Below are 69,476 nucleotides of genomic sequence, written 5' to 3'. Positions count from 1 at the left end.
GGACGACTCCACCACATCCAAGGCGTGCGTGTTTTGTAGTCAACCGCACGAAATATTATATATTGTAATAATTTTAAGCAACTGACTCCTGAACCACGCTTCTAATTTATAAAAGGCTGCCAGCACTGGAGTTTGACGGTCTGTCAAAAGTGCAGTGGAAAGCATCATAGCATTCTGCACTTCGAAACACAAGAAGCCGACGCTGGCAAGCGCCGCCTGATAAATAAGTCTACACAGAGCAAGCGGAAAGCGGGACGATACAATGTTCCTATATACAGCTCAGCAAACATATACACGAATACTCGTGCCTCTACGTAATCCGCCGCAGTGACGTCACACTGTAGTGTACCAGAGAACGTATTGCGATCTGTGTTTCTTGCAACAGCCAACGTACGAGTGTATGGGAAGGGAGGCATATTGCGCATCGCGCATGCACTCCTAAACCAGGGTTTGTGACCGTTTCTACCGTTATTCTGAGATTGTGAACTGGTAAATGAACGGTGGGATTCGTGCCTCCTGGCACTGGAAAGCGGTGACTAACCGTTTTGGGCAACGATTAAACCTGGACTCGATGTGAGGGACGAAACTCAGTATATTCTGGCTTCGATCACATGCAACGGGTTACAAATGCTCTAATAATCGATTCAGGCCCCTTAACACGTGGGCACGCGAAAATAGCTCACACTTGCATTCTCTCACACGTAATACAGAAATTTGGGCCGCGAGGGAAATGCCTTATGGTTCCTCTCTCTGTCTTTACACGTCTCTTACAAGTACGGTGGTCGCCGTCGTCCCCTCGTGGGCCTCCGACTCGAAAGGTTATGTCGATTTGGCGCAGTCCGACAAGGGCCGCGCATTTATCCCCGCTCACGTCACACCATCTTATATAGTGTGTATGTTTTATCTATGAACGCTTCAATACCTGGAGAAATATTGATAATACAAAAAAATAGTTAAGACAAAACTTATAGGGTTCGAAGAAGCGCATATGATGCCTATATCAAATTGACCCTGTGATGACCTTGCAAAGCTGTATGAAGATCACGGGTACATTTTTTAATGGAACGCTGTTTTTTATTTTATATTCATATAGCTGACATTAAAACATTTTCAAAACACTATCTACATATGTATTTTATGCTAACCAATCTGAAGATATTAAATGAGAAATCTCATACATACATGGACTGAAAATCCACCTGATTTATTGCAAAATATTCCAGAGCTCACACTCTCACACAGTTGACCTTACTTTGTTCGATGATTCCAAATTAAAGGACTCGGCCTAAAATGGATACCATTCGGAGATTATTTCTATTTCAATCTACAACAGTTTCAACCGTCTACAACACCGATCACAAAGCCTGCCTTGTTTTTGGAGATTGTAAAACTATACGATCCACTTCGCTGGCTCTCGCCAGTCATGATTCGTACGAAAATTTTGATACAATTCCAGTAGTTGGAAAAACGTGAGACGAGCTCGTTTCCGCGAAGACGCTCAAAATGTGGAAAACATTGATCAAATCTGTTTATTCTAAGCAGAACAAATGAGCAGATTGAAACAAGTTGTACAAATGGAAAATTGCCCGATGGATCCGATACGGAGCTAACGCAATTTCCCTGGGAACTGTACGGATTTTGTGACGCTTCACTCGTAACCTATTCTGCCATCACCTATCTACTAGTAAGGACATTAAACAAATGCTGTGTTTACATCACTGTTAATGGCAAAAACGCAAGTGGCTCCGATCAAAATACAATCGATCTCAGTTCTTGAATTGAACAGCACCGTACTGCTCGCCGAACTAATCTTGCGTGTGAAAAACTCACTTGCAATAAAAACAGAACGCGGGGTCTGCTGGATAGGTTCCACAATAGCTTTCGCTTGATTGAAAAAACACCCATCGACATAGAAGGTGGTAGTAGCCAACCGCGTGTCGAAAATCCAAACGTCACTCTCAAATGCTGAATGGCGTTACGTTCCAATCTAAAAAATTTAAAAGAAGTATTTAGAAAAGGAAAGAGGCGTTGGAATTAGGATAGGAATCCCAAATTTTGACTGGGCTATCGGTTCAAAGAGCTCTCCTCTAGATGGCTTTCCTACTTCTCAAGCGTAATGCGGATTCTATAATTTTATCTTCCTGGCCTGTTACATTCTCGTAACGCACAGGGGAGCACCGAGGTATCCATTGCCGATCGGAGAATTCTGTACCTCTTTCTCGGTGGTTGATTTTGTGATTCACATGGCAGTGATATGATTATTGTGATCATAAGTATTAGCTGTATATTATTTTGAACTAATTACGCATTTGTGTAATTGAACATGAATATAATTTTTTTATAATATCAATATAATGAAACTAATGTTTCATTTCTTATTTGATACAAATTTTTCTTTAAATAATTTTTCACGTATTTTCTAATTTTATTATGTTAACATTATCAAAATTACTCGGTTGAAGCTCATATTGGGCATCGCGATCGATAACCACCGCTATAGCCGCTACTTTGTTGTTTGTTGCAAAGTAACTAATATATATATATGGATCGACTGTAATTTCTTAAACTAGTTACAGTAGAACAGCCTGCCACAGAACTGTGTTGTTCTTCAGTTAATACATTTTTTAATAAAAATGATTATTTGTGCGAAACTATGTTCTCCAATATCCTTGACATGAGGTTTTGTTTACTTATCAGCCTATAACTAGAAACAAAAGGTCTGTTTCCATCCTTAAATACAGGAGTAACAAGATTCAAGTTCTACGCTTAAGGGACGGTATTTGATGTAAGAGATTTGTTATAAATAAGTCAAAGTATAGGAGAGGCAATAAATCGACAAGCTTTTTAACATTGTAACAATCCAACCTATACAGTAACGGATTGAATAACCTATCCTTCTGTTTTTCGTAATCAAATAATATAGTGTTTCATCATCTCATTCGTATGTTAGCGGAGCATTCAATTATTATCGCATAACATTGCCATGTCCAAACGATTAATTACTACGCATATTATCCGTTGTGCACTGATTAATCAAATGTTACATTCATATTCTGTGAATGACCTAGAGCGAAAACTTCAAATTAAACGAAATAAATAATTTACAGACATTATACAAATAAAAACTGTGTGCGCTGACAATGCAAATAATTATTATTTAGATTATAGAATTGACAGTTCCATAATGGGCTTGTCGGCGCTTGATGTTATTCAATCAGGACACCATATATAAGAACTGGATGTCATTGTTTTTAATGTTATCGAGCGTGAAGTTCAATGGAGGCAAAGAGACGAGAGGCGATTAGAATTCCGTGATCAGTATCATAAAGTCGTGTAGATACGTAAAGACAATATTATAAAGAATAATTAAAACCATACAGACGTTGTCTTATTTGATATACTCGACAGGCTATAATGCTATAACCAGCGTTCCAGAGATATGTATACATACAGTAGTGTTTGTATAGATTTAGCTTTCGTTGATACTGTCGTATACCCGGAGGATGGCAAATTAAACACGAATTGTCGAGATATATAATTCAATACTCTTTATTACAAAACGATGTGTTCAGTTCAGAGGTCTAATTCTTTCTGACAAAATAAGGGGGTGCAAGGACAAGGAAAAGCTTAGTGGGGTAAAGAGGGTAAAGAGAAAGTTTTGGGTCCTTGGCAGGGAGGCCGTTTTTATGATGGTGTGAAGTGGTTGAAAAAAACTCTTGGGACTTGACGTTGGCCAGATGCCTACATTTCTGAAGAAAATAAGAAACGAATTCTAGGAGTATCTGACAATACCACAGTTTTAACGCCGGTTAAAGGTCGAATCACACATGTCTGGGCGATTCGGGCCCGGCCTTTCGAGTGTTTAGCCGTCGCGTCATGGATCGTGTAACTATACCTCAGGGTGCTCTTGAACGAGTAGGAATACAGTTGGTTTTCAAGAGTCGTGTACGAGAAGGAAAAAATTATTAAATGTGGCTTCTTTTTTTGACGAGGAATTAATTGCATTAGTGGCCATTATGGAGGAGCAAAAGGAAGAAAAGGAAGAGGAAAGTGTAAAAAGAAAGTGGGTCCATGATGCATGAAAGAAAAGAAATAGTGAAGGTGAATTTGTGACACAGAACAAAGAACTAATAAAGGACGAACTAAAATTTGCGGAATATCTTAGAATGTCAAGATGTACATTCGAAGTATTATTATCTAAGATAGAACACCGTATAAAAAAGAAAGATACACGATGGAGATTATCTATCACCCCCAAGGAACGATTGGCAGTTACTCTAAGGTGAGTTAAATGGACAAAAAATTTCATTGTTTATACCAACTACTTGTATTACTTTCTTGGAGTTCCGTTTCGGATTCATTATTCAATAACTGTTATTCTTTATTATTTAATATTTACGCTTCACGTAATATTATGGTTCAATTTTGTTTCAGATTTGTAACAACTAGCAATTCTTATAAAACAATTTCATTTAGCTATCGCCTCAGCCAAAGCACGGACACACTATTGTGAACGATACATGCAGAGCAATAGTGGAATGCCTCATGTAAGAAACAATGCCACTGCCAAGTAAGGAAAAATGGAAGGAAATAGCCAAAGAATTTAACGAACTATGGAACTTTCCCAACTGCATGGTGCGATAGACGGAAAGCACGTATTTATAAAAGCTCCTGCGAATACCGGGACGCAATATTTCAATTATAAGAAAACATTTTCGATCGTTTTGTTGGTTGTTATTGACGCACAATATAATTTTGTTGCCGTAGATGTAGGGTCTTACGAAAAGAATAGCGATGGTGGAATTTTTTCGCATTCCAGTTTTGAAAAAGAATTGGAACGTGAAACTTTAAATGTTCCAAAAGAAGCATCGCTACCAAACTCCACGAAAAAAGCTTCAGTTGTTTTAGTTGGAGACGAAGCTTTCCTCTTGAAAACATATTTAATGAGACCATATCCGGGACAACAAATGGAAGACTGGCATATTGTCACAAAAATTTAGAATTTATAATCAACGCATTGAATGTTCACTGGAAAATATTGATTATTTTATATTATCCACGTGTATTCTACACAATTTTATTCGGAAGCACGATGGGAAAAATGTTTCCACAAGTAATGTAGACGCTCCCACGGCATCTACATCATGTTCAACAACAAATGTGGCTTTGCAAAATTTGCCGCTACAAAGTGGCAATTCCGCCAGGGCTGCATTCCAAGTGAGGAAGACATTAAAACAGTATTTTAATAAAAGAAGAGCCGTAGCCTGGCAAAATAATAGCACTTAAATATGTAAAATATCTATTATTTCTAAGTTTACAAATTTTTTTATATAAGCTAATATTATAAATTAACAATGTATTACACAATCTAATATTATAAATTTAACAATGTATAATATAATCTAGTGTGTGTGCGTTCGTTCGTGCGTGTGTGTGTATATATAAAACAATATACTATTTTTTATGTTATTGTGGGTCAAAATTATTGTAAAATTGTTGACATGTGGATGAGCTTTCTCTTAATCCTTCTTCTCCTAAATCATCTTCTCCCATCCTTCGTTCCTCCTCGCGAAGTACATCCAATTCACATTCTTGTACTAAATTAAAAATCTTACTACGTAATATATTTTGCTTGATCGAAGGAAGTTTTTCGACCATTAATTGAATTGTATCCAAAAATTTGTCAGATACAGATGATCTACTTTGATAGTTTTTCATTAAGTACTCCAGTGATTTTGAAGATGCGGATTGATCATTCTTTCTGCTTGGTATGGATTGTTGGCTGCTATAAGATGGCTCTGATTTGTTTCCTGTTTCCTGCTCTGCTGTTGTGTCCAGAGTATTTTCAATTGTGGCAGGTTCTGCTTCTTCCACCGTTTCTTGCACAACGGGCACTTCCCTACTATTATTATCATTTGGAGCACTATTTGGTACACTACAAATGGTGTCCCTCTCGGTCATATGATAATTGAAAAATGATAGTTGGTTCGAAAATTTGTATGATTTCATAGGCTGCGCAGCGTGGCCGCTTCATCCCTCCGATTTTCGCAAGGCCTTTTTATATTGGTCCCTTATGTTGTTCCATCTTGTTTTGCATGCAACTCCTGCAAGAAAAGCGTACCCTTTATTTTGTACACCATTTTACAAATATTATAATATAGTGAAGTTTCAGCAAAATCTAAAATAGTGTTTTGTATCTACTACAATGCAGGGTATTTGAGATAGTATTACAAAAATTTGAAGGGGTAATAGATCACATGAATGTAAAGAAAAAACTTCTATATAACTTGGGTTCAAAACTCAACCATTTTTTAAAAAACTGTCAAACATTTAAGCCTGCAACCTCTGTAACTTACCACTGTCATTCATCTCTGCTCCCATTCTGCTCCAAATTTGTATCTTGTAGGTGTCCATATACCTCTTATTTGTTTGGTCGTACAGCACGGATTCTTGCCGAACCAATTCAATTAATTTTTCACTATCCATGCTTATTACTAAAACAAACGAAATATTAGTTAATATACAATGAAGGCACATTTTACTGTATTTCCCCTTCATTATTTTGAAGTTTATTTTTATAGAATGAAACTTACGTTTAGTCTAAGCAGTCCTCGAAAGTCAAGATAGAGGCTATACACTTCCTTCGCAGCACCACGTTCAACTGTCACTAATTAACTGAATCTTTTCCATGACACCTTTGAATATTCGAAATGTAGTAATGTTACGGACGAGAGCCGCAACCAGACCCGAGCGCGGCTCTCATCCATGACTGGTAGTCATTTCGGCTTCCTTTGCTCTCGGTCGCCGAGATAATTGGTACAGAACCGAAGAAGCAAAAAAAGGGTCTCGCTCGACCGTCGATGCTCGAGCTCGATGCCCGAAATCAATGACGTCATAAAAGACAAGGATAGAATTAGGGATTTAAATAGGAAAAATTGAAGTTCCTTATTTGCAAACAGATTTTCACGCAAGTAACACCAATCGATTCCTTGTGCTCTCCCGATTAAAATGATATCAAATACGACATGATTCCAATTATTTATAATAAAGATATTTAAATACTAAAGGTTGGAACCCTACAACGGTTACGGAGAATCGCCAAAGTTACTTTTCTATCAGTTCTTTACGAGCTAAAAATGACAGTAAATGAAGATTTGTCTAACAGAATTTATGTATATTATATTTAATCGATGTCGGAAAGAAGATATTGAAAATAAAAAAATAAAAATTTCTAAACATTTAAAACGGAACTTATATACTTTTTGTGTTACGCTTTCATTTTCTTAATAATTTCAGTCATTAAATAATTAAACACAAAAATATGAGAGAATAATAGGGAGTTAGTGAATCGGAGAACTTTTCGTAGCATTCTAACATGCTACGGACGCGATCCGCGCTCGTCGAATCGACTACCAGTCACGGACGAGAACCGCGCTCGGGTCTAGTCGTGGCTTAGAATCGACTACCACTCACGGACGAGAGCCGCGCTCGGGTCTGGTCGTGGCTTAGAATCGACTACCACTCATGGACGACAGCCGCGCTCGGGTCTGTTTACATAACGCGATGAGCATGACCTTTCTTTCTATAAACCAAGTTTTATGTATCTTTGTTAAAAATAATCAAAATCATATCGTGTTTGACATTATTTTAATCGGGAGAGCACAAGGAATCGACTGGTGTTACTTGTTTCTCGGCGGCACGTATCAAACGAGGTAGTGGAGATAGACCGCGGCTCTCGTCCGTGTAGACGAAACGGCTCTCGTCCGCACATTACTATGGTAGAAAAACCCGCGAGGTGGAGCTTTTGAGTTTACCATGTTACTGTTTTATAACGAAGCACGCGTTAAATTTGCAATTATCGGTAGGTATAGGCGAAATTTGGGACGATACACGATCTTGACAAAGAGTGAGTTACCAATATTTATTGATCACATTAAACCTTGCAAATGCTCGGAGATAATGTAGAATAATGTCGGATGGAGCCACCTTGATCGCAAATAATAACGCACGTTCGCTCGCTGCAGTCATCCAGGCTGCCAGCGACGACGCAGCGCGCCGCGGTGATGCGACTCGACGCAGCGTCAGTTTTCGGCAATTTTCACAGAGCCAATTTTAAAATGTCCATGTTTTTGACAGTATCTTAAAAACCTGCATTTGTTTAAAATAATTGCAAAAGAAATGGTTAAAAAAATTTGCTTTAATTGAAATCATTTTTCGTACAAAGTTCAATGTTTTCTCTATAAGCACCGTAAAGCTCATTTCCATCCGCTTACTAATTCAATACCTGTAATTGTTAAGAAAAAAGTTAGCCCTTAACTTCAAACAATTAATGTTGCAACTTTATGTTTATCCTTTCCAGGAGAATAGGCTTATTATTTTACAATGTGCCATAAAGTGGGTAGGGGAGGTTTCGCTGCTTCTCAGGCAAAGGTACTGAGCGTCGACCGCTTACCTTTCCTACGCTCCATCAGTTTTGTAGAATATAAATTTAAAAAAAAGTTAGCACTTAACTTCAAACAGCTGTAAAATCGACAATTTTCAAAATTTTGAAAAATCCTTTGGGGTACGTTTAAGTATCGTTAAAGACTACAACATATTCAAATTTGAGTAATCTACAAAAACTTACTCCAAAACGTGGCCGATTTCGCGTGAAGTAGCCCATTTGTTTGTTGCGCTATATCTTGAAAAAATGGCACTATACTGCACAAAAAATTAATTGGATACATGATTTAAAAACTAGAAACTTCAAGCTACAAAGCGGCTACTTTCAATATTTTTTATACCTATTTTTCGTCGAGATATAGCTACTTGAAAATGACCAAATTTTTCGACAAATTTTTCTGTTCCTTTAATTTTCTTCACCAGTGTATTACACATAAAAGATAAAATGTTACAACTGCAAAATAATAGTATAATATAAAATTCAATTATGTAATATAAATACTATAGAACTAAAAATTTGTAACATTTTACCGCTCATTCCGAATAACTTTTTATAAATGCAGGTAACAAATGAATGCTATTGTTTATTTTCTGCACACAAAATCACAAATACGTTTCTTAGTTGCAGAAAACAGAAAAATACATGACTCTTTATCAAATAGACTATTAATGAAAAAATATTAACAAAATCAATACTTAAATTATACAAATATCACCATTTCTTCGTAATGCAGATATTTATTTTATTTTTATTCACACTACATCCACATTCACCCTTCATCCTGATCTCCATACATATAAAAGACCCCTCGCTCCATTTTTATGATATCTATCATATGTACATGTATTCTATCGTATATTATACCGTATGCATCACAGAATTATGAAATACTCCTTTCAAGATAATCATAATTACATCGTGTTTGGTGCTATTTTCTTCAGAAAAATATTAGCATTTTATCGATTGCACTTCTGCCAACATTAAATGTGCAATTATACAAATAATGTTTCGGTAATAGATAATACACCCACGTTTGCTTTCGTTCTTGAAACCCCGCTGCACAGGCTCTAAGGGATTTGACCCAGAGACACATCAAGTCATAAAAAAAGGGTCCTCATAAAGTGCCCGGACGACAACCGATAGGGACATTCGTTGCCAACGAATTTTATTTTTCCCGGACAAATTCGGACGCACCGGTCGGACCAAGTATAAATGGCTCCATTGAAAAATAAGGAACCGATATTTTTTGGCCGTTCGGGTACAATCCCGGCTTTTCCTGGACGGATATGTGTGAACGTCTCCATTTAAAAACAAAGGATTCATCTCGTCTAACCCGGTCCGGATCGGAGCCGCGCCACGCCGATCCAGAGGTATCTACAACAAGAATAAGACTTCTGTACTTCCACTTCTGGTCGATAGGGGCACTGGATTCGAGGGTTTTCAGTTAAATTGGACACCCTGTATAGCTCAGTATAGCTATGTCTAGGTATAGTCTTTGTTTGGATGACATAACCTCTTTATAATCTACTCCTCATTCTAATATACATATGTATTTAACACTGCTATAGTGTTATTCGGTATACTCTTTTTATTATTTTTCGTATAACTTAAACAAAAATATCTTTTATGAAGCAAATTTCAATTACAATAAATATACATTTTAGTCTTAGGTTAGGTTTATCAAAAGTTCGTCAAAATACACAAAAATGGCTCTAATAAAAGTGTTAAATTTATTATTACCGTCTTTCTTAACAAAGTAAGCATTATTGCATGTCAAAACTTGTTCATTAACTGTACAATTATAATTGAAATAAATTATTATTTCGTTTTCATTAAAATAAATACTTTGCACGAAACTTTTCCTAAAACACAGAATTTCATAGAGAAGAATTGTAGAATTTTCAGTATTTCTTATTTTTGGTTTCAGATGCAACGCGACAAGAATTCAATTCTACAGTATTTTTCCATCGAATTACGTTAAGCCTGTGTATAGGAAAGAAGAACAGGATAATTTATATGAAAATGAAGAAATCAGAAAACTAATCCATTTGCCAATTTTGCCAGCTTCAGCTGTAGAAACTTCCTCAGAATTTTACGATGCAAATATTAAGTAAAGAGCTTAATTTTTTCTTTTAGTTATTTATTTATATGATATTTTTTCAGCTGATTTTAAGTAATTATTTATTAATTATTTATGTATTAAAGTATTTATACTGTTTAATGATTTTCTCATTCAGTGTCTATTGTCTTCATAAAAATGCTTTAAGGCGACTTCTCATGGCGAGTGATTTGGTGAGCCTACCTGGCTCTGTGAGTGATACAGCGAACCTTCTTGGCTCTGTGTATAGTAGCTTGTATGAATCCGAATCTGCAAACCATATCAAATTCGAGATTCAGTAAGCCAAGAAAAGGTACAAACTCACAGATTCAGATTCTTACAAGCTTCCACAAGTCGAATCACACATTTTGAGGTAGATCTGCCGAACTATTCGTCGAGCCAGGCAGGCTTGCCAAATCATTCGCCAAGCTAGGTTTGCAGAGCCAGGCTGTAGGAAGCCTTCTCAATATTTTTAAAGGATTTTCTCATTTTGATTACTTATCATTTTTTGTATTTTTCAGAAAATTTATAAACTTTCTTATGAGAAAAGGTGACAAAAAGTTATCCAGAAGTTTAGTGGAGAGGACCTTTGAAGTTATCAAAATATTACAACTGGAGCGTTACAACAATGCTTCATCTGCAAAAAAAGCAGACATTATATTGGATCCGAAAGTGATTTTTCATAAAGCAGTAGAAAATTGTACGCCAATTTTGGAGTTGCAGAAAATGAGGAAGGGTGGAATTACTTATCAAGTATGGATTTTCATTCGTGACAGAAATATTTTTTGTAAAACATTTTTATAAACAATTTTTATGAAACAAGTATTTTACAAAAATATTTTTTATATTTAAAAAGATGAAAATACTTATCGCAATGCTTTTCTGTTCTTTATAGGTTCCAGTGCCTATAAACGAACAAAGAGCTAGATTCTTGTCAATGAACTGGCTAATTAGAACTGCGAACGAGAAGGGTAACAATGATCAATTCGCTGATGTATTAGCAAAGGAACTTATTGATGCTGCTTATAATCGAGTATATATTCTAATTTTTTAAATATCATTAACACTTTGACTGCCACGTTGGTCATATATGACCGGCCACGGTTTCTCCTGTGACGCCACGGTGGTCATTGGTGACCGAAGCACTTGATCGTAACGAAGACTTGTTTTAATTTGTCGTTATCAATCGTAACCAAGGCGCCACAATGGTCACCTGTGACCACTAATATAAATACTCCCATGGCGTCCTGAGCGAAACATGTGATTTCAGCGTAGCAGTCAAAGTATATATTTTTGGTATTTATGGGTGAGCAAGCAATGCGAACTGTTATACACAAGAAATTTCTTTTGTTTTTGAAACTTTAAGATTGTCAATACGTTTAAAATTCAATATTTTTCTGTAGATTTTCACGAAGCGTAAAAAGACAAAACATGAAATAAATATCATTATATATTTATAATAACAATTAATAATAATTATTAACTAATAATAATTTATTTTCTAGGGTCGAGTTGTCAAAAAGAAACAAGAACTACATAAGCAATGCGAAGCAAATCGAGTTTACGCCCATTTCAGATGGATGTAATTAAATGTTAGAAATAAAACTTACAGTGTTACAATTTTATAACTTTATAGTCGTTCATTTTTCAGATTTAATTTCTTTTTATTCACATAATATAAATTATTCATATAAATTATGCTTATATAAATTTGGACGTTTCGATAAATTCCATCCCTTCTGCTTTTAAACGGTTAAGTATTGGTCGATAAACCTCTGCTGCGAAAGGAAGCACGACTCCTCTTTGTTGAATTTCCCCTGAAATAAACACGCAATTTTATATACAGGATGTCTCACGCGATTTTGACATGTTGATTTTGTAGCAAAAAATGTTTCAGCGAAAGCTTGAATGGTATCGAGTGGAGCATATTCTGATGTTATTAGTTTTTTCGTGAGTGGACACGTAACGGTCATATAAAAGTCAATTTTGTTTTTTTTAATGGAGTACTAATCTATGTATGTTGAAAAGTTAGTAGTTCAGGAGATATTTTAGTTTAAATTATTTAAATTCTTAAAGCATCTGTTTACCAATGTTAGGCTAGCAAAAACGATTGACTAAGGTTGGTAACGTTGAAATGTAAATATTTGAGAACTATTTGATTATGACAATCATTCTTCAGTTTGAGTTTAGTTTCTGTTAGACATCTGTATGTTCTAAAATGAAGTACTCAAGAGTCGAAAAAGTAGACATGGTTGCAGCATGTTTGGAAGGTGGAAAGAGAATAGTGCGTGCAAAACAATTGTATGGAGATAAATATATTCAGTTATCTCTTCAAACATTTTCATCAAGCTGGAAATTTGTTGCGTAAAACACCTAATAAAAAAAAAAAAAGCGACGAATACTGTAAATGAAATTGCTATTTTGGCTGCAGTGATAATAAACCCATCCTGTAAGCTGTCATCAGCTTGAAAGAGAATACAATATTATTCGGTCTACAGTAATGTTTCGGACGAGCGCTGTTTTGTCCACACGAACGAGAGCCGCGGTCTATCCCCACTACTTCGTTTGATATGTGCTGCCGAGAAACCAATTCTTGGAACTATCGCACTCGAGCTTGACGCCAGAGACAAGAGGGCCATAAAAGACGCGACCAAACCCGAGCGCGGCTCTCGTCCGCAACATTACTGTAATATCATACATGTACTACATAGGTACATATTTTACCCATATCACATATCAAAAGTTCAAGAGCTCACTGATAATAACTGTCATCGTCGTTTAGAATTCTGTGAATGGGCTTTTCGCCAAAGTGTTGATTTTTTTAGAAAAGTTATGTTTGCAGACGAAGCGACGTTCACAAAAAATGCAAATTTTAATTTAAAAAATTACATTTCTGGTTGGCACAGAATCTACGTTGTTTCAGACAAATTGACCATCAACATCAATGGAGTTTCAACGTATGGGTTGGCATAATCGATACTCATATTATTGGTCCTTATTTTATTGATGGACCACTGACTGGACCGAAGTACAAACACTTCATAATGGCATAACTGGCATAAGTAGCAAGAAATGCTTTAAATTGACAATTTTCGAATCGTTGGATTGGAAGAGGCAGTCCCATTCATTTTTCAGCATGGTCACCTGATTTAACGCCCCTCGACTTTTTCTCATGGGGCCATTTAAAGAATAAAGTTTATGTTAAAGCTCCAACTACAGTGGCCGATATGAAGCAACATATTCTTCGCTAAATGCTGTAAAATACCAGCCAATACATTAAACAACGCAAACCAGTCATTATTTGATCGATTTCAAAAATGCCGTGACGTAAATAGTCGTTACGTTGAACTATTCCTGTAAATAAACGCTAACGTTTTAGTACGACAGGAATGGTGTTTTAAAATTATTTAAATTGAAATATCTCCTGAACTATTGACTTTTCGATATACACAGGTTAGTACTTTTTTATAATAAATGTCCAGCTGCATCGGTTGATGTATTAAAAAATACCTCATTCCATTTAAAAAACAAAGTTGACCTTTATATGACCTTTACGCGTCCACTCACGAAAAAATTAATAACATCAGAATATGCTCCACTCGATACCAATCAAGTCTCTGCTGAAACATTTGTTGCTACGAGTAACAATAGCGAGAAAATCAAGATGTCAACATCGGTTGAGACACCCTATATATTAAAGATATATAAAATTATTATTTTATGTTTTTGAAAGAAGTCTTCGAAAGTCTTTGGAAAGAAGCCTTCAAAATCGTCGAAAGTCTAAGAAATTCTTTAAAAAAAGTCTAAAATTCTTCCAAAGTCTTTGAAAATCTCCCAAAGAGGTCATCAAAAGTCTAAAAAAAAATCTTCAATATCCTCCAAATGTTTTCAAAGGAAGCCTTTGAAAATCTCAGAAAAGTCTTGAAGCTCTACTTAACCCACTTTCAATTTCTCTTTACTTTCTTATACTTCAAGTCCTTCCATATATCAGCACATGTCATACAACATGCTTACTAAACCCCAGAAGTTACTCTACCATCAAGAATCATTTTAACAGCAATTGCAGTAGGATATCCCACAGTACGAGCCATTGCAGAGTGTCCCTTGACATCTCCATAGAGTACCAAACTGATCCCTCGAACCTCCTGTCTGTTGTCATGCCAAAGAATGCCAATATTGTGTCTCAGAATGACAAGGTCTCGCTCATTCTGTTCATAACACAATTTATTTGCCAAATAGTGCGTCAGGGTATCTAATGGAGTATTTAGTTTCAAGACTAAATCTTCTGCAAGAAGTCCCAAGTCCTCAATTGTTTGCACAGCTTCCTCTGAGTGCAACAATTCTTTCAGTTTCCTTTTCAGGTTTTCGTAGAAGATGTTGTCATTGGAGAGACCCAGCAGGTTGCATATTAATACTCTCTGAAATGGGAAAAGGAATAAAACCTTTGAACGAGTTTGAAAGCTTTGAAAATCTTTGAAAGTCCTTGAAGGTTTTTAAAAGTCTCCAAAAGTCTTTGAAACCCTTAAAAAGTATTAAAAATTCTTCAGAAAGAAAGAAGTAAATTGAAACTGTCCTGAATCTTGTTTCATCATCAATTCAAGACATGTTGTTACACCATTTAATAGTAACTTTTCTTTGGCCCTTTGCAAAATAATATTTTTACCCAAGTAATATCTGGACCATTGGGATGCAAACATGGATGGGGCTTCGGATTGATGAGTCCAAGACACTGCAGAGCTTGAATAGTGTTACAGAAGCCTTTAAATCTTATCGTTCCTCGCAAAACTGTGCTGGCTGTATTGAGACCATACAAATCCTTGTAAATCGTGCTGTCTCGATTAGGGAAACCTTCTAAGGCAAAGCCTGGCAGGAAATCCAAATTCTGGACCTTTGACATGAGGCTGCCCCCAGCTGGAATTTCCACTACCTTGAAAATAATTTTATGCAACGAGTCATTTTAATAAAAGTAAACTTAAAGCAGGAGAAAAAATTTTTAATTTTCGGAATGAAATGTTTATTTAAAATTGAGCGAAGAACTTACTAAATATTTAGACTTTTTAAGTTCAAGAGAAAATAGCTTAAACTTACTTCTTTCTCACTGTAATATTTAGCAGGAGCCAAAGTATTCAACAAAACTCCTCTTGGCGACCAGTTGAATTTGTATCGTAGAGGATTACAAGAATATTCTGGCGCTGGTAAGCCACCACACCACGAGACGAAAGTCTCTATTTTTCCTCCAACTTGTTTCACATTATCGAAGCACTCTAAAGCCAGTAAATGGTCGATGCCAGGGTCTAAGCCTATTTCATTAAGGATTGTTACGTCAGCTGCGACTGCCCTGAGAACATTGAAAAATTATATTATTAATGCTATTAATTATCAAATTTTGAAATCTCATGAAAAGAATTGCTTCTAAGGCATTTCACAAGACATCTTTCGAAACAACTTCAAAAAGATATTGACACGTTAACATTGAGAAACTGGTTTTAAGTTCTATACTAAAATTGAGGGAAAACGAGATACCTCGTTTTGTGTTAAATAAGGCTTATTTCAAGCATGAGTTAGGCCTGGGTTAAGTCTATCTTCCAAACAAGATCCGGTCTAAATCTGAGTCATCAGGCCTATAACACTTATAATAAAATTCAGAATCAGTTCTTCACCAAATATTTTAAATGAAAAATACCCAATGTCAATGCATTAATTACTGATATACATCAATAAGTTTACGGATTTTCATGCTAGTTTTTATAGAAGTCTTGTGAAAAGCATTGCCTCTAATGCATATCGCAAGTCATCTTCCGAGATAAGAACTTGTATTAATATTTACTCATTGTGCAAAGCTTTGACGTCCTCGTTCGCATAACTCGCTGTTACCAAATGAGTCTTAGCTTCTATGCAAGCTTTCGCAATCACATGGTGCAGGGAATAAGGTAGCAACGACACTACTACATCAGCTAATTTAATGATGTCTTTCAAAGTGTCAGATCGTTCTAGAACGTTTAGAAAAACGGGTTCCACGCCCGGAAATTTGGTGGCTAATATATCGGCTTCTTCTCTCAATTGTGAGGCGACGATTAAGCGAATATTGTTATCTCGATGGAGATACTCGACCAGAGGAGCGGAAACATGTCCCGCGCCTAGGACGACGACCTATTTGCATAAATAAATTATATATAGATGTACAATATGAGATAATATACAAGGTGTAACAAGTGTACGTTTCAATATTTTAAGGGGTGGTATAGTATCCTAATTAGATTACAAAATATCTTATAACATCATGTCCAATGTGCTTTCGTTTACCAATAATAATGTTTTAAAATTAATACTACATTTTAAAACAAAATGTAGCTCGCGTATAATCGGTGAGGTAAACGCATTGAAAGAGTTCGATGTACACTATTCTCGCGATAGTGGTATCAACTTTCAGACTGGCCCGGTCTCACTATCGAGTAGGTACTACGAATTTCGGTATCAGATTACTTCGGAATAAGGGTCGGCGGTTTGCTTTTCTCGCAGAAAAGGACAGTGATTGAAAGAGAGAGGGACTGTGAGTCGAGGTCCCGAAGAAGTTTAAATGCCTGCATATTAGTGAGACAACACCAACGTAACGTCATTAGAAAGTATAAACTTTTTCATTTTTGGTTTTTTGCGAATAAAAATTTCATCGTCATATTGAGGAAAATTTTTTGATTAAAATGATACCAAACATGATATAATTTGAATTATATTTACCGCTTCAACAAATGTTACCATTTCTTACATTACATATATATCGCTCTCCATCATTTACCAATGGTCCGAATTATGTCATGCTTGGTTTCATTTTCGTTTGCTGTAACATCTGAGCTAAAAAACCTCTAAGTGGCAGCGGAGATGAAAAGCAAAACAGTTCAAAGTGTATAAAATCGGTTTATGAAATTCGTAACGTGTAGAGAAAACCTTTTCGTGCTTTTGATTTCCTTATATATTATTTCTTCTTTTAATATGTACCTCTGATTAGAGGATCTATGAAGGATAGAAAGCGATCATGAAAAGTTTTGCAGTGTATTATATTACAAGTAATATTTAAACAGAATGAATTATTAACATTTATTAAAATGTGAATATGATCGAAATTATATCGTATTTGGTATCATTTTAATCAAAAAAGTCTCACCAATTAGTTTGTGAAACTAAAATCAGTTTTGCGAAATCAAATACACTATACTTCGTTCACTGGGAGAACGCAGTCGTCGGTTGACGAGTTTTCGTACCCTTTGCGCAGTTCACGCCTACGCTCATTAGTTATTGGCTCTGTCACTCCCGAGCACATCCCTACCCATGAACCCCTTGTTGGGCCCTTGGAGGTCCTACCATTTCTAAAGAAAGTCACTTCTTCAAGTGTTAGCGCATAAACGGTGTGAAAGAAATTTTGAGCAAGCAAACGATATTCTTTTAGATTTTAGTTTTCTCCGAAAGTATTAATGCGGCTCTGTTAGCAAATAAAAATCTTCTTGAATATCGTCTCTGTCGACCGAAAACGTATTGGTACTAGTCAGTATTCTTACTACGTTGCAATACCATAAACGACCCTAGATTTCCCGTGTCATAAACTACCTGGTCGCATCGAACATTTTGTAGGAAATCCAGGAAACAGTTCTACCGTTGCTGTTTCTTTATAATCAAATAAGCTGTGGATTCTTATACATTGATATCTCAATAAATATTGTTTCTTAATAGATAGAAACATTTGTTTCATTTGGACACTAGGTATACAGAGTAGAAAGAAGCAAGGCGTGTCCTTTTAGGCTCTTGAATCCTTCACCAATCTCAGTGGAAAAGTCAGTCGGGGCAATGGAAGCCATCTGCGTGAAACGACTGCGTTCTCTCAGTGAACGCAGTATAGTACAGGCAAACCGATTCCGGAATCTTACACAATTCAAAGGGACTCTCCGTTAGGAGTGGGGATAGATCCGGTACCATTAACGTCTAGTTCCAAAGGTCCCCTATTGAGAGAATACTGTACCTACAAGGTACAACGCGCGAGCGCGAGTGGCCGAAAACCCCTGGAATCGTTCGCGAGTGGCCGAAAATGCCTGGAATCGTTCGCGAGTGGCCGAAAATGCCTGGAATCGTTCGCGAGTGGTTTCAAGGTCGATTTCGGCAGCAGAGAGGGGAGCCGCTGTCTAGACTAGGCCGCTGGCGAGTGATTTCGGGAATTGCCAGGCACCCGCGGGCACTCTTCCTGAGCATCACTACTTTAAGGGATGAATTTACATACTAATATTAACGTAATATTCCTTACTTTTTGAGTTATGAAGAATTAAAAAAAAATATTCGAAATATCCGTCTAGTATCTCAATGCACGCTCCTGCACATCTTAATACATCTTGTCCTTATCTTACACGATATGCCGTTAAATGTCATTTCCACATTTCTTTCATACAGTGAGAACATTTTTAAGCAACACTTTGCAAATTGACGGAATGGTGCGAAATAGACCTATCATATGGCCACCACAATGTGATTGAACCCATTACATTTTTTTTTTTAATTAACTCAAATAAACAATATGCAAAATCTATGAGAAAGGATATAATATAAGTTTGAGATTATTCGAAAAATACCTGACATTTTTGAGCGAGTGTGGAACTCAATGCTAAGGCGTAGGTACTGTTATGCTGTATCACCCATTAGGATAAGATATAAGCAATAGAGCCTGACTCAGCCCTATCTCCGCCCTTTACCCAAAAGCTGAGTCGGGTATTTGGCTACGACATGAACAGTAGGCCTACGTATCCAGTGACAAATCTAGAAAACGTAAGATTATCTATATAAGATTAGTATATAGAGAGTCCTTTTGCCGAGCCCGGGGCTCATTTCCAAAAATATCACAATACTGTAAATAAATGTAACGATCCTTGAGATCCAATTTCTTATAAAGTCTGTTGGGGAGTCATTTCTAATAAACTCTGAGTTATCAAGAACAAGAGGGAATTCCATCCTTTCCTTCTTGACGGCAGTACAGTAGCATGTGTTGAGGCACGAGATGGGCACTTCAACATTTTCTTTAATTTTTCATAACTCGAAATGTAAGAAATATAAAACATATGTTCATGTGATATTTTTTACTTATTTTAGTGTTATAAATCACCTTGTATATTTAAATCTGTATTGCGTTATATTACTAAATTTTTATCATAATTATATTTTATACAGTGTGTAACAACCATACGTTTCAACATTTTATGAGGTGGTAGGATATCTCAATGTGGTTACAACATGTTCACAGTAAACTAACAAGGAAATCGAAGGATTTTGTAATTTTGCAGATATGTTAGACTGTTAGAGAGAAGTGTTACGTCCGTAATGAAACTTTTGTTTCATAGACAGGAGAGAAGGAAAATGCTAAAGAAAGACACGCACATGTGCGTTGCAGAACTGCACTGGGTTCAGTGCAATAATTCTAACACTGACCAAAGCGAGCACTCAAGGTTTCCCAAAATCTTTGGGACGGATGGTGCCCGGATGTTTTGGAGAGTCAGAGTGTCTCGGCTGGTCGGTGTCTCGATACTCTTAGCAACAGGAGATGTCTGAACTTGAGTAGGCGCCTTGCATTCGGTCTTAGGACTCGAGATTTCAAGTGAACCGAGTGAGATATCCGGGTATATCGAAATTACCCGTATTACCCGGGTATCTCGCGGGTACTCGAAGCATGAGATAGATAAGAATCTCGTGCCGAATTAAGCCGAGTTGAGCCGAAGTTTGCCGATAGCTTTACGGTAGTTTTAGACTCAGTCACATTGTCAATACTCTTCACATTTATGTTTAATTCCTCGTACAGTACTTAAAATCAAAGTGAATATAAATGTTGAGTTGGCAATAAAAATATTGTTTAGTTATTTTCTGTTATTTTCAAAGCAGATGACATTTCATTAATTCTCACTTTACAGCTTCCGTTTTGTTTCTATATTTATCAGGACTTATCATTAAGACACTATCTAACTCAACGTGTGTGCAAAAATAGATAAATTGTCATTCGATCATTAATCAAATGCGATAAAAAATATTCAACAAAACTAATTCTTGCATTGTATGTGATATGTTTCAATTTATATATCTATTTACATATATCTACACAATCTATATTTTAAACAGTTCTGTTTTGATATAAAAATATTAATAAATTTACATTTTCAGGTGATAAGCAAGAGCGCTTGTCATTTACAATATTCTCAGCTGTGGAAAGACAACGCTCTGAACTAGCAGATGCAGCTGGAATACTTAAATAAGCTTTTGCTAGATTTAATAATTTTTTATATTTAAATGTATTACATTTCCACCAGAAAAGAGGGTTTAAATTATGATCTATTTGTTTTTACTTCAAAACGAAGATTCAATTCTAGTTCATTCGAATACGGCTTAGTTTGGTTCACTTCGGTTCATTCTGATTCGATTCGGTTCAACTCGGCTTAATTCGGCACAACAGTCTTGTTTGTTTCGTATGTCGGCTACCCATAAGATACCCGGGTAACACGGCTAACTTTGATATATTCGGGTATCACGGGTAATTTTGATATACCCGGGTACCCGAGTATCTCACAATCAATAGCTCTATTCGGTGTTGCACTTGGGCTTTTCCTCTTTCCTAAATTGCGCAAGAAACAACCCCCATATGTTTGACAAAGTTAGGATTAGTCTTAGCTGAGTGTTCACTAGGAACAGAACAGATAAACGCCAACACGTTAACTACTTCTCATCCCTGTAAAGTTCTTAAATGAATTGACTAAAAAGAGGATCTAAAGGTTTTTCCTTATTGTGCCATGTGCAATATTTGTCATGTAAGAAAGGAAATAAATTTATTGTTACGAATAAACATTGGATTCTATACGTAACAGGAGCAATAAAAAAAAAAGAGTCTGAATGTATTTTGTTTTATCTCTTATGTGTAGTTTAATTTTTATAAAACTTTAAAGGTTGGAAATATTTGTAAGAAAGAACGTAGGTAGCACACAGATGAAGTGTAGAGCAAAAGACTATGACAGTCAGCTGTTTGAGATAATTCACTAACTGAGAAAGCAGAGACTGTTAACAATAGGAATCCCATGGAAGAACTTATTTGGAAAGAAGATCCCCGAGGCCTGCCAAGCGACTGACGCTTGGCTTGGAAGGACCCCAATACCAATGCGCATTTCTCGCAACATTGTCAGATTGTGTACGTGATCGGGTCTCTCTTTCTGTCTTTAAGAGCAAATTGGTCTCCTTCACAAATGCGATGAAATAGATTTCTCTATCTGCAGATAACTCAATGTAATGGCGTCCGTGTGAAATCGACTATTTCACTTTTATGAAATTTGAAATATGACTATTAGTCATTTTTTCGGCAAATACAAGGAATTCTGATCACGATGCAATATTATACGCACTCAGATGAATTCTAGTACATATCATACTATTGTATGTGGTAAAAATACATTTATTTTATGTAACAGTTATTTAAATCTGCATAGTTTATAGTTTCTCTTTGTCTCAGGGATTCCTTTACTTCCATGTTACCTTCTTATTTTTTATTATTATTTGTTACCTGTAGTTTCTTTTTTATTTGTGAAACAAGATACCAAACCACTAACGGCGTATTATTTATATTAATTTAATTTTTAAGCATTATTTAAGTGACTGTTACATACAAATATTTGCAGTATACGTATTTCCATTGCACAGAATAGCATAACTTGAACTGTCTCATGAAAAGACATTTTTCGGGTTGTCCACCATTTCTAAATTACCAATAGAATACAACACCTTTTTCAGCGTTCATAGAAAGGACATTAGGGGTGCTTGCGAAAAAAAGAGAAAATGATAGACGCCAGACAAAGACAGAGATTAAGTCAGGTCCCACAACCAAGTAGTCACAAGTAGTTGGTTAGGATCCATTGAGAAAAGCGCGTGCCGCGTAGGAGAAATACCACTCACAAGTCAGGAAAGCGGCAACACCGCAAGTTAGAGCCCCGGCCACGACGAATCTTCTTTCGAAGTACAGACATTATGTCAAAGGTAATTATCTGTTACAAGGGCGCCACTTCCGATTTTGATAATTTTCAAATATGTTATAAAGGGCGTTATATTCAACAACTTTTTCTTTTGAAAAAATTTGTAGACAGCTTTAATTTTCGAGATATTTACAAAAAACTATTGTTGCTACTAAATTATATTCTGTATACGTGCACTCACAAAACATATTGCCTTTAGGGAAGTTCAAAATTTCGTAGCGTGGGCAAGGGAGGGGCAGAGTTCTACATCCCTGCCCCGTAAAAGAGCTTAACCCAGACCAATTCTGATCTGTCTTTCTTTCCCTGTTAGGAAAATATTGACATGTACGAAAACATTATAGAAAATATGGACTGAACATTTCGTTGAAATTTGACATTGAAATTGGCCAAGTTTACTCTTGTAATTTTCCTGTTATATAAGCTGCCTGCCGGCTGCCACGGACGTGCATACACAGACAGAAGTCACAGAAGGCAATAATAACAATAGTTTTTTGCAAATATCTCAGAAATAAAAACCGTCCGCAAATATCTTCAAATGAAAAAGTTATTCAAAATAATGTCCTTTATAACACATTAGAAAATCATCAAAATCGGAGGTGGAGCCCTTATAACAAACAATTATTTGTCTCTTAAGGTCTTAATAGGTGTTAAGGCCTGTCGAAAGAAACCACAAACTTCTCAAGCAACTGAATGATCTACCGCAGAGCTATTCAAGCTAGGGCACGCATGCCCTCTGTGGTTTCCCTTCTTTCATCGTCATAACCGCTTCTTCAGCATTGCACATCTCTATGACAACATACATAGGTCCGTTGTATGGACAGCAGTTGTAGAAAGGCAAAGCAAGCGCATAAGAGGTCTCTACATTTACATCGATGTAAGAAGGAAAGGTGGACCGACTAGTATACCCTTACCATAAAATCGCTGTGACGTTAATAAAAAACTTGCCTCAACCTCCACTAGAAGCTACTTGTACAGAATATGTACCTACCTACAAATGCAAAACATGCAAAGAAACATTTACTTCTTGTAATGAAAATGTTATGCTAAATCAAAGCAGATTTAGTTAATGTTAAAAGCCAAGGTGTGCTTATCCATCCTAATATTAATTTAGTTAATATGTTTTTCAAAATAGAAACATATGATCAAAATGATCTTAATGATGTGAACATATACATATAATACTGTCATTGCAGATTTGATACATAATGGGGGCAAATTATCTTTTCTATCTAATGTACATAAAAAATATATTATTTCAAGTTGCGTTCATTATTATGTAATGCTTAGAACGCGACAACTTATAAAAATAAAAAATAGAGAAACGAAAAAGATTAATAAAGAAAAAATTTTATAGCACATAATTTATTAATTAAAAATATTTTTTAAAGAACATTCTCGAATGTGAATTATTTATTAACGTAATGATTCTATCTTTCCCTCCATTTTACGTTGTTAAGTATTACTTAATAAGGCAAAGAAAAAATTTTTTATATCACACTTCGTTTTTAAGAAAATTGATTTTGAATTTTGGCCAAGTATAAGTGTATCGAACTACAGTTTCAGACGTTTAAGGCGTAAACGAGGAAAGGGGAATGCTTTTAGAATACCGTAGAGATAGTCAATGGTTAGACCGAGATTATTCCCCTCACCCCGTGTACCCTTCGAGTATCCAAAACTGTACTTCCGTACACTTATACCCGACCATAATTTGAACTCAATTTTCTCGAAAATAAAGCACGATATCATAAAAGTTTACTCTATATTTTCGTCTTATTTTTTCATATAGAATCACCTCTTTTCCGCTTGTATCATCAGATTTGGAACAACCTATACAGGGTGTAACAAAAATGTCGCAGTTCCTTAAAAGGGGTGATTCAGGGAGGTGATTTGAAACAACTTTTTTCTTAGCGAAAATGTAAGATGAGGCTTCGTTAACGAGTTATTAATGAAAAACACCGGCCAATGAGAGCGCGAGTTTGCCGTCCGAGCGACTGCGGTAGCGTTGGGTACGCGCTGGGCGCTACGGTTGTACTCCGAACAAGAAAGTCGGCATGCGTCGAAGGAAATAGCATTAGTATGAAAATATTTGCATAACGTATAAACAAAAAAGCAATGCAACAAAAGAAATGAACGGAGAATTGGAGAATTAACGTTGAAGATAGAAACGTTGAAAGTAGTCTGCGTTAGATTTAAAAAATAATAATCATTAATGAATTAAATGCAATTCATCTGTAGTTTGTAAATCTGTGTCACTGGGTCACTGTACCGATACTGGTCATCGACCGTCGAAATGGTTTATGGTAGGGTAGAATTTTTCCAAAGAAGCTCCGTGTACCCCCCACGTAGTTTAAGCACCTCAGACCTTCCTTGTTCGGACACTCCGAGATCATGTCTCCTTCGAAACCAAAGCAATAAAGCCATAAATTACCTAAACGCGTGCCCTAGCATAAACCATTTCGACGGTCGATGACCAGGATCGGTACAGTGACCCAGTGACACAGGTTTACAAACTACAGGTGAAGTTTGTCCTCTTCTTCCTTTATTTTTCGTTGTATTGCTTTTTCGTTTATACGTTATGCGAATAAAAGATTTACATATTCGTATTTTTACGTTGCACATAGTTTTCCTCGATTTTAAGTAATTATTCACTTCAAGTGATAAACAAAAAAAGGACTCGGTATTATTTATTATGTCGCTTTCAGTTTTCATACTAATGCTATTTTCTTCGATGTATGACGACTTTCTTGTTCGGAGTACAACTGTAGCATCTAGCGCGCGTACCCAACGCTACCGCGGTCGCTCGGGCGGCAAACTCGCGCTCTCATTGGCCGGTGTTTTTCGTTAATAACTCGTTAACGAAGCCTCATCTTACATTTTCGCTAAGGAAAAAGTTGTTTCAAATCACCCCCTGAATCACCCCTTTTAAGGAACTGCGACATTTTTGTTACACCCTGTATACAGGGTGTCCCAAACAAGGTGTAAGAGCCGTTAAGGGTAGATTCTTTGAATGATTCTAAACTACTTTTTCCTTTGCAAAAATGTTCTCTGAAGCTTTGTTAACGAGTTATTAACGAAAAACATCGACCAATCAGAGAGCGCCTATAGCGGACGTACGGTCGTCTGGTGACAGGGCACAAGCTACGCGTAGCGTTTACTACTCGCCGTGCTCGAATCTTGTACAAGAAACTCAAGATCTTTACGTTATTGCCGAACTTCTCTTAAACTATTGGAATAAAAATTATGAAAAAAAATCGGGGACACGTTAGCTATCGCAACACATATTATGGAATTTTCTCAGATTTTTAAATTAATTATCCAAGTTGTAAAAAATAAAAAATGACAGAAAAGAATTGAAAAATGTCGATTTAGTATTGTAGCAAAGCTGGATTATGATCATATTAATTCAGTACATAAATATCACTAATACCATTGTGTAACATTTTCTTCACATTTTTTAACTTTACACGCCATAGCAAAAAAAATAAAAAGCAATGTTTTCGTAGTTTCTACGAATCGTACATTATTTTACTGTGTATCAAAACATTGAAAATTGTACGAAAATACTTATTTCATAAGGAATGAACGAAAATTGGACGTATTAGTTGCTATAATCGGTAAAAACTACAAAAACACCGGTTTCTATTTTTTAATTATGACGGGCCAAAGCAAAAAATGTTTAAATAAATTAAGGTTAATAATATGATTCTCTCATTCGAAAGAAAAGTAAAACTTACCCATTCGGAGAGGAATTCACCTGCTGCTTGAACACTTGTTCCACTGAGTCACTGTGCCGATCCCGGTTGTTGGGAAATGATGGTAGCGTACAGCACAGGATCTGCTGATCAGAGGTATATAACACCACAGGAAATCACCTTACATTTATAACACTTCACGGTCACTAACACTGGTCACTTCACCAACCGAGCACTTAACCTTTTCATGACCGACAACCGCGGAACGCACCGAATTAACAACCTCACGGTCGTGGATTATTTTCAAACGTTTTGCGTCGCGACGTCCACGATGCTGTAGCATTCCTTAAATAAAAACAAGATGTTACACAGTTCGACGACGGAATTACGATCGATACTGACGATTTTTTCGGAAGTCTCTTTCCTCATGCCTTCACATACCTCCACCGCGACTTCTCGGGGTGTAACTTCGTCGATATACTCGAATTTGATTTGTTGGTTGACACCAATAACGTTGGGTCTTCCTCGGTTACTTTTTTTAGTGTAGGTGGTAGGTTCGTCTTCAGATCGAAAAAGTCGCAACAAATTCATGGGGGAAAGCAAAGGCATATCGGGTTAGTGTAGGAGACAGTAACGAGTGTCTCGCAGATTTGGCCGTTTATGATCGTAGGTATTGCTCTGCAAATTTGAAGGAGCTATTGGTACCTGAGACTGAAGGCCGCGAGGGTCGCGTCGCGCTTATCATGGAAGTCCTTTCGATGCGTTCGAACGGGTGAAATATGGAATTGCCCGTTATTAAAACGCGGGTTGGGGCTAATAGTGTAAGAGAAATTGGGCAATAACATAGAGATCTGGAGTTTCTTGTACAAGATTCGTGTACAGTGAGAGCAAACGCTGCGTAGCTTGTGCACCGCCATTGATCAGCCGAGCTCTCGCTATCCGCACTCTCTGATTGGTGAATATTTTTCGCCAATAACTCGTTAACAAAGTTTCAGAGAATATTTTTGCAGAGGAAAATGTTTAAAATCACTCCAGGAATCTTCCCTTAATGGCTCCGCCACCTTGTGTGAAATACCCTGTATAGTCCATTGTACTTCTTCCACTTCTAAACCCTGCTTGCATTTCTGGTATTATGTTCTTCCTTTCCATTTCCCCCTATAGCTTATTTTCTAATATCATCGCGCAGACTCTATATGCAGTGTTTAATATTGTTATTCCCCTGTAGTTCTTCACGTTACCCCTATCTCCTTTTTTGAAGATAGAAGAGATAACTCCTTCCTTCCAACTCCCGGAAGTCCTTCTCCCTGCCATACCTTGTTTATTATCTCTGCTAATCTTTTAATTATTTCTTCATTGTTGTTAAACCATGCTTCATTTTCTATCCCATCAGTGTTCGTTGTTTTATTCCTTTTTATTTTTTTATTTGCTTCTTTACTTCTTCTTCAGATATTCTTTCCACCGTCTCTATTGAGTTTGATTCTTTCTCTTTCTCTTCTCTTTTCTTTGGTTTGTATTTCTTCTCGCCTGCTAGTAGTTCCATGAAGTACTCTTTCCATTTTCCTAGTTCGATTTTCTATGAAATTCTAATTCTTTCTTTTCTGTCCTTATTAATATATTCCCATATCTGTCTTTCTTTTTTCATTTGACTTAGCTCTTCTTCCCTGTTTTTCTATTGATGTCTTATTTTTTCCTCACATATCAATAGGCAAGACAAGTCTATTATGTTATTATTGAATAACATTCATCAATTTTAACTGAATTTTGGCCTGCAGCTTTGTCATGTGTTGTAAAATTTACGATAAGCTGTTCGATAGTGAGTGACCTCTTCCCTCCCTTCCTTTTCCAACCACTGCTTCAGACCTCCGAGCGGACTCATTTCTGGTGCTTTCCATCAGATTTTTAGACACCAGCGGTTTGCATTTCCTTTTATTAACTCTGGCTCCCTAATTTCTACGATATTCTTCACGGAAGTGATACTGCTCACGCGGTATGATCCTACTGTTGGCTTGGCGCTTGCTCTTCGCTCGTTGTTGATCTCGCGGTTGACGTACGTGGGCGTGGTTCCCTGACCTACGCCGGTTATTTCTCTGCTCGTAACTGTGTCTGCCTGATTTGTGGGTTCGCGCCTATTGTTAGAAAATCTCAAGGAATTGCTCGAGAAGTTACGGTCGTTTGCGTGTTCTTTGAGGTTCCCTTTTTATTTGTGTGTAATAGGTGGAGGTGTTTAGACGCGGTGTGCTATTGCACCTTTATTACCATACCATACAGCGTACCACACTAGCTCTCTCTCCGCCTGGTTTGGTGTAATTAGTGCTAAAATTGTTATTGAATCTCTAGAAATTTTTCGTAGCATTAAAGCCCATAGCTCTCTCTTTTTCTATGGCAGCGGCAATAGCTGCATTGAGGGAATCGTGTTTTCGAGACCCTATTATCATTCCCAACCTTGTATTCAACACAAGACTAAAAATAATGAGTGCCCGTCGGCGCACCGAATTTACTAAAGCAGTATTTACTTCGTTATTGCTCTCCGGTTCTGTGGAGAGTTGTGACAATTCGGCTACTAACTCTTCGATTCTCGAGGTGAATGCTCGAACACTCTCTCTGTCTATCTGACGACAGGTGTGAAACTCTACTTTTACCGCGCGTCTCGAACGCTTTTTCATGAAAAGGGACACCAGTACGCATTTTAACGCGTTGAAATCATCGATCTCTCTATACTCTATTTTTCTCGCGCCCTTTCCCTTCAATTTGGTTCCTATTACTGTTTTTAAGAAAATTTGTTGCTCGTGTCGCGAAATTTGCAACACTTTCGTAAGTCTTCAAAAATTCATGAAGATTGTCAGCAGATTTTCCTTTAAACTTATCCACTAGCCAATGGCAGTACCCCCGTTTCTCTTCTGGCGTTGCTAGAATCGGCCGCCGACATGTTTTGTGATTTGGAATCCGCCGTGTCAATTAAACTAAAGTCTGCTAACTGAATGGGGTATCCTTGGGTAGGTGTTGTGAACGCAACTTCGGGGCTACCGATTACGTTAGCGTCGAAAGCAGTATCGAAACTCGAACCGAACCGTGCTTGTAATCGGCGTCGCAGCGGCTTTGTTCCCTCTGTAGACGACACTAGACTTTCATTGTCTCTAACAAATTTTAACTGTTTTTCAAAAAGTTATTCTAGTGACCTAGGTAGACTCTTTTAGTTTGGAAATATGTATTTGAGCGCGTGTTCGTCTTCTGTAGACATACATAGGCCGTTGCGTCGGTTAAATATTCAGGTTCACAAAAGGTTACGTATCGATATGGTCGGGTTACCATCTTTCGCTTGTTTACTCACAGAGCTGCTCGTGCACACGTTCCGTCGGCTCGATCGGACGTCTTCTCGTAGGTAGACCAGCGGTGATGACGGGGTATAGGAAGTAGATCTCTGCGAGTTCGTTGCCTCTTCTCTTATTGGGACACCTGACGCATCGTCTTTTCATACGCTCGTGTCTCTGATAGCGGCGTCCACTCATCTCCTCTATCCCCTAATCCACGCGTGGTTTTGGTCCTCGAATCCTTAACGGCCTCGTAAAGGGGTTGGCGTTCAGTTTTTTGTGTAGTTGTTATTACTTTGCTATTTCACCGGTGTGCGACATTTTAATGAAGTGACGCACGTTATGTTTCACTGTCTCTTTACCGAAAATGAGTGGACGTGTCAAATCAGTTTTTACAGTTCAATTTCACCGTTAACTATACAACCACTACTTGTTAACTTTGTACGTGTCTATAATTGTCTCTTTCGCAGATCGAGTGAGAAACCATAGTAACTTAATAAATCAATCCTGATTATTATTGAACTGACGTCGGCGATGACGAAACTCAACTTAAAACTTCGTCACAGAGGAAGATCCAGTTCCAATGCGATGGTATCGTAAGTTTTAATTTGCGTGCAATTTGCCGCAAACGATTCGTACTCGCATCTCTTGGCGAGTCGTCGTAGCTGCTCGTATGGATTGTGACGTGGCACCAATGCCAGTCACAAAGACGAATCTTTCCTGGGGCAAAAGCGGTCTTTAGTGCGCACCATCAGGAGTGTAACGAGTTACTAACACCTATTTTATGCACAAGCGACCTCGGTTATCTCGGCGGCCTAGACGAAGACATTGGCAGGAGACAGGGGCTAAGCAACATCGGAGCCATTAGAGCGGTCTCTTGTGGCGGATCTTCGGTGGTCGAAGGGGAGCGGCCAGAATACCAACCATTCCAGGATCACTCCGCCTGGCGAGTGAAGCAATGCCTAAGGAATGGGAGGGTATCGTGGCCCATCGAGCAGACACCCAAAGGGCAGAGCGACCCCCGAGAAGACGCCGATGGGAGGGCTACACCACGGATGCACAAGGACGCATTGAGTAATGGAAACCAGCCGACGCCAAGCGAGGTTGGCCACCCCACTCCGGGAGAGAGGTCCTCAGCCAAGAGGTGTAGGGACACTGTTACGGGAGCGTTCTCGTGGGTAGACGATATCAGAGAGGATCGGAGTACAGCGTCTACTACTGCGCCTCGGATCAGTGCCACAAGAAGATCCCAGGGGGACTCGATGGGTCCCTGCCAATCATCCATGGCAATTCGAACCACGCCGCTAATTATTGGTCACGAGGTCGCGCGACACGAGCTAGCTAATTGGGGGCACCGTGGTGGAAGCATCGCGTGCCGAGATCCTGCCGTACGCAACGATCTCGGCTTTCTTCTTGTTCGGAACAGTTCGGAACGTCGAGTGGAACGCAAGCGGCGAGTCTCCCCCCATTGTTCTCCCCGGTTGATTTGGAACATCTAAGTTCGAACACGAGATTATGAGAGGGCGGACTCCTGGTGGCCGCATAGTATTTTTTTCACGATTTTCCGAACTACTAACATGAAACAGCAGAATAGGCCTACAGGAGGTAGCACTGACAAAAAAAAAAAAAACGCATCAACATTAGTACCTCATGAGTAATGTGGAAATCTATTGATACAAGTGTTGTCACCCCAATGCGCCACGCGCGATTCCTGTGGCACGCGTTTGTGGCCTTCCGAGCCTAACCAAAATTTAATCCAGATGGGTCAGTGTTTGATACCAATAGTTTGTGTGATCAGATCCATCAAGCGACCAACGTGTCGACTGTGCCCACGCTGTGCTCGTGACCATCTCACGTGAGTTTTTTGCTCATACCTCGAAAATTATGACCAATCGCTGATTACATGTGTAGAAAAAAATTGTTGAGAATGTTGATTTCTATAACATATTTAAAAATCATTGACATCGGTGAGGTCCCAATTCGTCGACAAGTTTTCCAGGAAACCTTGTACTATGTTATGTCATATTGTAGCAAGTGCAACAATAAATAAATTTCTTCAATATTCGTATGCAGGATGCCCCAGAACTGGTGGTACAAGTGGAAAGTCAGCGATTCTACATGAAGAAATAAGTCAAAAATATAGAACAAATTGTATTGGTATCGTGCTTCGTCTTGGAGAAAAGTGAATTTGAATTATAGTCAGGTGCAAACGTATAAAAGTATAAGTTTGGATGATTAAAGGGTACATAAGGTAAAGGGAATACTCTCAGTCTGACTACTGACTGACTGTCTCTAAAGTGCGCTAGAAACATTCCCCCTTTCCCGTTTACCCATCAAACGTCTAAAACTGTAGTTTGGTACGCTTGACTCACAAAGAATGTTCGGTGAGTATTAATCGCTGATTTTAATGAAACTTTGTACAATTATTCTATGGTCCTATCTAAGAATTTTGCCGTACAAAGTAGCTGCCCATACGCACCATTAAAGGAGAAACTACCCCTTTAATTCAAGTCGCCCTTTTCATTTCGATGCTTATAGCTCACAAGGTATAAGCGTTATAAAAAAATGTTGCATACAAAAGTTTTACTGTTTTTCGAGACTTATAAGGTGGGTTTAAAAAAATTTCGAAAAACCGGGGTTAAAATTGAATTTTTATAAACAATTCGTTTTTTCGAAATTTTTTAAAAACCATCTTATAGGTCTTTAAAAACAGTAAAACTTTTGTATGCAACATTTTTTCATAGCGCTTATACTTTGTGAGCTATAAGCACCGAAATGAAAAGGGCGACTTGGATTAAAGGGGTAGTTTCTCCCTTAAAGGCGCGTATGGACAGCTACTTTGTACGGCAAAATTCTTAGGTAGAACCATAGAATAATTGTACAAAGTTTCATTAAAATCGGCGATTAACACTCCGATTTTCCCTTGTCAGTCAAAATTCAAAGTCAATTTTCTCGAAAACGAAGCGTGATATCAAAAATTTGTATTCTACATTTTCGTCTTATTTTTTATTGCAAAATCATCCCTCTTCCGCTTGCACCACCAGTGCTAGGACACCCTGTACGGGTGTCCATCCATCCAGACCATCTCTTCTACCTCAGGGACTGAGTGACACCTGGGAGGAATTCATCTGTATCACTGTAATAAAGATAGCACGTATAATAACAAAGTTTACATTTTGCGCCTCCCTCGAGACTGTTGCTTTTAAAGAAAATATTCATTGCCACTTATTGAAAATCTCCAATTTTGAATAAACTTTTTTGAAAATAGGACGAATGAATGCCTTATATTCTATCGATAAAAATGATATCAAACAGGACACAATTCAGGTCACTCTCAATCATGTGTATCATACTGTTCAATGTCTGGATGCAGTTAGGCGTTACAGACCATACGGCGATTTAAAGATTCGAATTTTTTCCAAACACGTTTGAAAATCCTATTATTACAATGCTTTTACTTTGTGGGCAAGTCTAATGCCAGAAATGACTGCTCTTGTGTCAGTTATGCGATAAGAAGTGCACGGGTGCAGTTTGGTGCAGTTTATCATTACAGACGGTGCCACGATTTAAAAATCCAAATTTGTTATTAAACACTTTTGAGAATTCTACCTTTATAATGATTGTATTCCGTTGACATGTCTAATACCAGAAATGGCTGTTCTCGTGTCAGTTATGCGAAAGTGTTTAGCAAAAAATTCGGATTTTTAAATCGTGGTACCGCCTGTAATGCCAAACTGCACCCGGACACTTCTCATCGCGTAAATGATACAAGAGCAGTTATTTTTGATATTAAACCTGTGGACAGAATAAGAGCATTGTAGTGATACAATTTTCGAAAATGTTTAGGAACAAAATTGTTTCTTTACATCGCAATACCGTCTGTAACGCCTAACTACACTCGGGCATCGAATGTTATGATACAGATGATTGAAAGTGATCCAAATTGTGTCGTGTTTGGTATCATTTTTATCAGCAGAATATAAGGGATTGATTTGTATTATTTTGAAAGAAGTTTATTAAAAATTGGAGATTTTCAATAAGTGACAATGAATATTTTCTTTAAAAGCTATAGTCTCGAGGCGATCTCCTTGAGGTGTCTCGTCTGTTGGCGTTGGACACACGTAGCGTCGCAAAATGTAAACTTTGTTATTATGCATGTTATCATTATTAAAGTGATACTGATGAATTCGTTATGTCCTGCCGATTAAAATAGTACCAAATTTTTAATGAAGTTAGTGTAAAATTGTAAAAATCGTTTTTGTACGCAATTTCTTTATAAATCATTCTAACTGTGTTGTATTTGGTATCATTTTCATCGGGAAAACTAAGGAATCAATTGGTAGTACTTACGTTGAAGTATGATAAAAAATATAGAATTCCATACTTTGGTTTGCTAAGATCTAGAGTTATCTTTGTTTTAGAGGTCTTCCTTTTCTAGCACATAAGAACTCTTAGGATACCAAGAGACTGAATTCGAAATTAGTGTTATATAACACGTATCTGTTCCCAGCAGATCCCGTACTGGGTAGAGATATGCGTTACACTACTGTATTAGCTTTTCCTAGTTACGACTAGTTTTATCTGAGAACGAGTTTTAATGGGGAAAATGTTTTATTAGTATTAGCTTAAACTAAATAGTTAGAGGTAGTATTAACTGAACAATTTTTAGATAGTATTGACAATATCGACTAATATGTTTAATTATTTCTAGAGTTAACTAATCGAAACTAGTATTACCGAGACACCGTAATTGGAACTAATTTCGACAAGTTAATACTCCTGACTGATTTCGAGATTTTACTGTAACATGCTTAATATACTGTAAGATACAATACTATACCGTTTTCTTTTGAGTTTCTCCAGTATCTGGCATGTGCTTACTTCTCTGATTCAGTGATCTCAATTCCTGAATATATTCGAAGCTCGAAGTTAGACGACCGTTAGAAGCGATTATTGCACCGTGCACAGCTGGAGTGAATTTATGTTCTTCCAAAGGAATTTTTGCGTCCGATTGTATGATGTCCAATACGTAAGGGTATAAAAGGTTCCCAAAGAAATCTGTAGATTCTTTTGGGAGCTGTGTTGGCATATTGTCGATGGAACAGACTAACACTCCTGGACCTTTGAACGATTTTGTGTCCTTATTTCGATCGGCATCATAGAGACAGAAGGGTGTATCTATTGTTGTACATTCGTTCATAAATCTAGCAACATTTTGAGAATTAAAGTTAAGTTTGTGACTAGGAAATTTGAATTTAAATAGCACTTTTCTCACGTGACGAATATACTCATTACTAGAAGATGGTAATTATTTTCAACTTAAAATGTATTAAAAATTTATGCTAATAATATGAAATGTTGTCTCACTCTATACTGCCTCCAGGATCAGCTGAAATATCACATATAGCCAGCATTCTGTGCGGCAAAGCAGGAGCACCGACGCTTATAGGCAACCAAGGAGTGTAAGCTGGCCTTAATAAATATTTCGCATCGGGTATAGTTAACAATTTCGGCGAATCAACAGCCCAATAAATGCCATTAATTATCACCGATGCGTAGGGCGCAATTGTTTTGCTGAATGTAGAAATATATCTTTCGGGGTGCTTGTCGTATTCCTCAGAATCAAAACCGCCACCTTCTTTCCTTTCTAGATGATGTCTTCGTCTCACTTCGCAACCGTATACTTTCGTTGTATCTAAAATAGAAGAAAAAATGAAAAACACTATGGTACTTATTTTTCTTTTTAAACGAATTTCGAAGATTAACTTACCACCATGTTCTGCAACTTTTTTTAGCATTTCCGCTGGCACGTATTCATGGGGAAGTTCCTGGAAAACTTCTTGGCCACCTTGGCTGACATTGCCACTACCAGTGAAAATGAAAGTTAGCGGTCCTACTGACTTCGGCATAGCCCCTAGTGCTATTTCGTAGCCTGCGTCTCGGATCGCTTGTCGTGCCATTCCAGAGTCTCTGTAGTTATGTGCTGGGCCAATGTGCTGTGAAATAAAAAGTTTTGTTTGTATGTATGACAAGTATATTGATCATTAAGAAATATTGTATTTCGAGAATAGATTCGCATGATGAGTATATTTCCTATCACGAGTATAGTCGTAATAAGAAATACGTCGGGCAGGTAAGTCTTACAAAAATCTAACAAATAAAAAGTTTCATTTAGTTAACCAGGATTCTCTATTTTACCATAAATGGCGTGTGATGTCCCAAGGCTAGTAATCTCAATCCGAGTCCGTGCAAAATATTCACCATGCCAGCGACGCCAGCGTATTTTCCAAATGCAACCACTCTCTGTCCATTAACATCAGTCAGTTTCTCGTAATCTATCAAGCGTATATTTTTCTCTAGAATAGCGTCCAAAAGAGGCATATTGCTCTCCTGTGCCTTGATAGTGTGGGAAAAGAAACAATAGGTTTTGTTAGATATTAGCTGATCCACCGGGACCTGCTTCACTCCGAAAATCACTGAGGCAGAACTAATATCTTCTTGTAAGGAAGCACCTGCAGCTTGGTAAGATTGCGCAGGATAGGCTCTTCGGTTGCTGGGCTGCACGAGAACCTTCATTCCTGCACGGATTAAATGACGGACGTTCGTGGGTGCTAAAGGAGCTCTTCTTTCCCATACTGACTGATCTTCCCTTCTGATTGCTATTATTTTGCCTTTTAGAGTCTGGAAAAGATAGTCGTATAAAGATTGTTAACACGTTCGTGTTGTTCGCTACGAGTGTCACATATCTGTGACGTACTGATTTCCATTGAGAGTCCAGCGTTACACATGCGAAGACCAAATTTATATTTACATTTATTAGATTTTAATCGTATATAAGTAAAACTCTGCAAGTATGTTTTACAAAAATTCGAGAAATAAAGTAGGGCCACAGCCGATAGGGCCTACGGCGGGATCTTTCTCTTCGCGCTCTGATAACGAATGTGTTAGTTTGATTGATTTATGTTTATGTCGATTTTTTGGGGTGTATGCGGGGAACTTAACCTGGCTTTGATTTAATAAAATAGATCGTTCGTTAGAATGTAACTTAAAAATGAAAGTTTGAAGTATGCCTTATTGATATAAGCTTGAAACATAACCTGAAGATATTAGTTTGAAATATAACCTAAAAATATCTTGAAACATAACCTAAAGATTAAATGAATAATTTAAATATAACCTATTTTTGATAAACATAACCTATTTCTGACTAACATAATGTGTTTATGATGAACATAATCTATTTCTGATGAATATATCCTATTTCTAAGGAATATAACCTATTTTTAATAAACATAATCTATTTCTGATGAACATAACCTTCCTTTAACGAATATGTATCACGTAATATATTTATATTACGGTTAAATTAGGATTTAAGAAAATAAATTATTTTCTTTGTCTTTTATAAAATATTAATTTTGCAATATCATTACACATATTTAAATATGTATATATTTACTACTTTATTCATGTACACTGTATACACGTACATATATATATACGTATATAAATATACATGCATCTTACACTGGTGTAACGAGTGACAGTTGTCCCAACTGTCAATGAAAACCTCTTATCAAGTTGCCTCTTGAATGACCGTAAAATCCACATAATATTTTCATATGATCAACATTTGCAAAAATATAAGTTCTCTTAAAAGAGTATAAATTTAATATTCACTAATTTTACTCAGTTTCAACGAACAATAATTCATAGTAAACACTGAAAAAGGTAATTCAAATTACTAATAATAATAATTTAAAGAATTATAGAAATTACTAATAATAATTCAGAGAATTATTCAAATTACTAATAATAAGTCAAAGAATAGTAATTCACAGAATTCACAGAAAATACTGAGAAACGACTAAATACGATGTAACATAAGATTACTTTTATCGGAGATTGCAGCCACTGTATGTATGTACATACGCTTTGTTGATATTGCATAGGTCAAGGAGGTCAATGCGAAAATCAGAGTATGTATATATTGAGTATTACTAGATTACTGATAAAAGGGAAGTCACATGCCTATCAATATCAAACTATATAATTAAACTCTTTTTTAGAAAGTCAATCAATGAAAAGCAGATGTTTCTCGAAGTGCAATACAAATAATGTTTTTTACAACATTTCTGGAGAAATGTTTTTAATACTTTATATGTTTCGTATACATTTTCTGCTTTCTACTTCTTCACAGATTTCAATTTTATTAAAACTCAAACATTTTAAAATAAACAACAGAATTTAACTTAAAGACTCTGTTTCATTCTATAAATCCTAACTATAATTTAATTTAATTTATAAATTACCGCCTGCTAACTCTGTGTTTATATATGTAATTTGTCGGGAGATTTTTCACGGGTATATATACTCCACAATAAAACTATAAGACACATGAAAATTGGAGAAAATTCTGTTTAGCTCAGAAATGTTGCCTTCTCGCATTCATAATGTTATTGTTTACATCATATAGAAGCTTACTGCACAGTTCTATGAAATACCATGATGAGACCGCAATTCCTAGAACTCAGCCAAGAAATGAAAATAACGTTGTTTTATCCGCGACAAAACTTTAAGACACTCGTTATTACACGAAAGCCGAAGGTAAAAAGCAGTTATTTACGTATTTGTCTCTATAGTAAGAAAGTTTATTCTATTTGGTGCCTTATCCTGTCAAAACTATTAATTCTAATATTAAATGGAAAGTAAAACGGCTTGTGAAATCAAGTTAAGTGAATCAGAAATAAAAGTACTTGAAAATTGGCAAGAAAAAAGTTTTCATTTTCAGAAATTTCATATATATTAAAGCGAAGTCCTTGTACAATACGTAACTTTTTAAAAAATAAAGAAAAGCATCTAAAGAAATATACTGGTGGACGTCCAAAGATCACAACTGCTCGAGAAAGATGTGTCTCTCGCTTCAAACGCTGGTTTCCAAAGCTGGTTCGCCAGCTCCTGTTTTCGGCGCTTACTAGCGTAAAGGGTGCAGACGTAAGAAATTGGAAACCAGCGCGAATGTAGTGATGATTCTCGAACTGTTCGAAAAGCGTTCAATCAAAATCCAAATTTCTTGAATGTGGTTTCTATTGGAGTGTAGTGTGTTTTGTTCGAGTTATTTATTTGATTTATCATTCTGTTGAAAAACTTCGAGGCGTAAAAATCTTGTCTATTTGTGTCTTGAATTTCCTTCTAATTTCTTATTGTTGTATTGTGTTGTATTGTTTGTGTCTTAAACTTCCGGTTAATTTCTCGTCATATTGTGTTGTATTGTTTATGTCTTGAATTTACGGTTAATTTCTTGTTATATTGTGTTGTATTGAATCATTTCAAGGTAATTTTAAGTTTTATGTTCGTATGTATCGCCACCTTATTTCTGATAAATGTGGGTATAACATCATATATATTATTTATGATTATGAATATCTACCAGCGATTTGGACGCTGCAAAAGAATGCTTGCTTGACGCTGATCGATGCCAGTTGCAAGCACTGGCAAATTCAACGCCGAGCAAACATTTTTTCCAGAGTCCAAGTCGCTGGTAGGTATACTTACTAGTTGTAAATAATACAAGTGGTTTTATACGCAGTGACTTAAAATTAATATACCATGAACTCTCTCAAACATCGAATCGGTATCGCCGTGAAAACAAGTTCGACCTCACGAAATAATATGAGTACAATTGATAGTGGTCAATTAATAGCTCTTGTATATGGAAAAAGAGCTATTTGGGATAAACGTCTTAAGGAGCACACAAATAGATTATACGTGGAGAAGTGTTGGCAGAAAGTGAGCAGTGAAATGCACATTGAAGGTATGTACCTGCAGTATTTATTTTACTATTATCATGATTAAGAATTGTCTCAGTTTAAAATATATAACAACAACCATCACATGAAAAAAAAGGACAAAACAAATTTAATAATAACATTTTACTGTCTCAATTGAACTAGATATTACTAAGTAAATATTATCACCAAGGAAATGAAGTTCACTCTCAAAAGCTTTAATCTTTATTTGCTCTACATTCGCAAAATAAATGTTGTAAAAACTCTTTATACTTTTCGCTTGGTTTGTAGGTCTTCCAAGTGGTCTCTTTGAGTAAATTATGTTGAACGCCTTCTCTATTTATAATTATGTTGTGTAGAAGATACATACATCTTATAATGTTCTCTGTTGTATCAACGTTCGTTTCAATACTTTTTGCAAGTAAACGCCATTTAGCGTATAAAATTCCAAACGACACAATGTACACATTTGCGCATGCGCGATAATTTTTTGTTAAAATTTTCTTCGACGGTAACCCAATCATTCCTCGCACACGGTCTAAGCAAGTATGGAAGTAATGGGTATGCTTCAGCTCCCTGAAATATAAATGGAGCTTTTACATTTATTCCAGACAAAATTGTTGGTTCTGGAATTTCAAGACGTTTTGTTTCTATCCAATTGTATACATATGTATATCGAATGCTTGGAAGGTCCCGCCATCGCTTTGCTTTCTTAACACTTAATGTATACATGTTTTTCGTCGATAGCTTCAAGGCAATTTGAAAAATTCTATAAATAAAAAATTTCTTTGGCAATTCTTAAAAAATCGTATTTTGTCGGTACCGACATATGATGCGGTTGAAGATTGTCCCATATTGCAGAAGTAACCTCCCTTACAAAAAGTGCAACCATTGAGAAACTCATTAGAAAAGCAAAAACCAATTCGTTGAAGGACGATCCTGTTGCCAAACATCTAAATACAATCACAGAATTACAATAAACCATCCAGTTAAAAACATTGAAAAGAGAAAAAACAGTTAAAAGTAAATACTTAGCAGTAAAGGGATGCAAGTAGTAATTTGTAAACCCTATATACTGGATGTCTTTTTTCTTTCTCTAATTACAGCGGCTACGTTAAAAAAAAATGGAAATATTTGCGTGACTAATTTGCTTTGGCGATTTCTAAAATAAAACGGCCACAATCAGGGGTAAAGGTGGTGAAAGAACGATTGAGCAGGTGGCACTATATGAAAAAACTATATTTTTTAAAAGATATCGTAACGCTCCGGAAGAGTTCTGGGAATTTATCTACGCCTATAGAAAATAAGTATCAAGAGTAGAACCATCCGTAACCAAAACCATTTTGCATCTTCGAAGATTTATTATGAAACTTTCATATTAAACAATGTTTACGTCATTGTTTTACATCGAAATTTTTATAGAATAATTCTACATTATAATGAATTAAAAAATTCTAATTGGTGGTGAAAAAGAAATGAATATTGAGGACTGGGATATGGCTGAGGGGGAAGCTACAGCTGAGTCTAGCAGTTTGACTTCTTAGGATGACAACTCAGCAATTCCAGCTGTGACTGTTCCTGAACGACAAAGCAATGCAACAAACAAAAAAAAAACAAGGCGTAATAAACGCCATCTATATTACGACGTCTAACGATAATTTACTCCTTTCTAAAAGCATTATACCGCATGAACATCATTCACGCCGACAGAGGGGTCTTCTAATAATTCTACTTAATTATGATACAATTTCAATAAAAATACTTCCCTTAAACAAATTACTAGTCGTTCTTCTTGATGGATGGGTTGACAATATCAATTGTTCCAATTTTTTTGTAAACATCTTTTTCTATTTTATTTAAAATATAATTAAAAGTGTCCAACTCCATTCCCATATATGAAAAGAATCTTTTACGATCTGATTTTATTTGAAGAGAAAGATGATGGTATTTACCAAATTTTCCATGTACGCGCTTAATTTCGTGCACTCCTACTTTCTCTTTTTTGAATTTTTAAGTAGACATTCTCCAATAAAAAAATTTCATCGTCACTCTAAGACGAAGACATTTTTCGTTGTTTAGATTTCAGTTTATTAATGTAGAACAAAATTGTGGAAAGTTTTAAATTGAACAATGCAACACAATATAACAAGAAATTAACCGGAAATTCAAGGCACAAACAATACAACACAATATTGGAAGAAATTAATCAGAAAGTCAAGACACAAACAATGCAACACGATACAACAAGAAATTAGAAGGAAATTCAAGACAAAAATAGACAAGATTTTTACACCTCGAAGTTTTTCAACAGAATGATAAATCAAATAAATAACTCGAACAACATACTACGCTGTAATAGAAATCACATTCAAGAATTTGCATTTTGATTGAACGCTTTTTGAACAGTCCGAGAACTATCGCTACATTCGCGTTGGTTTCCAGCTTCCTACCTTAGTCTGTCTGGAGTCTGGATCAGACCTGCTAACTACAACGTCAAGTGACCCCCCTTCTCTAGTCACAGTTCCCTGCTACAACTTACCCCCACTCTGAGATGATATAAATTCGCTACGTTGGTAGATATTTTCCTGACAGGTCTGATCCAGACAGACTAGCATAAGGAATGTGCAACGAATTATTAAAAAAGCATACTATTTAAAACGATTAAAACTACTTATAAATCCACCATTAACTCAAAAACAAAGAAGTACGATTGAATTTCGCAGAGAAAAAGATACAATGCAGAAGAAAATGGAGAAAAGTCATATTTTATAGGAGTATAGGAGTGGAGTACTAATAAGTGAACACATTATTAATAAGAGAACAAAAATTGTTTTTTATGAAATAATATTTATTTTGCAAAAAAGTATTATAGTTTTGTCTTATAGTTTTGTCGCACCCTTTTTCTCTGAAACATGTCCGATTGTTCTTAATCTTTACTTGGACAATAACTTTCGCGAATATTTTCACCAAAATGCATATGTTTATTATGGAATTAACATTATATTTTACCGATTGTAAAAAATGGTATATTTATATCAGGGTTTTCACCAAAATCATACATATCTTATAGTTTTGTCGCGAAGTATAAGTGCCTCGTTTCGTCCCTGTAAAAATACCTGTGTACTTGTATCTATGAAATGAAAATAAAATTTGTTGACAATTCATATAATAGTCAAAGTTCTATCGCCGCCGTATTTAGGCAGCGACACTGGCTTTGAGTGAACTGGCAAGATAATTAACCTGTACAAAGAAAAATACATTATAATTTTTTTTAACTTAATTTGATTTAATTCGATTTAAATCAATTTATTAACAATTAAATCTAATTCGATTTAAGTCAATTTATTAATTAATGAATTATGTCTTAGTAAAAAAATCGTACAGTAATTTTTTCGTTTTGTTTCATTCATTTTAATTAAATTAAATTAATTAATTAATTATAATATTTAGTATATAAAGAAAAATACATAAAATTGTAGATTCATTTTTTTTCAGTTTAATTTAATTATAATATTTTTATTCCTATTTCTATATCCAAATAAAGGACCAATAAAGAATATTAAATATAATAAAAGCGATGGGAAACACAATTCTGCTACGTTTGTCTATCCATTGAGCAATTTCTTGCGGTGTCATTGTCGTGAAATTATGTAAATTTGCCAAAGTTGCTCGTCTAGAAAATGGTTTCGGCGATGGAGAACTGTTGATAGTCATGATGCTTCCTCCTGAGCATTCTTGATCTTTATCTTCTTCGATTTTTACGGAAGGAATATTCAGAGTACTTGGAAAACTCTAAATTAGAAAAAATTAGTTAAAATTTTTTATTAGGTAGAAAATTAAGTAATATTAAAAATAAACCATCAATAATGTAAAATATAAGGTCAGGAGTGGGTCATAAAACATGGGATATATCTGAACCATGGGTCATGGCACTGTCCTGAGTCAGGTCTTTATCCTTCATCATTATAATAACATTAAGAAAAATCTGACCGACTTTTTTATACCGCCTTTACCTAAAGGCCGGTATTTCGTTATTGCTCGAAACAAATTATGAATACTTATCATTTGATTGTTGGCGATGAAATGATGAATTTTCGCTATACAGTTGAATATGTGTTAATAACAATAATAATATAGTAATATTATAATGAAAACTAATAGAATTTCATTAATTTTATCTATTACCGTGTCATTAACACATTCAATACGGCATCAAAGATGGATAGAGATTCCTGGTGCTGGAAATCGATTTTTTTTGTAAAATATACCCACTTATGCTACTTTTAATATTTTAAGGGATTTTGGCCAAAAAATTTGTTTTTCATTTAACCTCTTAGGAACGATGCGCCACTACATGTAGCGATTTTCGCGGATGTCATCTTTTTGAACGACACACTACTGTAGTGGTTTTACGCGTAATTTGCGTCGAACTCTGCCGTACAAACCGCCCCGCGTAAAATTCAGCCGTGCTTAAGAGGTTAAAAAAGGCGTGACGTAACGTTGATGCGACTTTCCCGTAGACAAATAGTTTAAAACGGTAAGAAATGCAAAAAATAAAAAACGGCTTTACATGCTGCTATACACATCTCATATTGAAAGTTCATGGACATTCGAATTTCGGATACATGAATCTTCTTCCACCTCCACATTTCTTGAAAGTGGACCCACAAAATAGGAAATCGTCATGACGTGTGTTACGTTACCCGTATTGAATGTGTTAATAGAATACTATTATATTTAATAAGATATTTATTTAATGGAATAGAATTAATTGAATATTATTTGGTAATTATCTGCGATAAGGGCTTCACCTCCAATTTTGTTCATTTTCAAATATGTTATAAAGGGCGTTATATTGAACAACTTTTTCTTTTTTTGAAAAAATTTGTGCACGGCCTTGATTTCCGAGATATGTATTTGCAAAAAACTATTGCTACTACTATATTGTATTCTGTTTATACGCGTACTCACCAAACACATTGCCTTTGGGAAAGTTCAAAATTTCGAAGTGTTCCCCTGCACTTCCACCCCCTAAAAAGAGCCTAACTCGGACCAATTCTAAAGGTCGATTCAGACATATCCGTCCGTGCCCGTTAGTTCTCTGTGGCGTGATGCAGCGAGTATCTTTCACCGCACAATTATACGTCTGGTTTTGTCATTTTCTACTAGGAAAACAAGAAAAGAAGTTGCTTTTCTGCATCAGACCTGACCGGATACATATCGCAACTAATAGTCTGTCCTGACTACAATTTTTGAATGTACATCAATTAAATAAGCTTAATAATTTTTTCTTTCAAATTGATCAAATACTAGTCCGTACCATTGTCTATTTTTAAATTACTCTTACTTTGTAAAAAGAAGTCGTAGATTGACTTTCCTGAAGTCATTTTAAGTGGTTAATCTTCTATTTTCACATATCTAAATTAAGTTTCCAAGAAGACGTTTCGACATTGATTATGAGAAGCATATGGAAAAGTTTCTAAACATTAAAAAATTGTACTTTTTAAAAACCCTGGAACCGTTTGAATTTTTACAATTCATCGGACAAAAAACTATCTCTACTCTTCCATCTGTTTCGTAGTATAGAAATATTTTCGTGAAAATTCAAAGAATGTGAAAGTAGAGGATTCACCCTCTGTGAAAATTTTAAGGGTTAGTATTTTTTTACTTAATTACACGTGCACTACAATATATTTTAATATTATTAAAATCACTAATATTCAAAAGCAAAAGTAATCGAGTTGGTGTGAAAAGGCCCACAATTATATTATATTATGTAATTATATTGAAATACCTATATACCTACGTTTTTGATTACAATTATTAAAAATATTTCGAATTATGTTATGCTTAGTACCATTTTCATCAGGAAACCACAACAAATCTAGTACTAACACTTTCATAAAGATCTAATGAAAAATATACATAGGTGTCTGCATGTTTATTAGAAGATAGCCCACTGTTTTTTTTATGACGGTCCCCTGTGGTACGTCTATTAAAATGTTCGACTCAAGAACTCACCAGGGAAATAAAAAAGGGTCTACTTCGCTCGATTTCAAGAGGTCTTCCGTCGGTCTACGGCAGAAAGCGAAAAACGGATATAGGACAGAATGAATCAAGTGCGAACTCCTCCATTTAGAAACAAGGTAACGATATTTCTGCTTACTGGATGGCTACGAACGGGACGGAATAAAACTAATATGTGAATGGAACCACCCGCCCTTTTTGCCGAACGGACACTAAACGTTGAGTGTGAATTGCTCCATTTATAAACAAGGGAATGGTGTTTTTTCCAATGAAACGGAACAGGACGAACTGGACGGCAACGGATATGTGCGAATCAACCTTAATCTACCTTTCTTTTCCTGTTAGGAGAATATTGATATGTACGAAAACATTATGGAAAATATGGAATGAACATTTCGTTGAAATTCAACATTGAAATTGGCCAAGTTTAATTTTTTAGTTTACCCGTTATATAAGCTGTATGCCGGGTGCCGTGTCACGATGCGTTCATAGAAACAATAGATAAGCGGTGGAATTGGGCTCGGTTCATGCATTGCTGCCACAGACGTGCATGTACAATGTACAGGCAGAAGTTACTGCAGTAATAACAATAGCTTTTTGCAAATATTTCGGAAATTAAAACCGTCCGTAAATTTTTTTACAATGAAAAAGTTGTTCAAAATAATGTTCTTCATAACATATTCGAAAATCATCAAAATCGGAGGTGGAGCCCTTATAACAGACAATTACAATTAATTCTTTTTTTCCATTAATAAAATTAATACTTTATATTATTTATGTTGATATTTTATATTAATTTTTAATATTTGTCAGAATTAACGAAATTTAAACTCACATGGACTGTAAGATAATTCTGATTTGTATAATCCTGTTCAGTACTATTCGAATTATCGAGTGAAGACCAAGAACGAGATCGTTCTAAACCTGTTGCATTTTTCTGAAACTGTTTTCTTGCTAATTTCGGCGTCAGCGTCGATTTTAATATATATTTACTGTTCACCTTTTTCAAAGGCACATTCTTCCTATATAAAAAATAAAAATAAATTATGTATACAAAATTAGCAACGATTAGTTATGATGAACTTTTTATTCTTCTTTGAGAATTTGTACTAAAAAATCTGATAGTATTTTTGCATAATATAGTAAATAATGCTTCAAAGAATCATTTTATTCATAAATGATGTTATTTTTGTCATAGATGTATAGAATATTATATTCTAGTGAATTTCCTATTTATTGGATAATTGTTTATGCTCGTCTTCAAAGGATTTTTCATTTTTTGAATTCATATAAGAATCAGGAAGACGCATTACTTGTGGGATGACCTAATAATTTAAAAAAGAATCTCATACTTCCTTCGATATATTGTGTTCACGAAAGCAAATTCCACCATGGCTGCAAAAAGAAATATAGTGCAGCCTAGGAACCAGATTTCACTGGCTTTTATATAGGAAACTTTTGGCAAGGAATTTTCCACTTTCGATGCAAGAGTCATGAATGTTAAAATAGTATTCGTTCCTGAAAGCAAAAATTCTAAAATGAAAGAAATAAATCCTGAAAATATAATAATCTTATTAATAGATTATGGAGTTTTATACAATTTCAATTTTCATGTTATTTTTACATCTTCATTTTGACTTCTAAATTCTCATTTCAATTTCTAAATTTTTATTTTTGGTTCATCTGCTGAGTATCATCTTTTTTTACATTGCCTTTTTCATATTCTTTAACTTTCTGCATTTTTAAAATTTCCATAAATAAATTAGATTTTCTACAAATTTCATTTTTATAAAATTTAGAAATTTTATTATAATAGATGCAATTTTTTAACTCCAAAAGTGACATGGTTTTCTTTGTAATCTAATATTAACGCCTTTGCGATATATTCTGTAATACCTAAAACTATTCTTGGTGGACTCGCATCCATGTGCAGCCAAAATGACACCCAGGAAATAACTACTATCAATATTGAAGGAATATAATAATCCATCATGAAGAATCCCATTTCTCTTGCCAACTTGAATGTTATGCTAATTGAACTGAAATTGCCAGCTGCAAACAGAAAATACAAAGAAATTAGTTAAGCAAACAAAAAATATGTAAGAAGAAAACACAAGAAATACAGAAGACACAAAGTACAAAAGTAGTTAATAAATTACACTTTACGATAAATCACAATTCACACAGTACTGTGAATCACAATTTAACATAAAAAATTGAAGGTTGCAAAGAAGGCCCATTATCACAGAATCTCCAATATTTTTTAGAACCTTTTGATACCTACCAAAGTGTCCAAAATGTTGTTCTGCAGGAGTATAAAACACTTCAGACGCATTGACCCATCTATCGACAAGCTTATACTCAGTTAAATGCAACTCTTTTGCAAACACAACTGGCTCTTGGTCCCAAAGTAACACCATGTTGAAAACATTTTGAGTCCCTGCAGTTAAAAAGTCCATTCATACCGAGGAACATAGGATTGAAATAGTTGCGATTGCAGAAGAACAAGAAGCGCATCGTACAGCTTTCAAAAGTAAGTGGACATTCCTGAACGTCAAAAGGAAATTTTTCCAGGCGAAGTCCACAGTTCAGTGTTGCTTGAATCCTATAATAGAAAAATTAGTTATCAGAAATTTCTGACTGAATGTGGATATGAATGATAAAAGAAAGATTTTTTTTAAGAGATTGGAGGCTTTTGCAAACCTGTGACACACAGTTCTCATTGCTTTAATTCGTTCGGTGGAGTTTAAAGTTGAAAGAAGGTTGAACTTGAGTATGAAAGTTTGAATTTAATTCGCAAAAGTTTAAATTTGGAATGTGAAAGATTAAATCTAAAAAAAGGGGAGTTGAATTTGAGAAGCAAGAGATTGAATTTGATTTGCTAAAAGTTAAATATGATTCGCAAAAGCTTAAATTTGATTCTCAAAAGTTTGAATTACATTCTGAACTTAAACTTTGAAAAATTTTAGAATATTTGCCAAAACTGATGAAAATACCTGGTATTCAGTACAACCATGCCCGATGGATCCACAGAAACAAGTAAATCCTTTGCACTGTTTCCCACTGTAGCAGAACTGCGTTCATTGGACACATAAACAACTGGAGTCCAGATTAAGTTGTATGCAGACTGTCCTCCTTGTATTTGATTCAAGTGCGGAGCAATCTCTGAGAATCTCAATCTGCCATCGAAATATCTGAATTGTAACATCATGTGAATGTCAAATTGCTGAAAAAAAGAATTTTTAAGAGGTCATAAAACTCTAAAGATGGCTCCTGAACAGTTTAGAGCTAATGCTTTTGCACTTAAAGTGAATTTGATTTATGAAAGCCTGAATTTAATTTGAAAGATGGTTGAAAGGTGTCTCATTGAACAACTTATGAGCAATGTTTTCCCCTCTTTTTTTCCATATGATATTAACTTCAATATTAATAATAATGAACAACTGATTTTATGATTGAGTGAAGTAACTTACCAGAGTTTTGACCATGTTCGATTTGATTGTGTAAATGTAAGCTTTAGTGTAGACTTTAGTTGGATCAATAGTATTATTCTCTCCTCTGGGCCTGAGCATTTTATCATAACGACAGGTGTTTGTTAATTCTTGTAGAAGCTCAGTTTGTGTTATAGATCTGGTGTTAGTTAGTGTTGGGCAACTTTCCATCCTAAAAAGTGTGACAGAAGATACAAGATATATAATATACAAATATATATAATACACCTGGAATTTTAGTTGAACATACTTCAAAAGCACCAATACTTCTTTATAATAAATTAATAATAAATTATGTATTTATAATCAACTGTTTCCGATAATAAATTATTAGTGTATATTCAAATATAAGAAACTATACTATTGCTTTGGAAATGTGTCCTGCAGCTAAATACGTTCCAGTTGTGACTGTACTGTAAGAATAGTTAATTATTCTTTTGTACTGATGCAAATGACATAATGCAATGTATGCAAGCTAAGGCTGTACATACATATGTCATAAAGGCTTTTGTAAGTGGAAACTAAGATCATTATACTTAATGAAAAGAAAATATCAAATATGCAGTGTTTTTGTCATTTTTCTAGGATCATGAATATACTGCTCTTATGTGCTGATACAGTAAAAGAATTCATTATTTTTCCAAAAGTTAGACTATAACTTTGTTTCATGTAAAAACTAGTTTTTTTTATACTTTTGCCTGAAAAATAATTATTTTTTTGAGTTCACAAACTGTTATTTTTTTAGTTTGATAACAATTATTTTTTTAATTGTTTTATGAACAGTTATTTTTTGAAGTACTCAAAAATTACTTTATAAAACCGTTGTTTCTTGAATTACTCAAAAAACAGTTATTTTTTCAGTCAAAAACCAACATCAAAACCTCGATTTTTTAATTAAAACTAAAACTATGAAGAGGTTTAAAGCAATACACTTTTGTAATTTTTCTTAAGAAGAGAACAGCGATTCTAAATTTATAATCTTATCTACATAAATCAACATATTAATTTATAGCGTCATTTGACTGTTTATATTTCTTATCAACACTTTTATACATACATTCTTCTTGGCAACGTTAATTATCAAGAGCAAGAAGAGGAACACCTTTTTCTTCACATCGTACATGGCCTTTTTTTATAAAAGAGAAAGTGTTTTAAAACTTGCTGGTACTTTAAGCATTTAAAAAATAAATGATGAGAAATTAAATTGATAAAACATTATGAAAAAATTTCCAGAATTTCATGACAAGAACGTAATTTTTGTCTCTTGAAATTTTTCTTTAAAATCGATCGAATTCGAGTTCAAAATAATTGGAAGATCAACTTTATAATTGTTTATTTAAAGAAAATGAGATGATAAAGGATTGTGTAAAATTCTTAAAATTGTGTAAGAAGAAAATAAACAATTTTCGTTTCTTTCAATTTTTCTCTAAACTTCATAGAATTTAAGTAAAAATCCTATGTCCATCTTGAAAGACATCTCACAAAACTCATTAGCAACAATGTTTTCCAAGAGATTTCTCCATTTAGCACAAATCAATAAGTTTAAATTTAAAAAAAGGATACACGGACAGACAAAATAAGTTTATAATAAATCGATAAAGAAGTCAGCTTACATAGTAGAAGCTTGTAGCCCTAATATTGATAATAAAAAAATAATAATTATAGAATAATTAATTCTAGAAAAATTATTAATTCTTTTTGTGGAAATCATTTTAGATTTTTTTTCTTTTTATCACTGAGAACTGGTTCACTAACAAACTCTCTAACTTCACTGACAATTTCTTTCTCATACTCTGGCAGTGTTTGCCAGAATCGAAGCATTACTTAACCATCCCCACTTCTGATTCACTTGCATTTGTTCTTTCATACATTGTGCTTCGAAGAAACACCTGCACGTGACTTTACGTTAGTACTATATCTAATAAGAAATTATTAACATGAAGAAAAAAACAAAAGATTGATATACTCCTTTTTAAATTGAATATATATGTTACTAATTTTTAACTTAAATTCTATTGATTTTAGGGAAAAATGCTAAGAGATAGAAATTGTTTAAATATTTTATTCTTATATGAAGCTTTGTGAATGTTTTCATAATTTTCAATAAACTCTTTTTGTCTATTTATAATTGCAAAATTAATTTTTCAATCACTTTTAACTGGAATTCTATTAATGTTAATAAAAATTTGCAAGAGACAAAAATTGTTTATTTTCGTCTCGTAAAACTCTGAGAATGTTTTTATAGTTTTACTACTAAGTGTTGTTACTAAATTATTCATTTTGTAATCATTTATTAATGCTTGGACCACTCTTCTTCTATGTAACTAAATATTTCATACCTTCCAGACTGAGTCAGTATACTTGTAAAACGAAAAATTTTCTCGAATCTGTGCGTATATTTAGTTATAAAGATATATCGACCGAAATGTTTTAATAATTAATGGTTTCGGCAGTGATTCATTATTCTCATGTGGTTCTTATTACTTTTCCAAAATTCCTGTTTTGATATTAATATACATATACAAAGATGATATTAATACAATACACTATAATGCAATCGTGCTCGAAATTCATTAATTTGATAAAGGACCGAAACTTTGCGCCGAAACCATTAATTATTATCTATGCGTATATGTTTCACAAAGACACTTTATTGTTATTTGCACGGATTGCTATGCATACGCAGAAAATAGAATTAAGTTGGCGACCAGCAAAGAACGGGATGTGTGGAAGAGCACGCTTTTACATTGAAGATTTTGCTGATCGGCTTTACGAGTTTTTATAGCAAATAGCGACGTTTCTGCTAAAAAATAACATTGATTTAATGTCACCGTAATATTGCTAAATAAATAATTGTGGTATAGGAAAACGGCGATTTTGCGCTGGGATCTGTTGGATACTTTTCTGCATTTTCGACCAAAATGGATATGTGTACGAAGAATATTTTTATCGACTTAATTCCTCTAGATAAATAAATACAGAATTGATTTTTCAATCATTTTTAATTTAAATTTCATTGATTTTAGAGAAAAATTGCAAGAGACAGAAATTATTTTTCTTCTTCTGAAGTTTTAAGAATTTTTCACTACTTTTTATCGACGTAATTTATCTAAATGAATAATTACGAGATTGTTTTTTCAGTAATGTTTACATCGAATTCTATCGACTTCAAAGAAATCCAAGAGACAATAACTGTCTCTTTTCTTGTCGTAAAGCTCAGTGAATTTTTTCATAATTTTCTGTCAACTCAATTTCTCTAAGTAGAAATTGCGGAAGATACTCTATATTTTTTGCTTTAAAGAAAATTATCATAAAAATTTAGTTTTACGTTTTAGTAAAATCACCCTTGTCATTTATATACATAGTTCAAGTATCTACCTGCGCGATCAATAATCACCTGGGAACATCCGTGCCCCTCTTGGCTAACCCACCTGGCTACCCCTGCAGTAATAGCAGTTCCACCAGCACCACTAGCACTATAACGACAGTGATGTAGCACCTGCTACCCTCCCCTGCTCAGTCAGGTTGTGACTCATAACTATTCTACGTTTTATCGTTATTTACCATTTGCCAATTGCCATCAGAACATTCTCAATATCATTTTTGCTATATTTTCGGCTTGCACTCTAAAATAAATTTTAAATTTCATTTCAAAATACCTTTATTTATTCAGGGCAACTATGTTGACAAAAAATTATGAAAATATTCACTTTTGGGAAAACCATTAAACTATTCTTGTCTCTTGGAATTTTTCTGTAATCTCAATCAATGATATAGTTATTTATTTTGAGAAATTAAGTGTTCAAAACATTATGAAACATATAATAGAAATTATTATAGAACTAAAGTTATTCCAAAGTCAATCATTTTTAACTCGAATTCTATTAATTCTAAAGAATAATTGCAAGAGACCAAAAATTGTTTATTTTTTTCGTATAAAGACTTTATTAAATTTTTTTATAATCTTTTATCAATTCAATTAACGTTTCAACGTTCTTTTTATATAAACGTATCTACCTTTCAAGATTTTTAAGGTTGTTTATTGTAATTTCCAGAAATTTATAAGAAGGAAATAAATAATTCACTTTCCTTGGAATTTTTGTTAAGAATCGCTGAAAAATAATTAAAAAATTATTAAAAGATAAACAATTTCGTATTTGTTTCTTCAAATATCTAAAAAAATAGAGGTCCTACAAGGTAGTATTGCAAACAAAAGTTGTTCCTATTTTTACGTAAAATGGGATTCTGAAATAAAAATATGAGTTCCCTAGTTTCTATAAAAAAAGTTCTAATAATATTTGCCTTTAAAGAAAGAATCACAAAATATTGTAATTTCCTCTGATTTCGTAAAAGCAATTTTTACCACGAGTTCTGTGGACTTCTAATAGATAGTGACCAATGGAAAAGGACCAATGGAAGCTCTGGAACTTCTGGAAGTGCTAGAACACTCCATCTTTAATATCCTCGAATAGCTGCGCTTCTCTCCCCTCCTCTTGGAGTGGAATATTGTCAGTGGCGGTCACTGCCTCCCTGATTCGATCAATGAAAGCACCTGCACCAGAGTGGTCAGACCGCCCCTAAATATTGCCAACCTGCTCGCCACGAGTCGCCATTGGGAAACGAAAGGAAACAACATATAAAATTATAATATATACTCTTTATTATTGACCTATTTATTGTATAACATAAAACAATACAAAAGGTATTGTTTCAATATTAAGCAAAAAATTCATCATTCACTACTGATATTTCAATAATTTTTAACTCCAATCCTATTAATTTGAAAGAAAAATTGCAAAATATGTTTATTCCGTTCCTATAAAATTTAGAGAAATTTTTTTATAATTTTTTATAAACATAATTAACAATAAACATTATTAAAGGTCTTAAAACATATTGAATGAAAGCATCGTTGTTTATTATTAATGAAACTTCATAAAAGGAAAATAAACAATTTTTATCTCTTGCAATTTTTCTCTAAAATTAAGAGAATTTGAGTTAAAATTGATTGAAAAGTTTTTATCTCAAAAACAAATTGGAAGAGAAAAATTGTTTACTTATTTGTGAAATTTCGCGAATCTTTTCAGAATCTTTTAGTAACTTAAATTCCTTAAGGAAATAAAGAAAAAATTATTGATGTTTCAATCATTCTCATCTTGAATTCTAATACTTGTTTCCGTCAAAAATATGAAGAAAAAAATATTACAAATATTACAGACAGTACTTCTGTACTCACTTGCCAATTTATGTGTAGATACACATATGGTCCACCTGCAGAAGGGAGCTAACACCTGCCGAGTGCACCGACCATAGTCCATGATCTACCGTATATTGATTTTTCAATCATTTTTAACTGAAATTCTACAGTTTTAGAGTTAAATTAAAACAGACAAAGTTTTTTATTTTTTTGTTTTCCATAAAGATCTTGAAATTTTTCATAATTCTTTTATAAGGTTAATTAACAATAAGAAATGAAAAGGTAAAAGTATTGTGGAAAAATTCCAAGGACTTTTCACATACAGAATAAAGACATTTTGTTCCTTCCAATTTTTTTTAAATTGATAGAGTTTGAATTATAAACGATTGAAAAGTCAATTTTTTTAATAATTTTTAATTTGAATTCTGTCAACTTAAAAAAAATGTCAAGACAAAAATTCTCTTTTTTTTTTCATAAAGCTTTATGAAGTGTTTCATAACCTTTCTATCGACTTAATTAACAATAATAAGCTAAAAAGATAACAAGTTATTTACAAGAAGAAAATAAACAATTTTCGTCTGTTGTATTTTCTCTTTTTTCTCTAAATTTTCTCTAAAATCAATAGAAATTGAATTAAAAATTGACTGTTCAATAATTATTGATTCTTTAATTATTTTTAACTCGAATTCTCTAAACTTTAAACAATATTCTAAAAAACTATTTTCAAGAATTGTTTATTCTTTCATCATAAAATTCTACGGATTTTCCCGCAATTTTTCCTTAACTTTTTCTCACTTGAAATAATAAACACTATACTTGCTCTCTCAGGAAAGGAAGAAAGTCTCATGAAAAGCATTGCCTCTAATGTGTTCTCCTAGCCATCTTTCTTTGTCACTAACCCCAAGGTGGGGGACTACCAGGCTTTCCTTCCCCAGTTCTCCTAGTTTCACTCGGACGATCATGCGGTTTAGACTCTCTGGTCTGTGCGTCAGTGGAAATATATGGATTTTCACATACCACAAACAAACAAATCTATAAAACATCTAAGTTGTTCTAGCTCATGCAAATTATTTTAACAAAAGAATTCGATATCGCTAAAAGTCGGACTGGTATAAGTGCTTCGTGGGAAGAAAGTGAAGAAAATCTCCAAATTGTTTAAACATTCATATCAGCTCGTATTGTTTAAATATTTACATTGTTAACAATTGAATATAACATATTCTTTTATTTAATCGTGGTGTGTTTTGGTAAAAATTAAATTAATTACAATTGGAGATATTAAAATACCGAAGGATGGATAGAAATTAGACGCAATATTTTATATTGGTGAGTTAAAGGCTCACTATAAATAGAATTGGTAAGAAAGAAAAATAAATAGTAAGAAGAAATATGGAAAAAAATTGCGGAATAGTGGAATAAAAGATAGTGTGAATTATTACTTAAAAATGACAGCTAATTGATGCTTGGGACTCGTCATTCGATAAAAGGGGGATTAAATGAATTAATAAAACAACAATAATAATGAGTAAAAGAAGAATGAAAAAAAAGTTGTCTAAAGGTGGAATAAGAAACAGTTTTAATTATTATTTAAAAATCATAATTGTTATTTATAACTCGGCATTCAATAAAAGACGAATTCAAGGAGATAATAAAAAATAAATACAGAAACAAATGAAAAGAAGAATAAAGACAGTGTTAATTATTAACTAAAAATAGCAATTGTTAATTGAAAGGGGAATCCAATTGAATAATAAATTATTATTTTACATTTTTAAAAACTCAAAAAAAGTAGTATTCAATGAAATAATAATGTTACCTATACTTAATAAAATAATTACTTATTCTAATGTTTAATAGAAACAATACATTTTTAAATAATAAGATTATTAAAATTTTTAAATTTAATAATAAATTATTACTTTAATTTTTGTAAAATTCTGTATAAGGAGAATTTAAGAAAAATTAATTTTTATTATTATAGTTATAGACACTAGAGAGGGAGGGTTTGGAGGCCTAGTTATAACTTTGTTCCTGTTGAAAATAGAGAAGTATTATAGAGCAAAGTTTTGTACTGTTTGACAACCTTTATAGTCGTGTAACGTGGTCTTATTCAAGAGTTCACCAGTACTTTTTTTTAAAATGGAACTCTACAATTTGTTGTATAATTCGATTCTACATATCACTCTACAAAAAAAGATTATTAGGGTATAATGTCGAAAAAATTAATACATTTCAAGGTATTCAAATTTTGATTAACATTTACGATAAATGTTCAAATACATATCTCAGTATTGTTTTCTAAACAGTTTTCTACGCACTTTTGTATAGTTTTCTTTACAGTTTTCAATTGTTGAGTACTCATAGTTAAACAACTGCTTTTAATTCGCTCTTTCACGTTATTTACTGAAACAAAAGATTGTGAATAGGATCAACCTTTTATAGTACCCCACGAGAAAAAATTAAGCGGGTTCAAGTCCGGTGAACGTGGTGGCCAATGAGTAAAACTACATATGAGTATCATATCATTTTTCTCTATAAGTGCTCAGCCATAAAAGAATGTAATGAAAAGTGTTCATAAGCATATAGGGAAATGTTTAGAACTGTACATTTTTTTTTCTATTTTCAATAAGAACAGAATTATAGTTCGGCCTAATTACTAAACTCACACCAGTTTGTTGCACAGAACTAGGCCTAGGCATTGCTTCTAAACTGTAGTTACTACTCCGAAAATGAAGGTGTTTCAAAGATGTTAAGATCACCTCAGGTTTTTATTTTATTATCCATTCTGTGGATCTCACGGATTAAGCTAAAGCTTGTTGTTAGTGCTTATATATCTATGTTTCAAATTACGCATAATTTTTTCAAAATATACTCTACAAAAGATTTACCATCTATATTTGAGGGGGTATTCTGGTGCTCCAGCTGGAAAAATTAAACAGTATTCAGAACTTTTTTTCTTGGTAACTAAATGATATAGTTTTGTACAACTTTTGTACCATATTAGTGCACCTTTCTAGCCTACAAATATATATTTTTCAGTAATTTACATACAGGTTTTCAATGTGACAATATCGATTCAATGAGACACCTCCAAACAATCGTATCTTGCTCGTGGGACAGATTGCAAATCATAGACTTTTCAATTATATGACAGTAGCTCTGATTGGAACTAAAATTAATCACTTATGTTACAGTTTAACAGAATGATGGCAAAAAATATGAAATATTTAAGTTAATAATCTAAATTTAGTTCTGACCAGAGTCACTGTCCAACTGAATGTAGTTCCGACCCGTATGTAAATTAATGAAAAAATATATGTGCATGCTATAAAGCTGCACTAATATAGTATGAAAATTGTACAAAGTTATACTATTTAGTTAATAAGAAAAGAAATTCTGAAGATTGGTTAATTTTTTCAATCGGAGTACCAGAATACCTTGTTTAAGTAAGGTTTTTCACAAATATCTCGGAAAGTAACACGTATTCCAAGGCCATTGAAATCTCTGAGATGATCCCTTTTTAGCATAATTACCAAAGTATTATAGCGTATAACTTGAACATTAAGGCTTACCACTGGATAGTATATAAAAAAAAAATTATCCAAAATATCAGCTTTAACAATATATGTAAACATTTCAAGCTCGAAGTCTTCTACATTTTCAACAATGAAAAAATACTTAATATGAGCATGATGAAATAGTTAACAAATATAGGCAATACTTACAAATAAAAAATGTTTAAACGTAGTCAGCACGTAGGTCTTAATACGGTATTAACAAAGTAAAATTCAAATATTCTCTAAGTCAATCAATTTTCGATCTGAATGTCTTAATTCTTTTTTATAGAGAGTAAAGAGATCCGTCTACTGATTCACAGAAAAAAATAATTCTGTTTAAAAAATAGAGTTGACCTTGTAGTCTTTGAAATGCCACCACTTCCGAATTGGATACATTCCCCAACTTATGCATTATCCAACACTATTCAGACAGTGTACATACGTATTATCTAAAGAGATAACGGATATATTAAAAATGGGATACCTGGAAGAGAATCTATTAAGACCTTTTTACTCTATTTCTGTCCTTCAATACGTCTGTAAAATTGCAGAACCCTCTGATTATTAGTTTAGCATATAGATATGTTAACTTTAAGACATTATTATTGCGAAATGGAGTTAGATCGGACTGAGCCCAGAGATATTTTAGGCCTTTGAATGAGTAGAACATGTTTATTAATCTTAAAGAAAGTATTATCACATCATACACTTTGTAAAATAGCGTATAACTAAAAACAAATAAGTGCTTTCGAACATATGTATACATGAACTTTATTAATTGTCGTCGTGTATAGAATCTACCCTTTAAAAATGTCCTACATGTTTAGAAACATGCTGTATAATATGCACATATGAATACAATTTATGAAAAATATAAATAAATATTAAAATAAAAATGAAGAAAGATCGTCTAAAAGAGGAATAAGAAGCAATTTTAATTATTCATAAAAATTTGTTATAAAAAATTATTATAATTTCGATAAAATGTAATAAAAGAGGAATTCGACGAAATAATAAACTATTATTCTAATTTGTAAGAAATTTAGGTAAAAGTGAAACTAAGCGAAACTAGAACTAATTAAAAAATTAATAGTGTTATAAAAATATTAGAAAAACATATTTTTATGCAGCATCTTAATGCCCCTGCAACGAAAGACAATTAAAACGAAGAGAAAAATAACTTACCGTAAAATATTTAAGTATTAACGTTAGCTTTACAAGAAAAATTTCAAAACTAAAATCATTAAATTTCCTAGAATAGTTTGAAATATTCTGAAAATACTCGAATATTAATATTTAAGAATATTTTATATTTTTATTACGTATTGATTCTATTATGAATTTGAATTTATTTGGCTATTCCTACTGAGAACAGTTTGAGAATATTACAACACAAGTTTCTTTATTATAAGTATGTTTATAATTGCATGTGATCTTAACCTCTCCATATTATTACACATGTACCCAGATATCACACGATGTCTTGAAGACGTCTATTTTATGTTCATTTGGGTAGTCTAAAGCTTTAGTATCAATCTCTTCTATCTCTGCATAATTCTGCGGCTCCTTCTCTGGCTTCTTTCTTACGTTCCTTTCGAATCATCTTACATAGTTACACAATTCTGAATTGATTTTCCCTTTTGAGAGACTTTTTCAACTGTTAATCTTTTCTTTGTTTAATTTATTCAACATTTTATCCATCTTTTGGACGTTTTCTTCCTTCGCCAGCGTCCTTTGTTCTTAGCATAATCAAGTTTGCACTAAGTAGAAATATCGATTCTTATTGAGAAAATCGACTTTCGATTTTAATAAAGCAATAAGTAAATAATCGTAAATAAAGGTTGCGAAGACACAATTTAAAAAGTACGTTTTTTAGGAGACAAAAAAAGTTATTAGTGAACATTAAATAAAATTAATTACTAGACAAAATAATATTGTTTTAAATATTATTTAAAATATTATTTTGTAAATAATATTTATAAAATATTTATAAAATGTTATTTAATATTTATAAAATATTTATAAAATATTATTTAATATAATTTTAAGAGGCAAATCAAGGTAGAATAAATTTATACAGCTAATTTCATTTATACGTAAAATTAGATTTTCTTACATAAGATTTAATATAAAAACAAGAACTGTTAAAACTGCTTTTTGAAGTAAAAGGGGAAAATTGTTTTTTGAAAAAAAAAAATTCAAAAGATCGATCCGCTACTGTAAACAAAATCAAAATGCTACTGTAAAAAAATCGATTTAAGATCAGCATTCCTAGCTCTAGGTTTTCCTTATTTTTACTACATATGTAGTCTGCAATTCTCACCTTTGAAACCTTTACTTCCTGCTCTGTCGATATTTCCACACCTCATTCGTGCTCATTGTTCTTTATCTTCCAACTTTACTCTTTATTATTGTTATATTTCTATACAAAAAATTTTAGGATACGTTAATCGCACTTAAGTATAAATTGTGTACTTAACCTAAAATCAATTCTAACTTAACACTATGACGTCCGGCGACACCACAGTGGTGACCTTCCCAAAGTATCGCTCAGCGGCCGGCAGTGTTAATATTACGAAGTCGTTTGGTTAATTATTGCTATTTCGTTTTTTCGCCCTTTTTTCGAATGCTTTACTGTATATATAAAGTTCTCTCTTTATGCTACCACTCAACAACTTATTCAATTTCATTTCCCAATTTATTCTTTTTCGTATTTCTTTTACATATGTATCTCACTACCACCCCTTCTACTTTACTATTCTTCCCTTTACATATGCATACATGCTGAAACATTTCTTTCTCTCGACCACAGACTCTACATTCCTTTATCTCTTCTGCCCAGAACCTTCTCGCCGTGACATTACCGCATTTTAACCTTGTCTACTGTTCCGTTACAGTTCCCTCCATATCTTTCATGTTTCAATACTTCTCAACGCCTAGATTCTTTTTTTTCAGCGTGTATTCTGTACCGTATTTGGATGTGTCAACTATAGCCCAATCTTCGTAAATATCTTGTTCAACTTTGGTGTGTAGTCCCTCTTTCAACCTGTGTTCCATTTTTTCATATTCTTCTTCTGATGGCGGCAGCCGAATAGTTTCTCCATCTTCTACTTGTGTGAGGGCCCTCAGCAGTTTTCTACTTCAATCAGAAGGACAACTATTCTGGATATTTCTTAACTCCTCTTTCAGATAAATCTTGGGCCACCTGCCCTCCTTCATTTACATTTTCATTTACTCTTCTACGCTTGCCAGGCTATTACAACTCTGCCGAATTCTAGTCTCCAGATATATTCTGAAGTATTTCTGTTCAGGCCTATTACTATTTTAACAAATCTGGCCTGAACCCTTTCTGTTCCCCCTGTTCTTTGCCAACCCCATGTCTCTGAACTGTATAACAACCCTAATCTAACCAAAACATGTCGATCAGATGAATTCTTCTATTCTAGACTGCGATTTTCGTTGTCTTCCAGATTCCTCAGGTCGCATCGACCGCTTTCTGGACTTTCTTTGCTTGATATTTCAGATGGTTTTTAAAGGAATCATTTACTGACAACCATACCCTCAGATATACTTCTAGTTCTTCACAACTCCCGGATTCCTACCCATAAATTTCCATTCTTCGTCCTTAGAAGGTCTCTACCTCTCTACCTCTCTTAAAAATCATAACTTTTCTAACAATCTTAAAATATCTCGGAGACCTTCTTTATCATCTCCCACTACAACCACATCGTCCGTGAATTTCAAGGTGTAAATTTTTTGCCCTTCTATCGCTACACCTCCTACGTTGTTCACCGTCCATCTAACCTCCAGATCTTCCAGAAACAGCGAAAAGAGTGCTTTCCACTTGACTTTCTGAACTTCTCAATATCTTTCCTAAGCCAATTCCTTTTTAAGTTCTTAGTAGTCTGGTCAGCAATTTGACTATAGAATTTTGTTCCAATTTCTTTGAATTAGTTGCTTCTACTTAGTTCTTTATCCAATTCGTAACTTTTCCGTTAACCTGTCTATATTTCCGCCTTATTCTAGTATCTTCAATATTTCTCTGTCTCGCACCTCCCTCATTACCAAGATCAACTCTCTCGTCCACTTTGGTAGCCATCCGTTCCAACAGTTCCTTAATTCCTCTCTCAAACATATTTTTGGGAGTCTCTCTTCACCTATGTTAGCAATGTTTATTAGGTAATTTCCTGCTATTCTCCCTAATCCTACCTCGTTTTCTCGTCTGCCTATCTTCGCTCTCCACATATACGTAATCAAGAGTGTTGCTGACTACTTACATAACCTTTTTGCATACCACTCCGCCTCCACCCTTCCCCTCCTTCTCCCGGGTACTTGTAGCTGTTTTTTACTTCTATGTCTTTATTATAGATTTTCGATCTGTCTTTTTTATTTCTTCTCCCTCCTGAGTATTTAAATATGCATAAGCATTTTATATTTTTATTTCTGTTTTCTTTTAATATTCTAAATAAAATATTGATATCAAAATATTAATATTTTTACAAGAATATAGAAAGTAACTTTATTTTTGTACAGGTTCTCAGCGCTCTTGAAATGAGTCACAATTAAAATGAAGAGAAAACTAATTCCCACTTGTAAGAATCAGCTTCTGCCGCTGGACTGCGATTCGCTAACTGCCGAAAAGACGATGCAGAGCGATAGTTGTAGTGCTGAGGCAGAATTGACGAGCCTTTCCTGGTTGCAATCGCTGGATATAACCAGTGCTTCGAATTTACCTACGCCACCCTGTTCTCCATCTCCGCCACCGATTGCGAAGCAACGAAGGAAAAAAATGACGCCTTTAGTAAAGGCTGAGATAGGTAAAGGATAATAAGAAAAAATGAGAAAATATGAGAAAAGAATTTTTAATCTATTTTTATTTTCTCTTTACTTATAGAAATCTCGATTAATTTCAATCGAGTTCTTGTTCAAAAATAATACAAAAAATTCCTGTCTAATTCTAATTTCTATTTAAAAATTAATAAGGAAATAAAAATGATCATTAAACTGTGGATATTTATGCGAATTCCTATCTAAAAAATAATAAAAACAGAAAATACCAATTAAATCAATCAATTTGAAGGAACTCAAAAATATACTTTTGATTAAAATTTATTTATTTATTATGAATTATCATTTACCAAAATTATGTTACAAATTTGTATCCTTAATATACTTTCTTTGTACATCCACAGATTTAGCCGAAAACGCAGAAAAGTATCGAACAGATCCCAGCGCAAAACCGCCATTTTCCTATGCTACTATTATTTGTTTAGCAATGCGTGCAAATAATAATAAAGTGTCTTTGTCAAACATATACGCATGGATTCGAGAAAATTTTCTGTTTTACAAATACGCTGACCCAGCTTGGCAGGTACGAAACATTAAGTTACAGTAGTAACAGTAATAACATTTCCCAGATAGCACAAAGACATTTTAAAAACGTCATAAAGACATCCGCGCTTGACATTGAAGATGTCTCAACGACGTCATGGGTACATAATATCCTGTGAATGTCGTAGAACGGTCTTGTAAACGTCTGTTGTTACAAAACGTTACGTTTTTAGCACTTCTTTAGAACGCCATACAGATATTTTAAGGTTGTCTTAAAGACGTTCGTTCCAGATATTCAGGACGTCTTATACATAAATACCAGTAATGTTGCACAAATATTCTAAACGCGTGTTTCGAAAACCTAATGTTAAAAAATAAAATGTCTTTAAGACGTCTTTAGGATATCATACAGACGTTTTGAAGGTATCTTTACACATTGGATGCGAGATCGATACATGTATCGAGTAGGAGACCGAAACCTATGATAGACAGAAAGAAGACATATGATACGTCTTCTACATATCTAAAGGACATTAATTTCTGACGTTTTTAAGACATCTTAAGGACGTAAATTTAAGACATCTTTAAAATGTCTCATGGACCTAAATTGAAGACATTTTTAAGATGCCTTATGGACTTAAATTTCAAAAGTCTATAAGATGTACGCTGTCGAATATTTTCAAAACGTCCAAATTGTTCTAATTCATAGAACAGACATAAAGAATGTAAAACAAACGTCTTCAAAACGTCGTGTCCTATCTGGGTTAGTAGTAATAAAATTATTAATATGTTTTCAGAGATTTGTGAGATGAAAATGAACAATTTTCTGTGTCATGCTAGTTTTTGTTGAATTTGATAAAATCCGAGGTAAAAATTATTTAAAACTTCATTTTGTAATCATTTATGTAAAGAAACAGAGTTAATTGAAAATTATGAAAAAATTCACAAAGTATCAGAAGGCGAAAGTAAACAATTTCTGTCGTTTGGAATTTTTCATAAAAACGGACAGAATTTGAATAAAAAATTATTAAAAAATAAAAAATAATTGGAAAGTCAATAACTTTTATTTCGAATTCTAACAACTTCAACAAAGACTTCCAAGCAACAAATTTTCATGTTATAAACTCTATGAATTTGTTGTTAATTTTTCATCGACTTATTCTTCTGATAAATAAGTACAAAATTAGCTTTTCAATCATTTTTAATTTAAGTTCTATTTATTTTAAAGCAAGACTGCAAGAGATGGAAATGCTTTACATTTTCCTTATAAAACTCTCGGAATTTTTTTATAATTTTATTATTAACTTTTCGTTTGTTGCTGTTCTCTTCTCCACTACTATACCAGAGTCACTGGTGACTCGCCACAGTGAGTTACAAATGACTCCGGCATCGGATTAGAAGTAGTGCGAAGATTAATTAAGTCTATGTAAAAATTACGAAAAAATTCGCAGAGTTTTATCAGAATAAATGAACAGTTACCATCTACTGAAAGTTTTCTTTAAAATTGATAGAATTTGAGTTAAAAATGATTAAAAAATTTCAGAAAACTGAAATGAATTATACAGGGTGTTTCTCAACAGTATGGTATAAATTTAAGGGGTGATTCTAGGGACCAAAATAAGACGAAAATCGAGAATAACGATTTCGCGTTTGAGGCTTCGTTTGTTAGCTGTAAGCGTCTAAAATTGTGATGGAAAGCACCAAAAGCGAGTCCACTCGAAGGCCTCGACTAGTAATTACTCGAACAGCTGATTGCAAATTTTACGACACTCGACAAGGCTACAGGATCCAAAATTCAGTTAAAATTGATAAATATCATTGAATAATAATACTCTTGTCTATTCGTTGCAATCCATAGGCTAACTCAAAACACTCACTATGAGATAAGAAGGGTTAATTTGTCCACCTTCGTGTAAATTATCTGTTCTCTTCACACATCTACACATCACGATTCTCTCATCCGCGAATATTGAAACATCATACGAGGATATCGCTGAATAGTATTAAACTTGTCTACTCTTCACAATCGAGAGGGCAAGTCAAAAGATTTCCTATGAAATTTTGGAGTAGAAAAGGTTAATGTGTCTACTCTCCGATTAATTTTCTGATCCAAATTCACACACGAAAATACTGTACACACTGCTAAAAGTCTTGGCGTAAGGTTTGGAAGAAAACCACACACATAATGGGAATATCGCAAGAAAAGGACTAAATTTTTAGAAAAACTTGGTACATATCACGAATATTCGCACAAACGTTCGATATGAAGGTCCATTGAAAAATTAACTACGGCTTTTTGAAAAACTTGTTGATGCCCCCCCCCCCCCCAATACCTGGTGTTGTTAGATACCTGGGTCTTCTTTCAAAAACGCTTAGCTTTACTGAAGGTTTAGACTCTCTAGAAACCTAGTCGATGCGTGAAGAACGATTCTTCTATGTTTGACATTCAAATTGTCTAGTTTTAATGATTTCTGTAAACAAAATTCAACTACATGAGTTAAATCGCACTCGGCATTTACAGCTATTGCACTAATCGCTAGAAATCTTTGTTTTCCTGATCGAATCCCAAAAGATCGAGTACCAAAAATTGATAAATAAACGGAATTCCAAATCAATTAACATGTGGATACATTTTAAAAAGCAAAAGATCATATCCTATTTCCTGATGACGTGATACTCGTATTTTTAAATAACCAACTGCGAATATTCACTTTCTGTTTGCATAAAACAATCTTCACAGTTTGTTTATGATATTAAATCGAATTTGACATTCGTCTTCAAACGAGTTGATTTCGAAATTTTTGAATCTTAATGAACAATTGCCATACTATTATCTTCTGAGCGTGCTGCGGTTCTTCGGTGACCCTACAGATAACTCTTGGACAAATTTGGATTTCTTACATCTTCTTCGAATACAGTTTCAAAATCAAATTGAAGATTTTGTGTTGCGTTTTGGTCGCTAGAATCACCCTTTAAAATTATACTGTGCTGTTCAGAAACACCTTGTAATTCGCACAGAAATATATATTTCCTACGCAAATTAATATAATATATTTTCTCACAAAAATATCAACTAATTATTATATTTAATTTCTATGTTTTCCATAGAATTCTATTCGACACAATCTCTCTCTCAATAAATGTTTCGTCAAGCTCCCTCGTTCGAAGGAGGAGCCGGGGAAAGGTGGCTTCTGGAAGCTGGACTTTGAAAGAATGGAGGAAGGCAGAAGATCTAAGCAGCGAGCCAGCATGTCCCAAAGACTCCGAGGCTCGAAAGATCAAATATGTGCTAGCAGAATAAAAATAAATAATGCTACGAAGAATTCTTCGGCTTCAAAAGGAAGCTTCTCAACTCTCTTCGAAACTCCTCCTAGCAGCGTCTCTCCCCCAGCCACAGATTGTCCTACGGAAGTTTCTGATTCGACTCAAGTCAGCCTCAGCGAAGATGATCTCACTGGCCTGTTGATTGCCTCGGCCAGCTGGGACGAGAACCAATTGGACCTTTTGGATTCGCTTCTGAATACTCTATAAAGAGACTGGAATTTACTTTGCCTTCGAAGGACTCTGAAATATTCTCTTAAACAGAATTCTACAATTCTATTCTTCGATTTTTCGAGAAAATTTGTGGATCTCCAGCTTCTGTCGAGATCAATTTTCATCAATCAAGTTTTAGTGATGATTGACACTGTTACACTATTTTAATATAACAAAATAATTACACACACAATACTTGACTGAATAAATGAACAAAAAGTTAGCTGCAAATTGTGGATTTCGTAAATAGTAATTAATAAGATTATCTGTGAAGGAAAGGTAAATTGTAATTCTTATAGACCGGTAATACAAATAGTGCCTTTGAATGAACAATAAATCCTAATAATAAAAATCTAAGGTCTCTCTATTTGTCTTATAAATTCTATTCATGGAAGATGGATAGAGCCCAATTTTTATTCATTCAGTTTGCTTTTTGGTCGATTTATTTTAAAAATGATAAAATAGTAAAAATGGTAAAATCTTAATATTATAAAATGGTAAAATCGTAAAATTTAAAAATAGTAAAATTATAAAATTTAATCAATTGAAGCTGACTCATGAACAGTATTCTCTCGCTTGCTGGCCGGGGACAGGAATTATGTAAGTCCTTCAAAGGTACTGTCTGTGTTCCATGAGAAATTCCCTGGAAAGCATTGCTTCGAATGCCCCTTTCTAGGGGACTTCTTGTGGTATACAAATAGTACATATGTACATACATACATCACTCGGCACAGTACATGCTAGATGCCGGGACAAAATGTCTTCCAGTAACGCCATAGAGTAGAAGAGCGGGAGTACCTCAGTTAATGCAGTCAAATATGTATCGTTTCCCACTTTTCTATTCTATTCTCTGTTCTGGATCTGGACGTTCTGTACATTCAGAGGATATCCCAAAAAGGTCCATATGTCCCTTGTATGTCCTTTTTAAGCTCTCTTCTTTTTCATAGGAAGTTTCAATTTACAAAGTGGAAGGCCTGAGAATTAGTTGTATCAACATCCTTAGAACATTTTTTCAGATATTCGAAAGTAGCAATCTCTGTACTTTTCGTGAACGTTTAAAGAATCTTAAAAAGCGTTATCGTAAAATGTTTTCCAAATGTTTAAAATTACTAAACAAAAGGCCTTCTATACTCTCAATGAATGTATTAATAGTCTGACACGGGACGAAATGACGGTGAACGAGGTCACTTATAACGTTGACTCGTGTTAAATTCGCATATTCAGACATTATGATATCTATACATAATGTGTAGAAGATTTTATTATCTTTACAATAAATATACACATTTAGAAAATATCAATTAAAGTATTAATTCTGATTGTTCTAAAAACTTTTTAGCATTTTTATCATCTGCTAAACCTACGCTTGCGAGACAGTTGTTCTTAGAACATTTGAAATTTAGTTTTTCAAAACGTCTACAAAACTTAAGATTTAACAAATTTACGAGGTGAACATTCTTAGAACATAGGAAATGTAATCCTTAAAAACATCCACAGAACTTTCCAAACGAACACTTCTAAAACATACGAAATTAGTACTAAGAATATTTGTGAGACTTAAGAAACGGACATTCTTAGAACATACGAAAAAGTTCTAAGAACATTTGTAAGATATAAGAAACGCACGTTTCCAAAGTCTCCGCAATTCAAGTCCTAAGAACGTCTTATGGATGCTCAAAATGGACGTAGGACGTTCGAATGTAAACTAAACATAAAACGGGCGTCTTTTGAATGCGGTGCTATCCATATACATGTGTATGTATGTACATATAAGACGATATGGAGTATTGGATATACTTTCAATGAGAGACCAATGAAGCCACCATCAGAGTACAGATACATATATCAGTGTTTCTTCTCAACATTTTTCTGACACATACGCATTACGTATTACATTCAAGCAAGCAAAAGAGATGGAACTATATACAGAGTGTTTTTGAACAGTACGGTATAACTTTAAGTAATTTTAGACACCAAAATAAGACAAAAATTAAAATAATAGTTTTGTGTTTGAGATTTCGTCTGTTAGTTATAAGCGTCTAAAAATCTGATGGAAATTGCCAGAAATGAACTCGGGAAGAGGTTTTAAGTAGTGGTTGTCAGAATCGCATGGATAAAAAGGAAAGATGAACCGACTCCATCTCCACTCCTGTGATCTTAATGAAAACCTTCTGGTTTGGCTCACTAGATACTCTACTAAGCCATTCGTACTATTGGTAATAGTACATATACATTGTGTAATGGGATGGTAAAAGCTTATATGAGAATATGGTACCCATCATATGTTATCACATACCTGTATACATACCACTAACAGAGTATTTCAAATACTCTGTGCGCATACGCATGTTGTATTTAATACATATGATTTACCACGATATAAATGTAAATGAATGAAAATCTAATGCACTAGATTAACTGTTTTTCTATGCATTTAGTTATATTTTATAAATTTGTAAATATTCTTGCACATCATTCCACATTCATATTCTTTTTATTATTAAGTAATATTTAACAATGTAAAATAAAAGGAAGGATAGAATTATTACATTAGTAAATAATCCATATTCGAAAATTTTTTCTTTTTTTTTATTTTATTTAGAGCATTTCAAGCCTTGAAGAAAGCTTACATCTGCTTTACATTTGGAACTATTACATTGGACTTTTTGTACAATATTTACATATACATATACATGTGTGAAGCATACAATTGTTGCATAGTTATGTTGTTAGTTCATATTTCTTTATTGGTGTGTTTTATAAATGTGAAAATATGCTTGCAAGCTTGCGAATTCGGGTTACTTATTAAATTCTCTATTTGTTGAGGTAACTGATATTTAATTTTCGTGAGTTTATCTATTAGATCTTTTCTTTGACTGTCATAGAGTGAACACTGCCATATTAAATGGTTTAGATCTTCTATTTCTTGAGCGCATTCGCATAGAGTATTAGAGTCATTTATGCCTATTTTAGCAAGA

General features: G+C 34.3%; 4 protein-coding genes across 5 annotated transcripts; 2 read left to right on the top strand and 2 right to left on the bottom strand.

Moving 5' to 3' along the window:
* Positions 1 to 9,936: 9,936 nt before the first annotated feature.
* Positions 9,937 to 12,187, top strand: Mrps7 (mitochondrial ribosomal protein S7). Its single transcript, XM_076390927.1, has 6 exons — positions 9,937 to 10,020; positions 10,108 to 10,199; positions 10,371 to 10,553; positions 11,063 to 11,294; positions 11,437 to 11,574; positions 12,047 to 12,187. The coding sequence occupies exons 2-6, from the start codon at positions 10,150 to 10,152 to the stop codon at positions 12,125 to 12,127; spliced, it is 684 nt and encodes a 227-aa protein (XP_076247042.1). The 5' UTR covers positions 9,937 to 10,020; positions 10,108 to 10,149; the 3' UTR covers positions 12,128 to 12,187.
* Positions 12,188 to 12,218: 31 nt separating this feature from the next.
* Positions 12,219 to 37,095, bottom strand: Lkrsdh (lysine ketoglutarate reductase/saccharopine dehydrogenase). Its single transcript, XM_076390410.1, has 10 exons — positions 37,090 to 37,095; positions 35,772 to 36,254; positions 35,344 to 35,569; positions 34,941 to 35,268; positions 34,414 to 34,777; positions 16,369 to 16,691; positions 15,630 to 15,879; positions 15,205 to 15,468; positions 14,578 to 14,959; positions 12,219 to 12,358 (listed from the first exon to the last, which is right to left on the bottom strand). Exons 1-10 carry the CDS (start codon positions 37,093 to 37,095, stop codon positions 12,243 to 12,245), a joined length of 2,742 nt encoding a protein of 913 aa, XP_076246525.1. The 3' UTR covers positions 12,219 to 12,242.
* Positions 37,096 to 42,813: 5,718 nt separating this feature from the next.
* LOC143186834 (pH-sensitive chloride channel 2) lies at positions 42,814 to 50,556 on the bottom strand. Of its 2 annotated transcripts, none has more exons than XM_076390629.1 (9): positions 50,493 to 50,556; positions 48,862 to 49,051; positions 48,385 to 48,614; positions 47,911 to 47,993; positions 47,673 to 47,828; positions 47,285 to 47,440; positions 46,741 to 46,906; positions 46,224 to 46,410; positions 42,814 to 43,153 (listed from the first exon to the last, which is right to left on the bottom strand). In XM_076390629.1, coding segments are annotated over exons 1-9 (1,434 nt in total). In that variant the 5' UTR covers positions 50,495 to 50,556; the 3' UTR covers positions 42,814 to 42,889. The 2 variants fall into 2 exon arrangements, with proteins under 2 accessions (XP_076246744.1, XP_076246745.1); XM_076390630.1 differs by lacking the exon at positions 50,493 to 50,556 and adding an exon at positions 49,130 to 49,225.
* Positions 50,557 to 62,200: 11,644 nt separating this feature from the next.
* Positions 62,201 to 66,770, top strand: LOC143186699 (forkhead box protein J1.2). The gene is made up of 3 exons (XM_076390409.1): positions 62,201 to 62,450; positions 62,826 to 63,004; positions 66,073 to 66,770. The coding sequence occupies exons 1-3, from the start codon at positions 62,201 to 62,203 to the stop codon at positions 66,493 to 66,495; spliced, it is 852 nt and encodes a 283-aa protein (XP_076246524.1). The 3' UTR covers positions 66,496 to 66,770.
* The last annotated feature ends 2,706 nt before the right edge of the window (positions 66,771 to 69,476 follow it).

This window comes from Calliopsis andreniformis, unplaced genomic scaffold, assembly GCF_051401765.1.
Source record: "Calliopsis andreniformis isolate RMS-2024a unplaced genomic scaffold, iyCalAndr_principal scaffold0022, whole genome shotgun sequence".
Classification (NCBI taxonomy): Eukaryota; Metazoa; Arthropoda; class Insecta; order Hymenoptera; family Andrenidae; genus Calliopsis; species Calliopsis andreniformis.
Note: the sequence above shows the minus strand (reverse complement) of the source record. Positions and strands in the feature narration are given on the sequence as shown.

Excerpts from the sequence above, each read along its gene's own strand:
- Mrps7 (XM_076390927.1), top strand. The coding sequence starts at position 10,150 with ATGGCTCTAATAAAAGTGTTAAATTTATTATTACCGTCTTTCTTAACA. Across the intron at positions 10,200-10,370 it reads TTACCGTCTTTCTTAACAAA|ATGCAACGCGACAAGAATTC; the intron begins GTAAGCATTATT and ends TTTTGGTTTCAG. Across the intron at positions 11,575-12,046 it reads TTGATGCTGCTTATAATCGA|GGTCGAGTTGTCAAAAAGAA; the intron begins GTATATATTCTA and ends TTTATTTTCTAG.
- LOC143186834 (XM_076390629.1), bottom strand. Across the intron at positions 47,441-47,672 it reads ACAACATTTTGGACACTTTG|CTGGCAATTTCAGTTCAATT; the intron begins GTAGGTATCAAA and ends TTCTGTTTGCAG. Across the intron at positions 43,154-46,223 it reads AGAATTATCTTACAGTCCAT|AGTTTTCCAAGTACTCTGAA; the intron begins GTGAGTTTAAAT and ends TTTCTAATTTAG.
- LOC143186699 (XM_076390409.1), top strand. The coding sequence starts at position 62,201 with ATGAAGAGAAAACTAATTCCCACTTGTAAGAATCAGCTTCTGCCGCTG. Across the intron at positions 62,451-62,825 it reads TTTAGTAAAGGCTGAGATAG|ATTTAGCCGAAAACGCAGAA; the intron begins GTAAAGGATAAT and ends GTACATCCACAG. Across the intron at positions 63,005-66,072 it reads ACGCTGACCCAGCTTGGCAG|AATTCTATTCGACACAATCT; the intron begins GTACGAAACATT and ends TGTTTTCCATAG.
- Lkrsdh (XM_076390410.1), bottom strand. Across the intron at positions 35,570-35,771 it reads GACATCACACGCCATTTATG|CACATTGGCCCAGCACATAA; the intron begins GTAAAATAGAGA and ends TTTATTTCACAG. Across the intron at positions 14,960-15,204 it reads ATGGTCCAGATATTACTTGG|AGAGTATTAATATGCAACCT; the intron begins GTAAAAATATTA and ends TTCCCATTTCAG.